The sequence below is a fragment of the Bidens hawaiensis genome, unplaced genomic scaffold (genome assembly GCF_021521415.1).
Source record: "Bidens hawaiensis isolate Kalapana, Puna unplaced genomic scaffold, B.hawaiensis_p1.1 tig00028295_1, whole genome shotgun sequence".
Lineage (NCBI taxonomy): Eukaryota > Viridiplantae > Streptophyta > Magnoliopsida > Asterales > Asteraceae > Bidens > Bidens hawaiensis.
In genome coordinates, this window is record NW_027494617.1 from 87,951 (window position 1) to 160,039 (window position 72,089).

At 37.8% G+C, this 72,089-nt stretch overlaps 4 protein-coding genes across 4 annotated transcripts; all 4 read right to left on the reverse strand.

Annotated features, from left to right (window-relative positions):
- Window positions 1-22,298: 22,298 nt before the first annotated feature.
- LOC143576770 (vesicle-associated protein 1-2-like) lies at window positions 22,299-25,761 on the reverse strand. The gene is made up of 4 exons (XM_077060797.1): window positions 24,963-25,761; window positions 24,881-24,891; window positions 22,765-22,842; window positions 22,299-22,406 (listed from the first exon to the last, which is right to left on the reverse strand). The coding sequence occupies exons 1-4, from the start codon at window positions 25,219-25,221 to the stop codon at window positions 22,299-22,301; spliced, it is 456 nt and encodes a 151-aa protein (XP_076916912.1). The 5' UTR covers window positions 25,222-25,761.
- A 1,114-nt stretch (window positions 25,762-26,875) lies between these two features.
- On the reverse strand, window positions 26,876-27,586 carry LOC143576780 (vesicle-associated protein 1-1-like). Its single transcript, XM_077060808.1, has 3 exons — window positions 27,423-27,586; window positions 27,282-27,352; window positions 26,876-27,088 (listed from the first exon to the last, which is right to left on the reverse strand). Exons 1-3 carry the CDS (start codon window positions 27,472-27,474, stop codon window positions 26,963-26,965), a joined length of 249 nt encoding a protein of 82 aa, XP_076916923.1. The 5' UTR covers window positions 27,475-27,586; the 3' UTR covers window positions 26,876-26,962.
- Window positions 27,587-53,318: 25,732 nt separating this feature from the next.
- On the reverse strand, window positions 53,319-53,795 carry LOC143576771 (uncharacterized). Its single transcript, XM_077060798.1, has one exon. The coding sequence runs from the start codon at window positions 53,793-53,795 to the stop codon at window positions 53,319-53,321; it is 477 nt and encodes a 158-aa protein (XP_076916913.1).
- A 94-nt stretch (window positions 53,796-53,889) lies between these two features.
- On the reverse strand, window positions 53,890-54,840 carry LOC143576772 (uncharacterized). The gene has a single exon (XM_077060799.1). The coding sequence runs from the start codon at window positions 54,838-54,840 to the stop codon at window positions 53,890-53,892; it is 951 nt and encodes a 316-aa protein (XP_076916914.1).
- Window positions 54,841-72,089: the final 17,249 nt, after the last annotated feature.

Here is a 72,089-nt window from a genome sequence, read left to right on the forward strand (position 1 = left end):
TACTTTTATTTAATTTTAAATTAAATCATTATATTAAATTTATCAATTAAATTATAATTATTAACTTAAATTAACCAACGAGAACCCATATCTCGATGATCGAATATCTTAACGTGTTTAAGTTTTGAAACACATAACTTAAAAGAATTAAATAATATGTAAAAAGAAAGGAAAATCATTTTGATATTTTGAGATTTTTACGTAAAATATTTACAAAAGAAATATCCGAAAATGAAAAACAAGAATAGAAAATATTTTTGTGTTTTTGTATGGTTTATCAAAAGCAGTACATATTTTTGGATTTTTTTGAGTTTGAGCAGAGAATCATATTGACTGAATTGCCCTTCCATCTCAGTTTTATATTTCAGCGATATTATGACTGGCGTTAAGTCGGTCATTGATATTGTTGTCCACTTAAATCTTATAACAAACTTTCGAGCATTTCTGTGATATGATTAATGTTCAATTAGCGCACAGAATATCAGAAACTATCAGCCTCTAATCTTGGTTCAAGCTTAATTTGATTTTTGCCAAATCACCCCAATTTGACTTAAACCATTATAGTGTTGATCAAATTTTTTTTTAAGTTTTTAGAACTTTTGAGCAATGCATCAAGTTTCCTTTACTGTGATTGAGTATGCACGAGTCCATCTGTCGGCTTACATACATTGTATCCCCTGGGGTCCGTTTCTTATTGGTATTGAGACGCGCGCAAGGGAGGAACAAATGTATGACTAAAAGCGGATTTTGATCGAGTCAGTAATTTTGATTGTACGGAGTACAGCAGTGATCAAGTTTAATGACTTTGGGTTTGCTCTAAAAGCGAGTGAAATATTCATGCTTATGAATACCCAGATGATTAACCCGCATAAAGACTCACAGTGTCCAGAATCCTAACGCTTGTTATTTGCTTTATTATAATTTTCGGTGATCTAACAACTATAGGCTTGAGTATGACAGGTTATTACATTTCTGCCATACTCACCGAGATTTTTTTCTAGAGACTAACACCTATTTCAATTTGCTTTTTCTTTATGTTTATATCACTTATTTTACTCTAACAGCTTGTTTAAGACCTATCAATGCACCAATGATTAAGCGCTCAGTCTTTCATGCTTATTTCTTGCTGGATTTGGGATCAAATAATCAATGTACTATCATTTTCTCTTTTTGCTTCAAAAAACTCAAAATTTTGAGGAGCATAAAACAAAAATGAATTTAATCGCCTCAGTTACTTTCAGTCTATAGATTAATGGATATGCTATCCATCTACATGTAGATAACATGACCAAAACATGCAAGCATGCTCCACATACTTAAATAACCGACATAGTTTTCATCGAGAAAATAAAGTAAAAAGCATAACGAACGCCCCAACTACTTTCCAATGTCAGGTAAATGGCTATCTCGAATATTTGCAAGAAATTATCAAGACCAAACATATACAACTATATGTCCTTCAATTAGGAGTAATTGACATATTTTTCAGCGAACGTAAGCAAAAATCTTTTTGGTTTTTCTCTTTACATACATAAAACACAATATTTTTGTCTTTTTCGGATTTTTCTGAACAAACTAGAAATTCACAATCTTTTTGAATTTTTCAAATTTATAAATATATTAAAAATTTCACAATCTTTTTAAATTTTTCAAATTTTCTTATAAATATAACTAAAAATTTCATAATCTTTTTGACTTTTCAAATTTTAAGATGTTTTTGGATTTTCAGATTTTTCTTAAAGGAAAATATTAAAAACATGAAAACACACTATTTTTGATTTTTCAATGTTTTTGGGTTTTATCTAAACAAACTAAAAGCACAACATTTTTGTATTTTCTATTTTCACCCCCTAAAATTTAAAAAATTTAAATGAAAAACAAATCAAAGATAAAGATAGTTATCCTAGTTTCAGGATATCAGCAAGGGTCTTTAAGCCATTTAAACCAAACAAAAATTGAAAACTCATTTTGTCAAATACTTCGGTAAATTAATCAGCTTTTTGAAAATCGTTATGCACGTTCTCAAGGTCAATTAATTTCTTTTCAAAGCAATCTCGTATGAAATGATATCGAATTTTGATATGTTTCGTTTCAGAGTGTTGTACTGGATTTTTGGTGATGCTAATGGCAACAGAATTATCAATTAAAATGGGAGTAGTAAGAAACTTCAAACCGTAGACGCGAAGATGTTGTTCTATCCACAAAACCTGGGAACAACAACTAGAGGCTGCAACATACTCAGCTTCGGCGGTTGAAGTGGAGACCGTTGTCTGCTTCTTACACTGCCAGGAAACAAGCCGACTTCCTAAGAATTGACATCTTACTGTAGTAGATTTGAAGTTAATCTTGCATCCTCCATAGTCTGAGTCAGAATAAGCGGTAAGATCAAATGTATCGTCCTTAGGGTACCATAACCTGGTGTCTGGATTGCCCCTCAGATATTGAAGAATACGCTTGACCGCTGCCAGGTGAGTCACTCGAGGACTAGCTTGGTACCTAGCACATAAACAAACAGCGAACATTATATCGGGTCGAGAAGCAGTAAGATACATCAAAGAACCAATCATAGCTCGATATAGGGTAGGATCGACAGTATCCTCCAATTCATCCGGTGATAAATTGTGACCCACTGCGAGAGTAGTAGAAGGGGTTTTTCCAGTAGTAATCTTGAATCGGCTCAAGACGTCATTCACGTACTTAGTCTGGTGAATGAAGATTCCTTTCGCAGATTAATGAACCTACAACCCTAAAAAGAACTTCATCTCTCCAATCGAACTCATTTCGAATTTGGTTTGCATTGACTTTTCGAATTCCTTACATAACGCGTCGTTTGTTGACTCAAAGATAATGTCATCGACCTAAATCTGAACGAGGAGAAGATCATCACCAATGTTTTTTGTAAAATAAAGTGCAGTCAACAGTCCCATGTTTGAAACCATTATCCGTCAGATGGTCGACGAGCGTGCCATACCAAGCTAACGGGGCTTGATGTAGACCATATAATGTCTTGTATAAGCGATAAACTCGGTCAGGATAATCAGGGTCTTCAAAACCCAGAGGCTGTAACACAAACACTTCCTCGTGTAGTTAACCATTGAGAAAAACACTTTTAACATCCATTTGATAGACTTTTATGTTCTTGTAAGCTGCATAGGCCAGAAAGATTCGTATAGACTCCAATCTTGCAACCGGAGCATATACTTCAGTGTAGTCAATACCCTCTTGCTGATGGAAACCTTGCACCACTAAGCGTGCCTTGTTTCTCACGATCACCCCACGATCGTCTTTCTTACATTTAAATACCCACTTAGTCGGAATCGCATTCTTGACTCTAGCGGGTTTGTCGATAAGATCCCAAACATGCAAACTGTTGTAATTCTTCTTGCATGGCTTCTACCCAAGAGGGATCTTGAAGTGCCATACGAGGCGTCATTGGCTCAACTTGGGATAGAAAGCAAGTGAATTTGGCAACACCTACAATTCCAGAAGAATGTAAATCTGCATAAGCACACAATACATTATTCTCATTTGACGAAGAAACTTGATGGCGTGTTTGAACTCCCGCATCAAGTTCTCCAATGATGTTTTCCTTTGGATGATAATTATGAATTCTAAGAGTAGGATTCTAAAGGAACAACAACATTTTCAAATAAATTAGTGTAATATTCTCCCACCTCATGAGATGAATCATCACTATCAAGTTCAATAACTTGATCAACAACTGGAGTATCATCAGAAGAAGTAGATGCATTATCAAAAAGAATTGGAGAATCATCATGAGAATCTTCAGTTGGAGCATCGATTGAAGCTTCAACATCATCAGAACTTGAAAATATTGGGATTACCAGTTGATCTTCAAAGTATGCACGAACCAGGTCTTCATCTGGTTGTTCAGTTGTTGGAGTAAATGAATTAAATAAGCCATCATAGTCAAACATCCAGTCGGGACCTTTCCCTTGAGGAGGTGTGGTGTACTTTTGGCAGTCCACATGGTACTACTCCTCAACACAACTAGAAGTGAAATTAAATACCCGTTTCTTGGAGAAGCATAACCCAAGAAATACCCCTCAATGGCTTTTTCATCAAACTTACCCACATCCTTCTTCAACATCATACAAGGACACCCAAAATGTTTCAAGTACTTTAAGTTAGGCTTTCGATTATTCAAAAGCTCATAACTCGTCTTCTTGAGTCTCTTAACAGTTAGAACCCGATTGAGCGTATATCACGCAGTATTCACCACCTCATTCCAAAATTAGAAAGGAAGCTTAGAATCAGCAAGCATAGTTCTAGCAGTTCAATCAACGTTCTTTTCTTCCGCTCAGCAACACCGTTTTGTTGTGGTACGTATGGGGCACTGTATTCGCGATGAATTCCCTTTTGTACACAAAAGAAATCTAATACAGTATTTTTAAATTGAGTACCATTGTTGTCACTTCGAATTCTCCTCACTTTTTGCTTGTATAGTGATTCGATCTTAGTGATGAAATTCTGAACAAGAACAGGTGTTTGATCTTTTGAACTCATAAATAAGACCCATGAGTATCTTGAATAATCATCGGTAACTGCCAGGCAATACCAATCTCCAGAGATACTAGCACGATTCACTGGACCAAAAAGATCCATAAGAAGGCATTCAAGAGGAGTATCAATGGAATTCAATAACTTAGAAGGATGCGACTTTTTCTTCTGTTTGCCCTTTTTGCAATCAATACAGTGGTCGGATAATTTAAAATTCTTCAAAGACACACCTTCAACTAGGTCATTTGCCATTAGATAGTTCATCTTAAGAACATGAATGTGACCCATTCTACGATGCCATGGAATAGAGTCTTTCTCGGTCGCCTTTGAGACAAAACATGTTTCGATAGATGTTGAAACTTTAAAACTCATATTTAAGACATAAATATCTTTTGATCGAGGTGATCTCATGACAACCATGTCCTCGGGAATCACATATCCCGGTTTCAGAATCAGACATTATTTATCGGTAAATATTGTAGTGTATTTCTTGTCACTGATTTGCGACACACTCAATAAGTTATGGTCTACCTTGTCACAATAATTGGCTTTTTCAAATGTAATGTGACCATTTGAAACATCACCTTCTTGTGTAATCATACCCCCAGAATTCCCAGTAAATGCCATATAACCCCCCTTGAATATTTCTCACATTTGTTAAGAGGTCGAGATTTCCATTAATATGACAAGAACATCCGCTATCCATAATCCAGTTTTAACCAGAAATGGTCTTTGATGTATCCTACACACAAAAGAAAATGATTAGGTCAAAAAGGCAGCCCAGGCCTCAGTCTTGGGCACCTTTTGATTCAGCTGTTGTTCAGCAACTTGAGAATAAGTTACAGGCTTCTTAGACTTTCGTCTTAGATAAGAACCTTGAACGACATTTGAGTTCACGTTCTTGCATATCGGTTCATTTGGAACAAACTTTGGTTTAACTTGACCATAAGATTCATTCACATGAACTACCTTTCGAGGATACACGTTTGAGAACATGATGTGAGTATCATCATCATAAGACACAGGTCGTTTCAGAATCGCTTTTATCAAAGGAACTGGTTTTGATTGGTCCTTGACAAATGGATGAAGATTTTGAGATTACAGTTTCTCACAACATGACCTTGTTGACCGCAAAGAAAGCAGCTTCGCATGTCCATATGATCATTTTGAGATTTAGCAGTAACATATGACATAGTAGGATGATGACTCACATTCTTGGTAAAGCTCTTAGCCAAATCATCAGATGATACCGATTTCTTTCTCAAATAAAAATCTAAATTAGAGCAGTTTGAAAAACTTTGCAAAGTATCGGTTCCAGTAGATTTTACAAACTGAACTTTCTTAGCATGTTTTAAGACTTTCTTATCTTTAGTCAAGGGATCAGATGTAATTGATGTTTTAGTTTAAGCATACTGACGTTCAAGATCTTGAATCTTGGAGGTTTCATTGTGAAAAACACTCTCAATCAGTTCCAGTTTAATGATACTAATTGGAATGTCTTTCTCAGTGAACATCGTGTCTATTCCTTTTAATTTAAACACACGACCATTTGATGGCTTGGAAACAATTCACTGGTTTAACCTTAATATGATTATCTTGTTTTACCTGAGTTGTGTGTGAATCATACACAACCTCCTCAAATTCATGAGGTTCACAAAGAATGTGATTAGAACTTGGAATGTTCTTGTTCTTGTGTATAATTTCAGGTTCAAACACATCCTCAATGATGACTTTATCGACATAGACTTTGTTGCTTTGAACATGAGGTTTTTGAATTGTAAATTGGGCTTTAACAGTTTCAGGTTTAACTGGTTTAGCTTTTTCTGAAATTACAGGTTCTTTTAAATCACATCATTTTCTTTTCTAGCAAAAGGATTTGGTGTGTAATCATTCTGAAAAGGTGGTGGTATTTCAACAAAACCTATACCTTTCTTTGAATCTTTTTGCCTACCAGATACTTCTATTATTTCGTTTAGCAAAAAGGAAGAGTTTCTGAATTTGCCCAATTTGTTCTTTAACTCAAGAACCTCATTCTAAAGATCGGTTATCTTTGATCTATGTTTCAAAATTTCTTGAAACTTTCGATCATTGATAGTCATTTTAACAGATAACCCAGCTTTGAGATCACGGTTACTTGTCGACAAAGCTTCAATCTTCTCTCGAGAACTCATTTGAGATTCCAAAGATTGTCGATAAGTATCCTTTAGTGAAGCAATTTCTTTCACTAGACAGTCATTGTGATTTTTCTCACATTAAACACAAAGAACAGAAGGACTAACCTCATTGATTTTGGCCATGCAAGCAAAAGTAGTTGGAAGCTTTCACATGAGTCATCAGAATCAGACTCAGTATCATTGTCAGAAGATAGTTCGCTCCCACTTGCATCTTGGAAATTCTCAGTTGATCCAAACATTGCCATATTTGCTTGATTGTTATTACACAGCAATCGTTGTGACCAGTCATCTCCATCCAAATTGGACAACATTGCTTGTGATCCAGAAGAAGACAGTTTAGTTCCAGAAAACTTTCCCGCGTCATTTCCACTTTTACCAGATGAATTCTGATCTTGCATTCTGGGACCAGTGTACTCCTTCTTCGGCTTATCACATTCTTTAGCAAAATGCCCAAACTCTTGACAGTTATAGAATTTGACCTTTAATTTATCAAATCCCAACTTCGTGTTCAAAGATGGAAGATCTTTACCAGTTCTCTGCATAAACTTTTTCACCTTCCTGACTATCATAGCCATATTCCACTTCAAATCCATCAGTTCCAAATCATCAGGATCAATTTGATCATAGTCTTCATCTGTCAAATCGCTCATTGCAATCTTACTACTAACCAGATTCTCGTATGAAGTCATGAAGGCAGACAAGAAGCCAAAGTTTTGTTCGGCCTCCCTCATGTTCATATTTGGTTGTGATAAGAATTGATTCGTAGGTGATGAATTTCCAGACCCTCCAGATGAACCAGAAACACCAGATGATCCAGAATTTCCAGTAGTGTAGAAACAAGCACGTGGATCACTATAAATAGTTATAGCATTATCACTTGCATTTTATGTAAGAAATGCAGTGATAGGAGAAATGGTTGAACTCAACGGCATACTTCCACCATAAAAGGCAGGATCTTGATTATCCTTAGAAGGCTTCTGACATTTAAGATCGTATTCCCGTGCTTTGATCTTTTGCATTATTTCAGATGCTGTCAGATCTTCATTGTTAAAGTAATTATTCTCTTTCAGAACAATCAAGAAAGTCGAGTAAGAACTCGGTAAAGCACTTTTAACGGTGTCAATCTTATCAACTTCAGACGTCTCCAACTTCATCTTGTCCATCTCTGCTATCAAATGATTAAACCTAGTTGTCATCTCTTCAACAGTCTCACCCTTAAGCAGGTTAAAGTTTCTGAACTGAAACTTGAGCATAACCTTCTTGCTTTCAGCGGTATTACCCATACTCCTCATACGAATATGTTGGAATAATGAAGCACAAATCTTTATGCTACCAACTTGATGAAAGATGTTTTCGGGTAAAGCCATTGTAAGAGTAGAGTAAGCTTTTGTTTCAATCTCTAACGCTTTCTTTTCTTCTTGAGACTATTGAAAGATGGCCTTAGGTGTAAACCCGATAGTTTCATCTCCAATTAATGGAACGGTGTATACTTCATCCAAGCAATACGAACAATCAGGGTGAACTGACCCTAGATGAGCACGGAAACGGGGTTCCCATTTAGCAAAATCGCTAAATTTCATTAAACGTGGACACTTTGAATGTGAACCGATCTCGGTGTCCAGTTGTAACATTTGTTGCATAAGCATATTTTGGGAAGCTAATGCATACATTCCAGCCATTTTGGAAAAATAAAAAAAGTTTCAAACTCCAGGGGTTAAAATTGAAAATATCTTAACGAATTGTGAATAGTACTATTTTAACGAACTGCAAACAGTAGTTCACGAATTGAAAATTATCCAGGTAACGAATCAGGAACAGTGTTAACGAATCTGAAACAGTAGCACATGAAGTAGATTATAACGAACTGTTCCACGAATTAAGTCAAGTAATGAATTAGTTTGACTCAATAGGTTAACGAATCAGGTGGTTCTCTATAGCGAATCACTAAGTATAAACTTAGATAATTAAAATCAGGAACTGTTGAGTTTCTGTAACGAATCACTAAGAGACTATTAACGAATTAGGTGACAAGTTAGCTATAGTTGATAACGAATCAACTATAGCAAATCAGGTAGTTATAATAGTTGTAAAAAACTCTGACAACTATTGCCACGTGGCAAAAGTTGTTGGAATTAAAGTTAACGAAATAAGACACATGTCTCACGAACTGAAAGACACGAATGAGAAAGTATAGATAATCAAATTAACGAATTAGTGAACAGGGTTAACGAATTAGCCAGAAATTAACGAATCTTCAAATGCACATGAAGATCTTCAAATCTTCATCTGGATTTTCCAGATTTCTGGAACACGAAGAACACCAAACGTAAACCCAGATTCGTAATACTTAATCAATACTACACCAAATCTTCCATAAAACCAATCAAAACACTCGGAACATTATCGCGAATCCAAATCAACACCTCTCGTAATCCAATTAACCTTATCTCGAATTCGATTTGAACCAAAACGATCCTCTGTTTCGGCCAAAACCAGATCCAAACCACTATCCACACAAACACAACCAATTATCAATCATAATCCACAATACCTTCCCAATACCTTAACATACGCAAATCCAAATTAAGTCAATCCATTCCTCAATGAACTTCACTCTGAATTTGATCCAAACTCAAACAAAACATTCAATAATACCGAAATAACAATTAACAGTCCTTAAATACCAAATTGTCTATCAAATTAAGAGCAATCGAGCAACCGAAAGCTCTGGTACCACTTGAGAATACCTTAATCAGATCAAAGATAATAATAATAAATATAAATGGATCTAGCTCATGATGCTATATGTTGATTATATGTTAATGTTAAGTATATGTATATATATTAATTGTATATATTTGTATGTATAATATTAAGTTGAAGATTGAGAGAAAACGATCTGGACAGAGGTTCGGTACTGTTAACTCAATGCTTAATTTAAACAGTGTATGAAACACTATACATAGAAGATGGGTCTAGTTCGTTACACATTCCATAACGAACTAGCCACCACTTCGTTACATACAATAAACAGAATAAACTTAACGAATCACCCCCTGATTTGTTAAACATCCTTAACGAATCAGGAGGGAACATAACTTAAGTCTAGTTCGTTAAACATCTTTAACAAACTAGATGACTACTTTAACGAACTACATTAATATCTTAATAAATATTACATTAATAAAACGATAAATACGTTAACGATAATTGCAAAGACTCGAGACGCAAAACTGTGTACTAACAAGAAAATCATCACCATCATTCTTGTAAAATAAAGTACAGTCCACGGTTCCTCGTTTGAAGACATTATCGGTCAGATGGTCAGCAAGTGTGTCGTACCAAGCTCTTGGGGCTTGGTGTAGACCATAAAGAGCCTTGTTTAAGTGTAAACACAGTCTGGATAATCTGGATCTTCAAAACCAGGAGGCTGTAACACAAATACTTCTTCATGAAGTTCCCCATTGAGAAACGCACTTTTGACATCCATATGATAAACTTCATTATTCATGAATGCTGCATAGGCCAAAAATATTCGTATAGCTTCCAATCGAGCAACTGGAGCATATACTTCAGTGTAATCTACACCTTCTTGCTGATGAAATCCTTGCACAACTAAACGTGCTTTATTTCTCACAATGACTCCACGATCATCTTTTTTGCACTTAAATACCCATTTTGTTGGAATTGACTTCTTAACTCGGGCAGGCTTATCAATAAGATCCCAAACACCCAGTCGATTAAATTGTTGCAATTCTTCTTGCATTGCTTCCACCCATGAGGAATCTTCAAGCGCCTTGCGAACACTCGTTGGTTCCATATGAGATTAAAAGCAAGTGTATTTGCGATATTTATGATACCTGAAGAATGCATATCAGCATACGCGCACAATACATAAACATCACTCGAAGTAGCAATCTGATGACGTGCTTGTACACCAACATCAAGATCACCAATGATGTTGTCCTGAGGATGATAAGTATGATTTTGAAGAGTCGGATTCTCAGGCACAACAACATTATCAGTTAAATTAGTCAGATTCTCTTCAACGTCATGAGAAGATTCTCAAATCTCATGATTTTCAGGAAATTGAGCTGAAGAAGAATCAACAAAATGACCATCATCTAACGAAACAGAGATAACATCAGATGTATTAGGAAGATCATCTTGTGGAACATCATCATAATTAAAACCAGCATGTCTTGGCGGTAAAAATTGATCTTCCAGGTAAGCACGTACCAAATCATCATCAGGTAGATCAACTATTAGAGTAAATGAGCTTAATAGACTTTCATAGTCAAACATCCAATCAGGCCCTTTTCCAGTAGGAGGTGTGGTGCATCGTTGGCAGTCGACATGGTACCACTCATCAACACAACCTGAAGTAAAACTAAATACTCGTTTCCTAGGTGATGCATAACCCAAAAAATAACCTTCAATTGCTTTTCCATCGAACTTTCTGGTTAGCATAGTACAAGGACACTCAAATGGTTCCAAATACTTTAAATTAGGCTTTCTTTTGTTCAGAAGCTCATAACTTGTCTTTTGTAGCTTCTTCACTGTAAGAACACGATTAAGCGTGTAGCAAGCAATATTCACAGCTTCATTCCAGAATTGAACCGAAAGCTTAGAATCTGCCAGCATTATTCGTGCAGCTTCAATCAGTGTTCGGTTCTTTCTTTCAGCAACACCATTCTGTTGAGGTACATATGGAGCATTGTATTCTCGATGAATTCCTTTCTGAATGCAAAAGAAATCCAATACAATATTTTTGAACTCCGTACCATTATCACTCCTAATTCATCTCACCTTGTGTTTATACAGTGATTCGATCTTTGTGATTAGATTGTGAACAAGAGCTGGTGTCTGATCTTTTGAACTCATAAATAACACCCATGAATATCTTGAATAGTCATCAGTAACAACCTAAGCAATACCAATCTCCTGCAATACTCGCACGACTCACGGGGCCAAACAAGTACATATGAAGTCGTTCCAAAGGAGTATCAATAGTTTAATTAACTTAGATGGGTGAGACTTTTTTTTCTGTTTGCCCTTTTTACATGCAACACAGTGATCGGTCAGTTTGAAGTGTCTCAAGGAAACCCCATCAACCAAGTCATTTGCCATAAGATAATTCATCTTTCTGACATGAATATGACCCATACGTCTGTGCCACATAATCGAGTCTTTCTCAGTTGCTTTTGATATAAAACACGTTTCAACAGAAGTGGTTACCTTAGAAGTCATGTTTAGAACATAAATATCATTTGATCGAGGAGATCGCAGAACAACCATGTCTTCTGGAATGACATATCCTGGTTTAAGTATTATGCACTCCTTGTCATTAAATACAATAGTGTACTTCTTATCTCAAATTTGAGACACGCTCAAAAGATTGTGATCCACTTTATTACAATAATTAACATTCTCAAATGTAATCTGGCCATTTGAAACATCACCTTCTTTTGTAATCATTCCTCCCTAATTTCCCGCAAACGCGGCATGCCTTCCTTGAATATTCTTGACATTTTTAATAGGTTGATATTGTCAGTAATACGATGAGAGCATCCACTATCTATAATCCAGTTTTCACCAGATATAGTCTTGGATGAACTCTTCACACATAGGTAACATGATAGTTCAATAAGGCAGCCTAGGCCTCAGTCTTGGGCACCTCTTTAGTTACATTTGAAGCATTATTTTTGATAAAATCCAAATGTGGTTTAGCTACTTGTGAGTATGTCACGGGTCTTTTCGACTTTCGTCTTAAATACGCAGCTTGAACCACATTTGTGTTCACATTCTTGCAAATTGGTTCCACATGAGCACATTTGGAATTACACGATTTCTCATTAACATGAATCACTTTGCGATTATTCACATTTGATAAAAATTATGTGAGTTTCATCATCACACGACACAGGCCTTTTCAGAATTTCCTTAATCACAGGAATGGGTTTGATTTGTTCCTTGATAAATGGATTAAGATTCTATGATTTCTTCATACCACATTTTCTTACAACATAACCTAGTTCTCCACATAGAAAACATGTTCTCATGTCAATACGCTCACGTTGGGGTTTGATAGAAACTGGTGCGGTAGAAGATTGATGAAACACACCAGAAATAGGTCCTTTATTCAAGTCATCAAATGTAACATACTTCTTTTTCATGTAGAAATCAAGATTTGAGCAATTTTAAAATTCTGTAAAGTGTCAGTTCCAGTTGAATTAACAAACTGAACTTTCTTAGCAGATTTTAATAATTGTTTGGCTTTAACCAAAGTATGGTGTTTTGGAATTAACAAATGCATGTTCAAGATCTTGTATCTTAGAAGTTTCATTTTTAAAGACACTTTCTATCAATTCGGGTTTGATAAGATTAAGCGGAATGCCTTTCTCAGTGAATACTTTGCTATTACCTTTCAACTTAAACACTCGACCAGTGTTTACTTTAAAGGGACATGATTGATGAAACGCATCAAATCCTCATCAGAAATCTTTGGTTTTTCTGATTTCTTAGCTTTGGCCTTAGCAGATTTTTCCTTTTTCACATTAGATGTATTTGAACCATACACAGCCTCCTAACATTCATGAGGTTCACATAAAATGTGATTTGAACGTGGAATGTTCTTGTCTTTGTGCACAACTTCAGGTTCAATTACATCCTCAATGATCACCTTATCAGCATTCTCAGGAAAGACCTTGTTACTTTGAATATGAGGTTTTTGAGTTGAAGAATTAACACTGATATTGTCAGTTTTAACCAGTTTGGGTTTTTCCTCAACAATGACTTGTTCAGTAACAATTTCTTCCTTTCCCACAAAAGGATTTTGGGAATAGTCATCATGAAATGGTGGAGGAATTTCAATAAAACCCAAACCATTCTTTGAACCTTTCTGTTTACCAAATACTTCAATAATTTCATTCAACAAAAATGAAGAGTTTCAAAAGTTATCTAACTTACTCTTCAAATCAAGAACCTCATTTTCAAGTTAGGTTATCTTAGATCTATCTTTGAGAATTTCTTGAAATTCTTAATGATTAATGGTCATTTTCACTGATAATTCTACTTTCATATTATGATTATTCGTTGACAAACCCTCAATTTTCTCCCTAGATATCATTTGTGAATCTAGTGATTGTCTATATGTATCCTTGATTGAAGCAAGTTCTTTCACTAGTGAATCATTATGAGAATTAAGTGAATCAATTCTAAACTTAACAATTTCACATTCAGAACATCACATTTTCAGATAATTTAGTAGAAGGACTAACCTTGTCAATTTTAGCCATGCACGCGAAAGAGGTTGGTCGCATATTGCAAGAATCATCTGAATCCGATTCTGAATCATTGCTAGAGGACAAATCATTTCCACTAGCATCTTGAAAACTTTCAGTTTGCTTGAACATAGCCAGATTTGCTTGATTATCATTACACATCAGTCTTTGAGTCCAGTCAGTTCCTTCACTGTGAGAAGAGCTTGTGACCCTGCATCTTTAGAATAACTTCCCCCAGAAGGCTTTTCAAAAGAATCATTAACCTTCTTTCCAGAATTTCTGTCTTGATTTTGAGGTCCATTATATTCCTTCTTCGGATTATCACATTCTTTGGCAAAATGACCAAACTCTTGACAATTATAACATTTGACCTTCAGTTTATCGAAACCAACTCGTTTGTTCAGAGATGGTAAGTCTTTGCCAGTTCGTTACATAAACTTCTTCACCTTTCTTACTATCATTGCCACATTCCATTTGAGATCCATTATATCCAAATCATCTGGATCGATTTGGTCATAATCTTCATCGGTCAGTTCACTTGTAGCAATCTTGCTACCCACGAAATTTTCATAAGATGTCATAAAAGCACAAAGAAAAGCAAAATTTTGTTCCGCTTCCTTCAAGTTAACATGTGGTGGTGCATTGAAGCTATTTGTAGTAGTTCATCTCCTAGAATTATCATTAATCTCAGAAACCATGAAACATACAATAGGATCACTATAAGAAGATGAACCCTATTGTGAAGTTTGAGTGAGGAATGTTGTAACTGGAGTTGCAGAACTACTCAAAGGCAAACAACCTCCATATAGAATTGGGTCTTGAGTTTCTTTTGAAGATTTCTGACATTTCAAATCATATTCTCTATCTTCAACCTTTTGCATGAATTCCATGGCTGTTAGATCTTCATTTTTGAAATAATTGTTTTTTTTTCAACACCATGAGAAACGTTGAATATGAACCAGGTAAAGATTCTTCACAGTATCAATCTTATCAGACTCACATGGCTCCATTTTAAATTTATTCATCTCAACAATAAGATGATTGAATCTTGTAAACATTTCTTCCACAATATTTCATTTCAATAAGTTAAAGTTTCGAAATTGAAACTTTAACATCACCTTTTTACTTTCTTCAGTGTTACCCATACTTCTCATCTTGATGTGTTGAAACAATGATGCACATATCTTAATACTCCCTACCTGATGAAAGATATTATCGGGTAATGTCATAGTCAAAGTAGAGTATGCCTTAGTCTCAATTTCTAAATCTTTCTTCTCTTCTTGAGAATATTGAGTAAACGCCTTCAGTGTAAAACCAATAGTCTCATTTCCAGCCATAGGCACAGTGTACACATCATCAATACAACGTGAACAATCAGGATGAACCGATCCTAGATGTGCTCTAAAACGTGGTTCCCATTTAGCAAAATCACTAAATTTCATCAAACGAGGACATTTCGAATGAGATCCAATTTCAGCATCAACGTGAAAAATTTGTTGCATCAACACGTTCTGAGAAACCAGTGCATAATAACCAGCCATTTTAAGTAAAATAAAAGTTTAAATCTTAACAAATTCAAACTTAAGCGTTTAAAATGAAAATTTAATAGCGCATGAGAATAGGATTGAAGATGGTTGATAACGAATAAAGAACAATAACTTAACGAATGACCGACATGAATAAGTAACGAATAGGTGACAAATGAGTGAGCGAATAAGCAACGAATGAGTGACGAATGAGCAAATGAATGAGTAACGAATAGGTGACGAATGAGTGAACAAATGAATGAGCGAATGAGTGACGAATGAATAGTGAATGAGTAAAGAATAGGTGACGAATGAGCGGACGAGTGACGAATGGTTGAGAACGAATGACAAATTACTAATAACGAATTAGTTCCAGTGAAGAATGAGTTTGTTATTCTTGTTGTAACAAACTCAACACGTGGCACGAATTAGTTAGGATCTGATAACGAATGAATATCACACACGTAACGAATAAGTGAAATTAACATAGCGAACGACTATGTATCTTCAAATCTTCAAGGCTATTATTTCCAGATTCTGGAAATTTTCCAAATCCAATTGTTCAACTTAAACAAATTAATCTTATGGATTACTTGATCAATTTTGCACCAAACTGAACAATAAAAGGCTCAAACAACCCGAATCAATCTCGCGAACACACTCAAACCATTCCGCAAACCTCAAGTCATTTCAAACTATAACCAAAATCCAATAAATCAGAGAACTGAATCCCCTGTTTCGTATTATACTCAAAATCAACCCAAAACCAACTCAAACATAATCAATAATCCAATTCATCAATCACACACCTTACTCAATCAAATCCGACCTCAATTCCCCTCAAATCAATCTCTAATTAACATCTCAGCATGTTAATTCAGCTAAAACCAATAAAATTAAACTTAGATCAAAAAATAATAATTACTCACTGAATTATCAATCAATCCATTACGAATGACCTTAACACACATGTAATCTATCCCTGGAAGCTCTGATACCACTTGTTGAACACACAGATTCGAGCTTCAATCAATAGGAATTCGTCATATTTATTAGATCTAGGATCTAGTTATATGATATATGTTATGTGTTAGGTAGTGATCGATAATATTAAGTGAAGTGTTGAGAGGACAAATTGACAAAGTAACAGTAGGAGAAATAATAATAATAAGAACACTTAAATTACTTAAGGTATGAACAACCTTATATAGAAGACGAGATGCCATTCGTTACATATCCCGTAACGAATGGCCTTCATTCGTCTTTCTTTACATACGTTAATTTATGGTATAGCGAATGACTCATTCGCTATACCCCATTCGTCACATTCCATGACGAATGGATCTAATACAGAACGACTAAGGTCCATTTGTTAAACATCCTTAACGAATGGACATTTACATATAACGATTAAGGTTCATTCATTAAACAACCTTAACGAATGAACCATAATTAATAACGAATGGGCTCATTCGTTAAACATCCTTAACGAATGAGCCTTACATAATGAATAAATTATAATTACATAAAAGCCCTTTAACAAAAATATAATAATAAATTACATACGACTATTACAAAGACTCAAGATGACAAAATCGTGCACTAACAATAGATCTACCAATATTTTTGTGCCCTTATTAATTCGGTTCACAGTTATTTAACCAATTGTTGACTCAACCCACTTTTTACACGGTTTGTAAAATAAAATTCTTTATAAAAACTTCAATAAAAACTGATAAAAGAATATGCTTTTCCCCCAAAACAAAATAAAACATTTCGAAAACAAGGGGTCATCAGAGAAACTCACAGTTGAAGCTTTTTGTTCCAAAAATTGCGTGTCCTATATTAGTACACGTTTTGTTAATAAAAACTTGGTTTGAGTTTTAGTTTGTAAAAATATTTAATTCGTTAATCCTATTCTAATGACCACACAAGCACATAAGCTAGTAAATTCCTATCAAGTTAACGAGTACGTATAGTTCGGGTTTCGTTAGCTATATATTGTATTAATAACTAAATTAGTTAATAAATAAAGAAAATATATAAATATAATAAAATATTTAAGTTTCAGTTGCTAAAAGTTATAAGAAAATATTAATTTATTATTTTTAATTGATTGTGTCGGTTTTGTCGGTTTTGCGTTTAAAACGAACCGCTTGATTTTTTGTATAGAATATAACTTTTAAATCTTGTAAAACACGTGTTACATATATATTAGTTAAGTTTTAGAAGTTACTTCACAAAAATATATTATTTTTCATTTAGTTAATATTTTCTTAAAATATAAAGTTTTAACGTTTTCGTGTCGGTTTTCGTGACACGAATCGTTTAGGACCAAGTTTTTTTATCTTATCATCTTCTCATATATTAAATTATGTTATATATGAGTATTTTACAACTTTAGGGTTGTTCTATAACAGTCCCTAACCGTTGTGTCGGTTTACGTTTAAAAGCAGATTTTTCGACCGTTAAAGTTACCGGCAAGTAAAATAAGTCAAATAAGCCCATACCAATTATCTTATAAACTAAGTATACACATTATAACATATAATTTACCATTATTTCCAGATTTGATCACAAAATTTCATATAGCACATTTAAATCAATTTAAGCTCCTAATTCATAACTTAAGTTTACTAATAATGACAATAATCAAACATAGCATTTCATATATGAACAAATATCATTATAACACTTAAAAATTCCGGATTCAAATCATCATCCTTTAATAAATAGCATCCTTAACACTTCAAACAACAAAGTTTCTATAATAGCAAGTAAACGACTTAATAATTATCTTGTCAACTCAACAATTTTCATCATAATGTTTACTAATACAATTCAAATCATAAGTCATTAATCATTCATATATCCATGTGTTCAATAATCAAGCCAAACTATTAAGCAATTTGCACCAAATCAAAAAGTTTCATTTTATAGTAACTTTTAATCTTTAATAATTCTATCTATTTCATTCTTTTAACTATGCTAAAGTATGAATCTTGTTTATCTCATTCAACTAGTTTGACATAGTTTTATGCAATTTATTTTTCTATTCAAATTTTTATTTTTGTGATTAATCAAGTTACAAAGTTTCTATTTCTAGATAGTAGGTGACAACTGATCCATATAATAATCCAATGTATACTTTAAAAAATCATTCTATCCTAATTCAAGCAAGTAACTTATAATCTATCAAAATCATATATTCTAAGTATTCACACCATAATTAAAGATTCAACCATTCATTCAACAAAGTTTCCTGATTTAGCAATCTAACAATTTCAACAATCATCTTCAATTATTGTCTTTCTAATTAATAGATTATGAATCTTCTAACATACAGCATATCCTAAATATCAATTAACATCAATCCATATCACTTTCTAACTTCATCAGTTCATCAAGTATCCAAGTAATCCAAAGATCCCTAAATTTGCAAACTATGAACAAATTCTTGCTATATTCAATCTTAATACTAGAAATTCAATGATTCATGTTCGTATAATTAATTCTATTGATCATCAACTTATCAAAATTCATCCTAACATCAAACTCAAACATCAATTTCATCCATGATTTCACCTAAATATCAAGTATTCCAATAATGCTTCTAATCAATCTTAACAATCAAATTATGAACTTCAAGATGAATGTATGCATGTGTAAGTGGGTTCAATCCTTCCTCTTACACACACATAGATACACACGTCTCACATACACACACAAACATCCATAATATTCAATCTTTAAGATCAATCTCAACTCAATAACTCATAATCTAACCTATTCAACCATCGAAATTAACTAATGATCATAACTTACTTGAGTTTTGAAGATCCTAAAATGAAGATATGAATGAGATGAATGTGTGTGTTGCTCCTTCCTCTTAATCCTCCTTCCTATATTCTAACCACCCTCTTGTTCTTGATCTAACTTGAATGTTTGTGTGTGTGTGTGATGATATAAATTTTGAAATGTTAGTGAATGTGGTGGGTGTGTGTGTGCCATAGGATATAGAGAGAAAGAGGAAGGTGTAGGCTTGGTGAGTTGGGTGTTAGGATGTTAAGTGGATGCTCTCAATTTTTTACAAAATGTGGCCTAGGAGTTAGGGAGTAATGATTGGAAGGGTGATTTGGTGATAGGTGATAGGGGGAAAAAGAGGTGGTAGGGTGAGGTGGCGTCCAAGGAGAAGGGGGTAGGGAAAAATTGTGGGTTTTAAACACTAATATTAAGTTTCCGTTTTAACATCTAACGAACTTTAACTAATCAAACGAATCCCGTTTCTATTAATTTTTGTCAGGTTTTATCCGATATTGAATTCCAAATAATACAAGCCTAAGAAACTATTTTTCTGAAAAACTTGATGTCGGGTCCTTATGGTGTCCTCTATTGACTTTCGAACACTTATTTTTCTAGTTTTCGTGATTCTAACCTTCTAAAATTAAGTTTACATACTATCACTAATATCCTAATATAAATATTATTTTTCCAATGCCATTTAGACACGTTTAGGATTTTTATCAGTTTTTAAGTTGTCGCCAATGGTCATTTTGCGTGGTGTACGTTCTCTATGCGACAAATTTAAACTTTTTCGAACATTTAGTAATATATTTCTCATAACTTTGCAATTTGGACTTTAAACAAAGATACTTTATTTGTATAATTATTTTATTACGTAATCACGGTTACATTAGTTGCTAATTTTTTCCGATTGTCACACATATCAAACATTTGAGCAGAGTATAGATGAAGAAGAGGATGAAGATTAAGTGTTGGGACGACACATCAGCATTGTGAGTTTGTATCTTTTATTTGAAGAAAGATTGAAACTTTACTCATCAAGAAAGTGGTTTTGAGGGTTAAATGGCAAGTGTTAAGAATGTGGTGGATGGTGGTTGTGGTGGTGGTGGATGATGGTGGTGGGTGGTGGTGGTTGATATGGGTATGAAGAAAGATTTAATCTTTGGTTGAGTATCAAGTGTCAAGAAGGTGGTGAATGGTGGCGGTGGGTGGTTGATATGGGTTTGAAGAAAAATGTGTGTAAAGATTATGGGACTTTAATAGGTTTGGCCGGAAAATGGTGGTGGTGGACGGCGGCAAACAGTGGTAGACTATGTTTGTGGTGGTTGATATGGGTATGAAGAAAGATTTAATATTTAGACATACAATGCATGGAAATATTACGGGTTTGATGTAAAGATTCAATCATTAGAGTTAAAATGCATGGAAAGATTATGGTGGTGGTGTGGTGGTTAGTGGTGGAGTTTAAAAAATGTTAGAACAAACCAATACTTCCGAAAAAGATTAATTTAATCTAAAAAACCATCGAATCCCATAGATTTGCAATAAAATTCATCAGATCTGGCAACTTTTCTTTCAATGCAAAAAAAAGATGAATTTAATCTAAAATGCGTCTGAGGAGATGAAGTTCAAAAAAACGCGGAATTCGATGACTTTTGAAAACTCATGGGCCAGATAAATTTCATTGGAAAACCATGGTTTCTGTGAGAATGTTTTGGATTGAAAATTATCGAGAAAGACAGATTTCAATGGAAAACTCACGTCACCTTTACACATGTCAACATCTGACTCGTAAACGAAATCTCACGTCACGAATCCAAAGGTGTCGACAGAGATGAATTTCTAAGGACTAAAATTGAAATTTTGAAAAGTTTTGGACTATTCCTATTTTGGATTATTTTGAGAATTTTCTCTAAAACATGCAGTATGGCGGACCGCTAAGCCAAGCTATAATGCCCTGCTATGTGGTGAGCGGGATTTGAGATTTTGATTTTGTGGCGAACTGTCACCACTTGGTTTAGCTGTTCGCTAACCCTTTTAACTTTAACTTTGAAGATTAAAGTTGAAAAATCGGTTAGTTTTATGGTAAAATGGTTGTTAGTGTGTGATTATTGTATTCAAACGGAAGAAAATGATAATCAAGAAATCACCAAAACTGGATATGTATGAAGATGCTCAAGTTGGATATGATTATGGAAGTAAAAGGTGGTGAGGATAAAAAGAATAAGCAAAATTTGCTAATTACTGATAAACCCGAACTAAGATGGGTATAAAACTAGTTTGTGATTACAATTGTGTTATTAGATATTTAAATTAAATAAGTTTGGTTCTATTTGATGTGATTAACTACTGATTAATAATCTTAAACCAATAGTTATAATACTTAGATTTTTAATTTTACAATATGTTTTCAAAGTTCAAATTAATTGTCTTGTTATTTAAGTTTGTGATACCGAATTCAAAAGTATGATCCGGTTATTAAAAAAGGAAAAAGAAACAAAAACTATAAGATGAAATGGAATCACAAAAAATATAAACTTAATCTAAATTCATGTTTTCTTCTTCTAAGGGATTGCAACTTGCAAGGGGTCAATTATGGCAGACCGAGGAATTCTATAAATCATTTGTGTGTGGGGGTGGGGTGGGGTGGGGTGGGGTGGGGGTGAGGTTTAACACTAATTTAAACATAGGTAATCGGGATTTTAACATGCAAATAACATTAAAAAAAATTTAATGCGGACGAAGGCTAGGTGTCACTGGTTGTAAATGGACCTATTGTTGGAACAAAATTATCAAAGGAATATTATAATTGATTATGAAATATTAAATGTAATAGAAATAGTATCAAAATAAAGCTACCTACATAAGCTTCTCTTCTAACCCCACAACACTATGTTAAGGGTAAATAATTGTGAAACCATGAATGTCTTCTTCTCTTTGTTTACATCGATTTTAGCAAATATAATTAATGTGAGAAAGGAACTTGAGCCTCACTTCATGAGGTACCCCAAAATTAGACCAATTAAGCAAATGATGATGACAAGGATGATCGAGACACCACCACCTTGACTTTTGTTGCCTCCACGCTTCAAGAGTTCCTATGCGTAAACAAAGATAAGGAAAAGATAGCAAAGGAATCAGTTTTGACATGTTTACCAAAAAAAATAAGTCAAATTGGGCTGTATTATTTTTATCTTTTATATATCATATGGGTAATATTTTATATTTAAAATGGCCCAAAGTGTTCTAAAATACTTCTGAATCACTTTACATAAATAAAGTTTACTATTACTATAAAAATATAGTCTTTATTTTTAAATATTAATTATTAAAAATATTGAAAAAAAGATGTACAGAGCATGGGCCAAGCTGATATGTAGATACATTCTCACTCGTTACCCAACCTGTCCATTTTGCCACCATAAGAAGAAAAGAAGGGCTTGAATAACATCTTACAATTTCTTTGCGAATTTTGTTGCTTTGTTGAATAGCAGCATTCTTTTCATCAGTCAACTTTGAAATTAGAGATCTTACCTGCAAATTCATGTATTTAAACTACAACTTTAAGCAACATAACTACCATAAGTAAAAAAACATAAAAAAAATAGTGAATATGAGATTTTTGCATTCTTCTAGGAGAAGTTAACTGAAGGCAAAGAAATAAAAAAAAAAAAACTGAAATCTCAAAACATCACATGAAAACAGCACAACGAATATGCAGCATACCCAGTGGCGTAGCCACACTTTAAGGTGGGGTTCTCAGTCCCCTGTGAATTTTTTTTTACTAATATATATGTGCTGAAATCCTGACCGACCCCTGTATAATTTTGACCCCGACCCCTGTGTGATTTTGAGGACGGCACAATGACCCTGTTAGAATTTCGAGAACAACCTTATGAAATTTGAGACCGACCCCAATAACATTTTTTTTGACATATTTACAACTTTAATTATATATATGTATATAAATAATATACCAACTAAATTTGAGTTTAGTAGGAAATAATTAAAATACAAGTTTAAGTTCAAATGCTCAATTAATCTATGCTCAATTTTTAAGCACAAGTCTCAAACTCCCAACTTAATCTACATTTAAGCTAATTAAAAAAATAAAAATTGGATTTTAATAATCCCAACTTAATACAGTTGGCCGATAATAATCCCAACTTTGAAAATAGCTGTCATTGGTCCCAACTTTCACACTATTTATTTTCATTGAACCTCCGTTAAAAATAACTTAACGACGTTAAGTTTTTTCCAAATTTCAAATTGATTTTTTAGGGCTATTGATCGGAATGAGAATGTGAATCGATTGATGTAAAACTTAACTTGAAATGGCGCTTCAAACAGCTTGATTTTTATTAATTAAAAGTTTAAACACCGGAATTGAAGCATCATTTAGTCGTTTGGACCATCGTTTGGAGGTAAGTTTTACATTAATCGACTCGTATCCTCATTCCAATCAAAAGCCCTAAAATATCAATTTGAAATTTCGAAAAAACTTAACGCCGTTAAGTTTTTTTTAACGGTGGTCCAATGAAAACAAATAGGGTGAAAGTTGGGACCAGTGACAGCTATTTTCAAAGTTGGGATTATTATCGGCCAAATGTATTAAGTTGGGATTATTAAAATCCAATTTTCCTTAAAAAAAAAAGGAGTATGATGGCGGAAGTAATAGGTCATGTAAATTTAATGAATTAAGTGTTTTAATCTAAAAAAATGTTTCAGCTATACATTATTTTGTTTAGTTACTTCATTTGTATTGGTGTATTGTTTATTCGTTAATTGAAGTTACCTCTCATATCATTATTACTCATTGCAACCCTATGCGTTGAAATTTGCTTTTCGGCGATGAAGTACCTGAAGTCCAATTTGCGTGATCATATGGGTGATGAGAGTTTAAACGATGATTTTATTTATTTCATTAAGTAATTTAAGCGTAATCATATGGGTGATGCGTTGAAATTTGCTTTTCGGCGATGGAGTACCTGAAGTCCAACCTGTTTATAAATGTCAAACTAGATGATGTTTTGGTTAGATTTCAGAAAATGAAAGCCCGCATATAACAAAGCTAGATATATTGTTCAATAATTATGCATTTATAATAAAGTTTCTCGTATTTTTTTTTGTTATATAATTCTTTGTTTGATTATCATTTTTCTATATATATGATCGACGTAATTCGACCCGACCCGATGGTCCAACCGGACCAAAAAAAAATTTATATAGCGATGGTTAATTATATACAGATAAAAAAATTTCCGACCCCTGTGAGAAAATTTCCTGGATCCGCCACTGAGCATACCATGGAATTGATTACCTTTGATCGTCAAATACATCAATGTTTTTCAAACTAAAGAAGAGATAAGCCCGTTTCTTTTTCAAAGTCGTTTACAAATGGGATTGATTCAGGTTATGTTTTTATCTTTAACATGAAACTTTCTAACAAAATTAGCTAAAATGGAAACGGAAAAAAAGGTTGGCCCGTTTCTTTGGGTCGAGTTATTAAATCAAACAATGTTGGCACATAAATCAACTCACCTCAGCGGATTTATCATCAGAAGACCCAAACTGTCTTGTAACCTGAAAACATGAACAAACAAACAACATATTATTATAAGACCAATGCGATAAAATTATTAAAATTTAAAAACGCACCTCAGAGGATCCATTAAAACTCCTACTATTGAACGTCACTTTTGGTGAAATCCCTTTATTGGGTTCTTCAAGAACCGGCGAAGGCGGTTGTGGTGGAGGAAGATATATCACTCTCAATTTGCACTCTTCAACGACGCGTCCCGGCTGCTTAATGAACTGTAAACTCAAAGAACCAATAATTTTTTTATTGTTTATTATCATCATTTGGGATGCATAATCTTGACACCTGTGGGTCCCTAAAACATAAAGAATCATGCTTGGGTTGTAATAAAAAGATAAAATTAGAAACGATGCCAATGTGTTTAAAACTAAAATAATTTATAAGTTAGCCTTCTTACAAACCCTTTTACAATTTCATTCCAACCCATTTTAACTTATCAATCCGTTTGATTTGTTTAATAAAACAGGTTACAAATTGTTAACTTTTAAGTGCGTCTATGACACAAATAAAAATATAGCTTGTGTTCGGGTTCATCCTATTAAAGTGCCAACCTGATAAACTGACACGATTGCCACCCTAAACTGCACAGAGCTATGCGTGAAAATCAGCTTAGTCGTTTTTGAGCTACTTTATGAGCTATTCAAAATCGGATCACCGAAAGCTAGAATCGAGCCGAGCGAACCGAGCATAGGCCTAAAAAATTTTGTTTAATAAATGATCCAAGCTTAACGTAACAAGATCAAGTTGCGTCACGAGCCTAAACAAGCCTACTATTTATATAAATTTTTTGCTTAATATATTTAACAAACATTTATATAATAACTAACTAGTATAAAGAATGCTAAGTATAATATTTTTTAAGTATGAATATACATAAAAAATAATTAAAACTGTACATAATAATTATTAAATAATAACGAGCTTAGCTGAAGCTTGAAAAACTGCTAACGAGTCAAGCTCAAACCTTAAAAATAAAGCCGAAAACTAACCGAGCCCAGGCTTGGCACGTTTATGCCCTTATCACGGATTAGCATTTTAATTATTTTTTTTAAAATTAAATACAATTATATATTATATATTTTTAAAAAAATATAAAGATTGGACCAAATGTATTTGTTCCAGCAAGGCCCATTTCGACCCGTACAGTGACCCATTTGTCCAACCCATTAAATGAAGAATTTTATTACCATTTCAGGGGTAATGTCCTTGGTGGCTATTCCTGAGCTTACAACAACACTCTGAAGCAGAAACTTATCCTTGCACTGCATGTCAGGAGGAGCTTCCTTCTGAGCTTGCATTGTTACTGTATTAAAATTTAGATATTTAACAAGCTAGCAGCATGTATAGAAAATATGCGCATTTCAACTAAATTCATAAAATAGTTACATATAGTGTTTTAATATTAACAAGCTAGCAGCATGTATTGAAAAACATGAAATGCTAGTATTTAAGTTTCACTTCCAAAGTTAGACATTCTTGCAAAAACTTTTTGTGTTTCTTTTTACATTTTCACAAGTTGGCATGTAAATGAACCGAACGCAATGGGTCATGTGTGAGTTCGTTCATTGAACTTTAAGAACAATGAAAGAACACAAACAAATAAACAAGCACGAATTTCTTGTTTGTTTTCATCCTTAAGAAAATGAACACATTCATGTTTGTTTATTTATAGTATAAATGAACGATACCCGAACGTAAACAAACACATACAAATATAATTGAACATAGACGAATGGACATCACTCAGCATACACCAATTAAAAGTAAACAAGAACATCAATCAGTTGGGAATAAAACTAGAGTAAATTGTTATGAGTCTAAAAAATTTAAATAAATATATAAACAAACGTAAACGAACAAACTAAATAACATAAAACGAACGTTCACGAACATGAACGAATGAACGAGACATGTATTCATTTCGTTTGTATGACTAAATGAACAAAAAGTTTTGTTCATGTCCGTTTCACTGAGAGTACGGTTCGTTTATTCGCAAGATCACAATAGGTTGCAACAAAGTGCTGAACATCCAAACAAACAATCAATCTAATACATTTATTTATCAAATTTGAACCCAATTCGATTAAGAGAAAATGCACCTGTTACATCACATGTTGATCGAGGCATAACAAGCCCGGTATTGGGACGAACGCAATACTTCTTCGGATTCGTCGTCTTCACCTGAAAAATCCGATTCGAATTTCATAAATTATGATCCATTTTTTTCAAAATTCAGATCGCAGTCACAAAATAAAAATAACAACGTTCACGATTAGAATTTTCGATAACCATTCAACCGAGATCAATCATGATGAAATCCCATCTCATGGGATTAAAAACATAACATTGATATATTAGCAACAATAATATTTACCTTGAAAGCTACATGATTCTCGGTTTTATTCGATAACTGAAGCGAGCATGAGATCTGCTTCCTCAATTCAACTGATTCACAAAAAAACAAAATCAATACAAACACCAAAAATCAATATATACATATAATTGGAAGGCATACATGGGAATTTGAGGTCTAAAGGTTCCACATTGAGAAGCTCTCCTGTACTCATTTTGTTCTTCCGTTGGAATCATAAAATAAGAAAAGAAAAATGTTTGTGAGTTTGGGAAATTAAGATGGAGAGATGAGATAAATATGATCCGATAATTTCTTAGAGAGAAACAAGGAGATGAGTTGGTTTGGTTTGCTTTGCTTTGCTTTGCTTTGCTTTGGTTTTGTTATGTTTTTGAATATATGAACGTAAAAACAGACATCAAGAACCAAAAATGTTTTTGAGTTTTCTTTAGTTTGTTGACCACTGAAGAAACACTAACCGGACCCCGGGCAGATTACGGGTAACCTGGGGGTTGAATAGATGTTTCCCACGAGGGGTTAGACCCGGCAAAGATGGTTCTTCTGATAACCTGCAAAACAGACACCGTGAGCTCGTCACTGAGAAGGGGGGGGGGGGGGTTCCTCCTTGTGACCACCCTCCGGCGTGAGAATCAGACTAGATTGCTCTTTAAATATAAATGTATATTAAGAGATTGCTAGAGCAGATATCAGGTATAATATGTAATACGAGATAGTATATGATGATGATGAGATGATCATACCATTTGGGGTATTTATAGCCGAAGGTAGGTTTCCAAGGAGGTGTGGCCGGCTGAATAGTATTCCTGTTCTACCAACTGTGGCCTACGCACGTGCCATGCTGGTAGTTGGTGGGTAGGCAGCGGCTGACAGTGACCAGGCCTGCTGTGTACTATTCCTTTTCCACCAACTGCCGGCTATGCACGTGGTATGACAGGAGTTGGTGAGTAGGCAGCGGCTAATAGTGACACAGTACAGGAGCATGCTGCTCGCAATACTGTTGTCAATGAGCTGTCGTATCTTTGGTTAGATCTTTTGCCCGTACCTCGTCAGGTACAGTACAGAAGATCTTCCCGACCGTACGGACTGGCTTATTTGGGCGGGAGTATTCCCCCTCCCGCCTCTGTGCGGGATTGTTCCCGGCTTTGCTCATTCCTTCAGGTGACAACTGAATTAGAGAGCTAAGTGCCTTGTGCGTGTAGCCTTGCTGCGCGGGTGGCCTTCCCTGATGGCTTGTATCCGCAGCTGCGGGAACAGGCAGAGTACTTCACCATTGGGAGGCATTTCCTGCGGGAACAGCTTGCGTACTGCGCGTAAGGACGTCACGTCTCTGAGCACGGTGGGTCCTGCGTATCCAGTTGGTTTCTGCGCAGACGTCTCTTTTGAAGGTGAGTCTTGCGGGTCCAACTGGGCTCTGCTGGGACCTACCTCTTCAAGTCCCCCCAGTCCAATGTTCTTCTCATGAATGTTTAATAAAGTGAGGTGAACTTTTGGACTTAAGCAAAGGGTTTTGAAAAGGGTTTTTTAAGGTTTTCCATGGGGATTCTTCCCGCGGAAGTCCTTGTCACTTGCAGAAATTCCCGACTTTCCTGCTTGATCTTTGGGTATGATGCGGGTAGGTCTGTAACCTCCTCGCAAGTCAGGAGCGTTGAGTCCCACTTGTGTGGATTCTCCATGAGGTTTTGGTAGTTTTGAACATAGTGATCAATTATGTTAAAACCACCAATTCCATCCTGGAGCTTCAAACAATGTAGGTCTCGACGTTCCCGCTATGCGGGGATGTTATTTCCGTTTCCGCAAGCATTGCCCAGAAGATCCTTCTTGGTTTCAATTCCCTGCGGAGCGCTAGGTATGTGAAGGGTTTTGCCTTGACACTGTACCCGCGCTCGTCTTACGGTTACTTTACTTCCAAGGTATTCCTGGCGTCAATTCCCTGCGGGTGCTAGGTATGTGAAGGGTTTTGCCTTAACACTGTACCCGCACCCGTCTTATGGTTACTTGGTTGCCAAGGTATTCATGGCGTCAATTCCCTGCGGGTGCTAGGTATGTGAAGGGTTTTGCCTTAACACTGTACCCGCACCCGTCTTATAGTTACTTGGTTGCCGAGGTATTCTTGGCTTCAATTCCCTGCAGGTGCTAAGTATGTGAAGGGTTTTGCCTTAACACTGTACCCGCACCCGTCTTATGGTTACTTGGTTGCCAAGGTAAGGGGTATTTTCCCACTTTTGAATCTTTTGGAATTTTTGAAATTCGAAGGGTTGGTGAAAGGATTAGAACATTCCAAACCTCTGAAACGTCGTGCGACGGTTTCTTCTGACTGTGTCAGGACGTGCAGGAAGTTATGGTGACGTGACAGTACATGGTCATTCCAGACGCTTTTTCAGGCGCGTGGCCGCGAAATTAATGGTACGCGTCCTTTCAACAGCTGTTGCCAGCTTGCTTTTTGCCACGTGTCATAGTTTCATTGCACCTTCGATTTCTCTCTCTTCCGCATTAAATTCATCGCATTAATTGCGATTAGTATATAAAGGGGGAGAGGGTTCTTTGTAATCCACACTTTCAATTTTCTCTTCATCTTCAAAACGATTTCCGGCGAATACTCATCTTTTCAGTCGAGCATTCTCTTGAAATCGTTTTCTTCTTTCATATCTGCAAGATGTCGTCTCACGATCTTGAGTCTACAGCCCAGGAGGCTAGGGTGTTCGCCGATGACAAGAGTACTGCTGGCGAGTGCCAGTGTGCTCTGCCTGTCGATCTGTATCAGTACGTCGTCAGAAGTTCATGCTCGAGTCTCTCGAGCCTGAGTTTCCTGAACCCCATCAGACGGTGTATGATGCCCCCAGAGGCAAGATCGGGGTTTATGCTGCATTCTTTGTCTATGGGAATCTTAGGTTCCCTTTGACAAAGTTTGTGTACCGTGTCCTGGAGAGGCACGGTGTGCACCTGACCGAGGTGCACCCGATGGCGATCGCGAAGATTCGCCACTTCGAGTGGGTGTGCCGGATTCTGGGCATTGAGCCCTATGTCGACCGCCTGATGACCTTCTACTCTTGGAGGTGCATCCAGGGTTGGTATACGCTGATAACCCGGATCAAGGGTTTGAAGATTTGCGCAACCGAGCGCAGTCTTCGTTCGTGGAAGCGGGAGTTCTTCTACATCTCCGCTCGCGCCATCCCCCTTGCCATGAAATTCAAGAATGAGCAAGCACTTCCCAGCCTTCACGCCTCCAACTACCAGGAGGCGGAATGGTTCTCGAAGATATCCCGAGTCCAATCTCCGGTTTACCGGTTTGCGGAGTCCGGGATGGTGATGCTCGGGATGAGCCGGGTGTGGAAGGATGCGGATGCGCAAAAGATCCCAATCGTCCTTGAATACGGTTCGAACTCTGTTCCTTACGGTATGCTCTGTTTCTTTTTGTTGATTTAGAATCTCTTCTAACTTCTTTCCTTTTTATTTCAGAGGGGAACGACTTGCAGTCGCTCCTGTATCCGCGGGAGGTTGACAGTCCCGCTCGGATGGGTACTCGCGCTCTAGACGAGAACGAGTTGCCCATCCTAGAACAAACGGCAGATCGGTTCGTGGAGGTCTACCCGCTAGGCCACGAGATCCTGAGCGCCAGGCGGCCAGGTAAGGCGCTATTCAACCCTCGACCCCTCAATGTTGAAACCTCTGCTGGAATTCCTCTAATCTTATGTTCTGATGAGGAATCCGCAGATGGTCCTCCGTTGGTGCGGAAGAAGAAGGCTGCCGGCGGGAAGGGGAAGGAGAAGGTGGCCTCCACTGCCGATCCGGTACCTCGGTCTGACTCAGAGACCGAGAGCGAGGAGGTGGCGGGGAACCCCGGTGGTGATAAGACCACCGCTCCGGAGGCTGCGACGACTGTCACCTCCGGAGAGCCCAGGATGACAATGGTGAGCGGCGTGAAGAGGCCGTCTCCATCGGGTTCATCCCCGCCTGTCCGCACTTTTAGGCTCAAGAAAACCCGTAAGTACAAACTTTATTTTTAACTTCATAGTTTTCCATCATTAATACTTATCTTCTTTGTGCAGGCGTGGATGTTGACGCATTCCAGGGTGGAGCGCAGAGGAGTACCCCTCCGCCCATGACGGTAGGCTTGGTCAGCCTACCTGAGGCGACGACCCAGGCGGCTGCGCCTGCGCCTGCTTCCGCTGGTTCAGTTGCTCACTCCGTTGAGCCGACTGTTCCAGCTGTGATGACATCACCGCCGGCTGTCAGTGCCATTTTTACCGCATCTTTCACTGAGCCGGCGGTTACTTTTGCTGCGGATTCCGCAGCGGCGACCGCGGCGGCTTTTACCATGCCTCTTCCGTCATCGGCAACGACGGCCGATCCTTCAGGTATGCATGGGGCTTATCGCCAACCTCTGCCTCCTTCCCATCTGCCTGACCTCTTGGATGGATTTCCCTTGGGTTCAGGTGATGGGTTCGGCGGCTATCGGCCTGTTGTTGACCCTACAGGTGCGTAGGGTTCTTTTGGCCCTTTTCATATTTTTATCATTTTTCCTAACTGCTTTATGTTTTTTGCAGTGTCGGATTCCAATGAAGTGTATGTTCCACGATGGAACATCCGCCGAGGAACAACCCTTCGCACACCTGTGGAGTGCGTGGAGTGGGCTCGTCACGCAGCTCCCAGTGGTGCGTTGGGGGAAGCCATGGCTAGCTGCCAGGAGGGTAGGCTAACCAATGAGCTTCGGGTTCTCCTGGCCCGGATGCAGCCGCGCGTCGAGCTGCTTTGTCGTGAAAACGACAAGTTAAAAGCAGCTCGCCTTCAAGAAGTAGCTCGGGCGCGGGCTGTCCGGGAGGAGAACGTAAAGCTTACCGCAGTGGCTGCGGAAAAGGAGAAGGCCTTCAAGGCCCTCGAGGTTGAAGTTCAGGCCCGGCTCGAGGCCCGTTCCAAGGCTGCCCAAGCTGTTAACGAACAGCTTCGGCTGGCTAAGGAAACTGCAAGGAACGCAACCGAGAGGGCCACCAAGGCTGAAGCTGTTGCTGAGCCTCTACGCGTGGAGAATGAGGAGCTTAAAGCCAAATTAGAGGCTCTCCAGCAGGCTCATGATGCCTTGGCGATGGAAGACGCCAAAAAGCTCCAAGAGATCTTGGACCAGAGGGGGGTGCTTGACCACACTGAGCGGAAGCTAAAGGGCGTCGAAGAGGCTGCGGCTAAAGAAGTGTTGCTTGCCAACCTCAACAAGAGTGAAGCCGAACGCGCCCGTAACGAAGCTCAAGCTGCCCTCCAGGAGGCTCTGGTTGCCAAGGAATGGCTTCTTCGAGAAGCGTTGTCTCAGGTATGCTTTTCATGTCTTTACGTTTTTCTTTGTAAATAGAAAAGATTCTGATACTTGTATATTTTCTTGTAGGTTGTGCATCGGGTCTTTGCTGATACGTCTTATGACGATGCTATGAGCGCAGCCCTCAACGCTTCTCACGAGGATGGGGAAAAGGCCGGCTTCCTGCTTGGTCTAGGGTTCGTTGAGAAAGGCATCCCGCCTTCCAACTTCCCTTTATTTGATGTAGATACTGAAGCTGTATACGACCAAGCAGTGAATTAGTATGCCGCCTTCCCGCATCCGGTGGTGGAGAAGGTGAACGAAGTTGCTGCTGCTGATGATGGGCTAGCTATCCTTAAAGCTTTCCTTGAACCGCCACGCTCTATTGATGGTGCTGGTCCAAGTGGAAGTGGCCCTGAAGCTTGATCCTGAAGATCCCTTCCCACTGCTATGATAGATTTAGCTTGTATAGATTTATATTCTTGTAGGCGGGTAGTTACCCGGCCATTCTTGTAATGAATATTATGAAATATAAATCTTTGTGCGGTTAAGACCGCTATTTTCACTGGATTCCTTGCTTTATAAACGTTATATGACTTGCATACTTTAGTTTAAATTAGCAATTTTCCAAGTGTTTAGAATAAGTTAACCTTTGAACGTGGTAGATAATAGGTTGAAGTTTTGCTTCCTCTTTCGTGATTGTGCGGGTAGGACCGTCACTTGCACTTAGTAGGATGGCTAAACTTTACCTACATCTGACCTGCGTGGAGGTTTTCCTCATCTTTTTTGAAATTTCTAAGTGTTTAGGATAAGTTAACCTTTGAACGTGGCAGATAATAGGTTGAAGTTTTGCTTCCTCTTTCGTGATTGTGCGGGTAGGACCGTCACTTGCACTTAGTAGGATGGCTAAACTTTACCTACATCTAACCTGCGTGTAGGTTTTCCTCATCCTTTTGTTAGAAATTCTCTGTTTTGAATAAGTTAAACGTTCGACGCGCGGTTGTCAATAGGTTCGGTTTCCTCTCATGATTTGTGCGGTTAGGACCGGCACTTTCATTTAGTTGACCAAAGTTTACCTATGACTGACCTGCGTGAAGGTTTGCCGTTTTTTGGGTTTATGCGGGTTTTGCCGCCTTCCCCACGCAACGACTTTCCACGTAATTATGCGGTGAAAACCGGCATATCCGTGTTGAATAAATTAACCGTTCGACGCGCGGTTGTTAATAGGTTAGTGTTCAGTTTCCTCTATCATGATTCATGCGGATAGACCGGCACTTTCATTTAGTGGGATGACTGAACTTTACCCTTCAACTGACCTGCGTGAAGGTTTGCCGTTTTTTGGGTTTATGCGGGTTTTGCCGCCTTCCCCACACAACGACTTTCACACTTATGTATGCAGTGAAAACCGGCATCAGTGTTGAAAGTTCATAAAAGTATAAATGTGAAATCATCAGCGTCGATGTTCTAAGGAGAATCATTTCCATTAGAAGTGGCTCTGGGCCTTTTCTTTACAAATTTGGAATTGATCTACATGCAAACTGTGTAATTGAGCTCCCTTCCATGTTGTTGGGATGGGAGTGCCATCGAGCCGATATGCACCTGGTTCGGGATCTCGTTGTTTGCGCAGTATGTAGTCTCCAACATTGAAGCTGCAATTTTATTCGTGTTTTCCCCAACTGGGGTTCTACACGCATCAGCCTGCTCAGCGTTCATTGCGCCACGAGGTGCGCAAGCGTCCCATCTCTGACAAATGCTTCGACCATGTCCTTAACGTCTGTGCATTCTTCAGTGTTGTGGCCTTTTTTCCTGTGAAAGTCACAGTATTTGCTCCGATCAGCATTGGGACGATGTCGGATTATTGGAGCCTTTGGCCATGGGAGCTCCTCCGTGGCGAATATCTCGGTGACGCTTTTGGTGAGTGGCGTCCATCTGGAGTTCTGGTTCGACCATACGTTATCCCTTCCGCCTAACCGATGTTGCAAGCCGGATGAGGTGTCAAAGTTTACCCTTGACTGCCAAATGCCTAGCTTCTGCTTTTTGTTTAATCGGGCGGTAAGGACGTTGTCTTCTCTTGTTTTCTGGGTGTAGAGGTTTGTGATCTGGGGGAGATCTCTACCCAGTTGCTTCTCCGTTTCCGCAAAGCGTTTTGCTGCTGTCATGATGGCATCCCATGTGGATGGCATGCCATCTTTACCCGTTAAGGTGCGGAGGAGCTCTGGGTCGTTCGCGCCCTGGATGAAAGCAGCGCGAACAAGATCTTCGCTGATATTACCCAGACTTAGCTTCTTTGAGTTGAAGCGAGTGATGAAGTCTGGCAAAGATTCATCTTCATCTCGAATGCATTTGAGGATTGTCCATTGCTCTTCGGTATACTTTCGTTGTTGGCTGAAGTGTTGGCCAAACTTCTGTTGGAAGTCTGCCCAGTCGTAGATGTGGTTGACCGGTAGACGATCGAACCATGCTCTAGCTGGCCCAACAAGTGTCATTTGGAACATGTAACACCACGTAGGTTCCGTCCAATTGCTGACGGTTGCCCCCGCTATGAATCTGTTCAAATGATCGTCTGGGTCAGATATACCATCATATGTGCCTATGTTGGACATTTGTTTGGCACTTTTTGGGGCAATTGCTTCCGCAATGTCCCTTGCAAATTTGGACGTTCCCGCATTTGCAACAGTTGGTCTAAATGTTTTGGAGAAGTCACGTGGGCTTCCACCTGGGTTTTTTGGTTTGAAGGCTTCCCCAAAACGCCTTCTCGGTTGGGAGTCCGTTTCTTTACGCTTCCCTTTCGCCGTATGACGAGGGTTTGCGTCTCTATCGGATTCCTCCGAATCATCGTCCAAGTATTCTTCGAATTCGTCAGCCTGTTGGACGGAACGCAAGCGTTCGTCCAACTCAGCTTGGAATTCCTTCTGACGTGCCTCCGCCCATGCCTTAACTTCATCGAGTGTTTGGCGGGGGAGTCTTGTTCGTTTCTCTAACTGGGTATCGGTGAATCCCAGTGAGCGATTATTTACTGCACTTGCCCCAGCTTGGGTAACTGGGGTAGTGTTCGTAAAATTTACTTCACTTGCCCCGGCTTGGGTAACCGGGGTAGTGTTTGTAAAGACTATTCCTTTTCCACCAACTGCCGGCTATGCACGTGGTATGACAGGAGTTGGTGAGTAGGCAGCGGCTAATAGTGACACAGTACAGGAGCATGCTGCTCGCCATACTGTTGTCAATGAGCTGTCGTATCTTTGGTCAGATCTTTTGCCCGTACCTCGTCAGGTACAGTACAGAAGATCTTCCCGACCGTACGGACTGGCTTATTTGGGCGGGAGTATTCCCCCTCCCGCCTCTGTGCGGGATTGTTCCCGGCTTTGCTCATTCCTTCAGGTGACAACTGAATTAGAGAGCTAAGTGCCTTGTGCGTGTAGCCTTGCTGCGCGGGTGGCCTTCCCTGATGACTTGTATCCGCAGCTGCGGGAACAGGCAGAGTACTTCACCATTGGGAGGCATTTCCTGCAGGAACAGCTTGCGTACTGCGCGTAAGGACGTCACGTCTCTGAGCACGGTGGGTCCTGCGTATCCAGTTGGTTTCTGCGCAGACGTCTCTTTTGAAGGTGAATCTTGCGGGTCCAACTGGGCTCTGCTGGGACCTACCTCTTCAACCACTTAATATCATAAGATTTACCATTTTGACAACTATAAAAAAAAACCTATCACGTGGGTATACGCTCATAATACTATTGATACTCGTATATTTTATGATATAAAAAAACAAATTTAAAACAACATTTGGTTAGTTGGTAAAAATCCATGTGGTGTGGTTGTAAGTCAACACAAATTTGGTTAGTATTGGATTATGACAATGAAGCTAAACCAAAAAATTTTGCCAATGCCCAAATACAATATATTAATAAATATATTTAAAACAAAACAAAAAATAGTAAAATAAAACATGCACGTTATGACGGCAAACTAACACGATTTCGGTGGGACAGGTTACGACATGGAACTAAACCAAAAAATAATAAATTGGTCAATGCCCAGATAAAACAAATTAACATAACTAAAACTAAACAAAACCCACGTATTGCGACGGCAAAATGACACAAACTCAGTTGGTATCAACGTTATTAGCACTAGATTGGGAAAAAAGTGAAGTTTTTCATAAAAATAAAAAAGATGACGTGGCACCACCCCATGCCGTCACGTGGTCAAATCAATTATGCCACACCCCAACCTACGACGAAAATGCCGGTGAGCAACTGATTGCACAGTAACTCGCAAGACACCATTAATATTAATGTGACAATATCTAATTATTTAAATTCAAATAATCCATATACATCACAAAATCCAAAGCATAACATCATCCAAATAAAACAAAATTCAAAAATAATAAACATCACGATAATTCTGTTGATATCTTGGATCCAAATACTATTTGCTTTGTCTCTAATCATCACATGTAAGTACTTACAACATTTATGAAAATATATATTCAATCAACACAATATTGGTGAGCAAAATCACAATTTGATATATGTAATAATAATAATTCAATTCTCATACGGATGTGTAATCACAAAATTAACTTGAAACAATAACAAATAAAATCCGTTCATCATGACACTAAGTCAAACTACTAAGACGGACGTAATATCTTACTAATGAGGATGAGGATGAGGCCACCAGCAATAATCCAACAAACAATTAATCACATTACATGTAATAACTAATTAAGCAATACATGTAAACACATATATTAGAATTGTGGTTGAGTATGTGAAATAATAATAATGAGGTATACATATTGTCCCAAAAACAACAAAAGTAAAATGGGGTGTGAAATGTTCACCTTAAAAAGTTGGTGAGCGAAAGAAAATAAGTAAATAAGAGAATATCGAATTAAGCGAGCTGATCAAACTGAACTTAAGGGTATCCTAAAATTTAAATAAATATTACAAAGTTAAAAATTTAAACTAAACCTAACATGAATCGTTACCAAAATCAACTATAACATTTGTATATATAAAGCTTATGTAAACATAAATATGATCAAGGTTTTGGGTTATATCCCTCACTGTGGTCTAAGCCATATAATATAATAATACAATAATAACTTAGGCAAACATCTACCTTACACAGGTATTCGGAGTTCGATTCCTAAGACTATCGAGCAGCACTTCTACTCTATATTGCGTATTAGAGCCTAAATTGTTGGAACCTCGGAGCTTGGCACGCACTACAAGACTTGGTACGCAAAACGAAACTAAGTGTGTGTGAATTAGTGTGTTTTAGTGTGTGGAGAATGAGATGCCGTGAACCCCTATTTATAAGTTGAAATTGGGCTCCATCGCGTATCGCGATAGACCCTTCCTTCAGGTCGTCAGGTACCGCGATGGCTGGTGAATGACGTGTGGCATGCTGACTCAGCCCTAGTATCTGCCACGTGTCACCCCGATGTGACACGTGTCACTGATTCATAAAGTTCCATCGTGTATCGCGATGACCTTTATTCCGGGCTCATCGCATAGCGCGATGGGTTCCTGAATTCAAGTTTTCACTTTTGATCCTTTGTGTTTGGTAACTTGTTACATCTTGGTCTTGCTTCCATTTTTCAAAAATACTAAGGCGGCTCTCAAGCAGCACGCGGCGATGCGAGCATGCGAAGTGCACCACATTGCGCCCATCTCCCAGGCCCGGGCCCGTGCGCGTCGGCGCTAGGCATAGAAGAATGTTACAATTGAAACTCATCTCTTTATAAAAAGCTTCCAAATCTTTCCCATTTTTGATGTGGGATGAATTTTATCTTCCTTATTTACACCAAAGTGAAATGCTTCCACTTTCTTCCATCCTTCCATGTGAGACAGGTTTTGTTTTTTACATTTCCTTAATATGGTATGAACTTCCTTATGAAATATTTTTACTCCCTTATTTTCTTATCTAACTTTCCCATTTACTTATTTGAGAATATTTTTTGATTCTTCAACTTTACTAAGTTGCCAAATTAACATCGAAACTTTTGGGGATGTTACGTTTACGGCTGGTGCGGTGGTATGGTGGCAGCGACAGGTGGTAGACGAGCGGATGGTGATGGTAGAGGTGAGAGAAAGAGAGATACAGGTGAGGGAGAGAAAGTGAGAAATGGGGTTTTGTATTTTTCATTTGTTTTTTTATTTTTGTATTAAAAGAGTTAAAAGAACTTAGGGAAGTGAAATTACTATTATACCCTCACATGATAAGACTTAACGACATAGATTGACGAGGTTAGGGCCAAAGGACAAACGATGTTAGATTTGGAAACGTAAAGGACAAATGATATTTGAAGATAAAGGGCAGTGAGTGAAATTTGAAGTAAACATAAAGAACAATATCTGTAATTATGTCTATCTTAAATTTATAAAGTTACAACTATAAAAATAAGTTAAGACAAATAAACATTGATCCATTAAACCATTAAGGGTTTTGCAATACCTCTAAAATGGCAGGCGATTGAACTAATAAAAAGGGGCTTCTGAATGTTTCCGTAAACGTGCATGTGCACAGATTATGCTAAGAGTTTTGAAGGCCAAGAACAATACTTGAGAACTAAAATATTACAAAACAAGGAGATGAATGCCAAATGTGACCTGAAACAACGATTTATTCTAATAGTTCAGATTTGTTATACGAAACCCTAAGTTACACGGAAAGGTTAAGATTCTTCAAAATCAATCGCCTGCAATTCATGGTTGGAGGCAAAGTCTTGATGTCACATTCAATTTCTTGCATCTGATATTACAACCACATGATAATTGATGTATAAAAGTGAAGATGTGGATGAGGGATTTATAGCCAATTTGTAATGAACACCAACTAAAGTAGAGAAGGAGAGGGAACGATGATCGTGACATCGCAAGAAGCTGAATTGTAATGTCACCACAGAAGAATTGAATGCCGCCGTAGGATTTATCGTCACATCCCGAAGATGAAGAGTAATAAATATAGCGGTGTCTCCTAAATAAATTTTAACATCGCCTGAAAATGATAAAATTACTACATTGTCCATTCAAAATGTTTTATAAGTTATACAAATATAGATATAGATGTGTATATATATCACACACACATACATATTATAATATTATTATTTTCTTTCAAACCCGCCGACAAATAACACCCCCCCCCCATCGCCCCTAATATCACCTGGGGGCGGTGTTCCTCCAATTGAAGCTCATGCCACCCTAGTTTTTACCGACCCATTACGCACACTCTAAGGGATGCAAACCTGCTAGTTACAATACTATTAGGAATTAGTTTTGAAATCATAATGAATCCTCATGTTGTATCATATAAACCTTTTTTGCTTAACTTTGTATCCTTTAATTCACAAATTCAGTTTTTTGCATGGTATATGTCACACTTGATTTAGGGCTTAGAGTGTCTTGTTTATTTGAGCGGAAGACTTTTGTATTAAAATATTAATTTATATTGAAAATTTTTCGGGAAATATATACCCGAGTATTCGGTTTTCAAAATAATTGTATCATTACTGTAAGGCCCCGTTACCTGTGCCCTACATTTGGTGTTGGATTTACTCATAAACGCACTTCTAAATATCAGAGTTAATTAAAACTTTCGCGGAATAATATAAAACATCAACCATTCGTTACAAATATCCATAATTTGTCTTTTAAAACATAACATAAAACCTAACATTCAAAACATCATGACGATCTTCAGATGCCAGCCTCTTCAATCCTGCCATGTGTCCATATCAAACCAGCTGTCTCAATCTGTTAACCTGCGTGGATACTAAAAGTCAGCTACGCTGAGTGAGTTCTAGTTAATCACACATTATATCATACATACACTTACCTTCAATTATGCATCCGAAGACACATAATCATTACTCTACTATTTTACTTTCATTACATAAGTTCATACTTTATTACTTTCATACTATATAAATTATTGTCCTTTTCTATCTCGGATATTATTAGGGTCCGATCCCTTCCTTTTCTATCTCAGATAGGGTCTGATCCCTCTTTCCTTTGTCTATCTCAGATATTATTAGGGTCTGATCCCTTTCTTGTCTATCTCGGATATTATTAGGGTCTGATCCCTTTTTACTTCTCTATCTTAGATATTATTAGGGTCTGATCCCTTTCTTCTTTATCTCAGATATTATTAGGGTCTGATCCCTCTATCTTCGTCTTCGTGCATACTGTCTTTACATACCCATAACATACATATACTTTCTTTGATCATTCATACACATCCATACATTATACATATATCTACCATTCACATTCAACTATCATATACATACCTCCCTTGTCAACACGTGCAATATCCGAAGATCGTTCACGTCTCGACAAGTTTTCATTCGCATTTAAGATATACATACATAACATAAAAATCATACATGGCATACACTTACCATTTAAGGTAAGTGTATTAACTATCACATCGAGTATGCACACAACCCCAAAAACATAACAAGGAAATGGGGCTAGAAACTCACCTGAATGCGGTTACGTTCACCGTTAATAGTTATTCCCTTCTTGAGCTATGCACGGCTAACTGTATAATATTTACATGTATCAATTAACTAGTACTACTCATATCGTATATCTATCTTTATATAACCCACAACGAACGGAGGTCCGGAGGCAACGCCCCTGGCAGCGGGGTTCTAGGGGCGGCAGCCCCTAGAGGGGTCCAAGGGGCAGAGCCCCTGGCTGAGGTTAAGCTGTCAGGTCAGCTTGAAAAAATTTTATTTCTATTAACTGTCTTAACACATTTTCCATTAGGATTTTTGAGTTATTTTCTAATTCGTTAACTCATTCTCCATAACGAATTAAGCCTAATTCGTTACTGATTCGCCATCTTACATGCCTGATTCGCTAGTTGATTCGTTATTCTAGTTCGTTAGCTTAACATAGCGAACTGTGAGTAACGAACTACTGATTCGTTATCCTATCCTGGTCTGGTTCGTCATCTGGTTCGTTACCTCAGCGTAACGAATTGGATAAGTAACGAATCACTTGATTCGTTGTCTTAATCCTTTCATTATAACGAACTAGAATATGTTCTTATCCAGACTTTGACTAAGGGGTCAAAGTAAAAATTACCAAGAACGGTAACAGTCAACAGACCTCAGATTCGCAATAAATCCTCATTTCATGATGAAATAACACGAGTAGGTTATCATTGGGCTCGCAATACTAGTGCCAACAAACCCTAAGTGTCAAATCAGCCAAACATTCATGTTTAATGGGTGCGATTTGGGCATATATATACGGGTTCTTTTATCAGTCGATTAACCCATCAATTCTTAACCAATTTCAGTGAGGTTTGTTGTTTTGGATTCGTTTCTACCATATACACCTAGATCTATGATTTCTAGACGAAATCCGAACCTAAACGAACAAGTTCAAGTCATAAAAGTACCTTAAACGAGTCGGTATACGAACACGAGCTGGTATTTGATGTTGTTTTGGTCCGTCACGACGTTCCAGCACAAACAAGCTCGGGTTTTCGCCTTGGGATCTTGGTTCGGGTTTGTGTGTGTTTTCCATGGTGTAGGCTATGGTGTAGAGATGGATAGAAATGGAAATGTTTAGGGTTTAAGGGTATTTATACTCCCTTAAGCTCATGGACCTAAGGCCCATTTCATCTTTTATTCTATCTTTTAAAGCCCAAGCCCACCTTCTATTAGTTTATTTATTTAAACCGATAATGACACACTATAAAATAAACGAAATTTATTTTATTATTATAACCAAAATTAGGATGTTACAATTACTTTACAAGGAATTATAATAGACAAAACCAAGTCATCATCAAGTCGCGATCGTCTATCTTGGTTTAATGACTCTTACTCCTTGTAGTTACCTAACTTAATTACCTGAAATGTTTAAAATATGTCAACGATATGCTGGTGAACCGTTGACAGACTCTAAAACAATTTAATAAAATTTTGTTAAAATACAAAGATAGTTTTCTGCACCGCTCAACAAGGATTTGTGATATATTTTTCCACGGGTGTTTACCACAACCATACACACACAATTCAAGGGTTCTCGGTAGTTGTGCCCGTTCGAGAATCGGTAAGGACTGACGTAAAACATGTCTGCAAGTCAATTTTGTTTGGATCATGAGACATGTGTAATAGGGTATGAGTGTTTTTATTTTCTATTTTGTATTGCAACGTATTTTAGAGATTTCATGATCTCATGTAAATGTTTTACCGACTCTTTAAAACAAACAACATGTTTGTCCTATCATAATAAATATGCTTGACTGTTTGTAAAGGTTTAACTTATTCACTTGGAATGTTCTGCATGGTGACTCATTTCTTGAGAACCTCTGATTATTGAATGCTTAACCTATAATGAATATGTTTACATAGATACCGGATCGTCTTTGATCCGGTTACAGACCATACTAGCCTGGTTTTATTGTTTCAACCCTCGTTTATTATTTCTGGTTCGGTATACAAGTTTAAAGCTTAATTTTCATTAAAATATTAATTTTTGTGTTTATACGAACCGTATAATACTGAGACGGTCCATATGAACGGCCTTTGACCCTTTGACTTAACCTTTTTGTTATGACGGGGCATCAAATAAGTGAGACAGCCCGTTTCATTAAGACGGACCGTATTATGATGAGATGGTCTGTGTATGCCTTTGGCAGGCCATCTACCCCTATGTAAATTATTTGTGATTGATCATATGAACGGTTAGATGACCCGTTTGCACTAGCCCGTTTATGTAAAATTCATTTTAAACATCATCTCAATGTTTGTTTAATTATTCTAATACCTTATACATGCTTGAAAATACTTATATGATTTATGTGACTAGTTTTTACCAATATATACTTGATAATATCTTGTATATTTTCTAAAATGTAAGAAACGAACTTAATCGAGTACTAAAAGTACTATACCTTGCTTCCAAGCTATTGCAGATTCAAAGAATAATTCAGAATGACTTCTAACACTATTAGAATGCTTGAACTCAGCGTTGTCTTGGCCGGAACCACCTTGTTTTGTGAGTTGCACTTGCTTCACACCAAGATTTCCTTCTTTAGCCTAATATGTGGGTTGTGATTGGATTCCAGATGTCGTGGGATGGAATTGAATGTGCAAGACCCACAATTTGTAGGCCAATGAATTAAGGATATGTCGCAATGGTCGTTTAACACGCTATGGTCGTGGATTGACACATCTTGCTGACACAGACTATTAGATGGACTGTATGAAGATGAAACAGTTTGTTTCATAGTTAACTTATGGGTTAAGATTAGCGTTAGATGTCCCGACAGAAAATTCTAGGCGAATGTGACGGTCCGTCTCAATGGGTTAACTTAACGTCCAGGTCATGTTTGATACGAACCGTCTGAACCTTTAGACGGTCCCTTCTAATCTGAGTTTTGCCTAATTAGATATTAGACTCTGGATTTTAACTTTGGCTAAATGACAAGTTAGCCCTTCAACTTTAAAACTTGGGAAAAATGGTCAAAATGTTACTGTATATGCAATATTAATGTGCTTTACTAAAATAACTAAAAATATAGTCATTAACATAATTTAGGTATGACTAAGATTACAATATTTTCACTATTTTGTTATATTTTTTCGTTTTATTGTTTTCCGATGCACTTCAAATGTTAAGAAAACACAAGAAAATATCTATAGGTTAAAAATTATGCTATTTGAAAGATAAAATAAATGCATACAACTTTTCAAAATACGACAATTTATTTACGTAAATCATATTATTGATAAAAGGTTAATGCATTTGATCCAAACTGTATCAACAATTTTATATTTTAGTTCTCAGTTTTGACATTTTTTACAACCTTATTATGTTCAATCCACAGTTAAAAGCAAGCGTAATTCGGTATATGTGTGCACTTTTCAATATTTACATTTGTATATAATAAAGATTTAATTATGATTCCAAGTAGGGAATGGCAAATTCGAGACTGGTACCGGTACCGAAATCGGTACCGATTTGGTACCGTCAGTACCGAATCGGTACCAACGTTTTGAGTTTCGGTACCGGTACCGGTATGGTACGGGACCGGTATTTCCCTAAATTTCCCGAAATTTAACCTTAAATACCGGTACCGTCCCGGTCCCGGTACCGAACCGAATATTTCGGTACCGGTACCAAGAATCCGTGATTTTCGGGACCGAGACCAGTCGGTACCGGTACGGTCCCGTTCTCATCCCTAATTCCAAGATGTTGTGCATCGTCCAACTATTTGAAAATAAGAATTTCAAAGAATCTTTACTTGTTCCACTACCCCCTTTAATTTGTCACATAATAATATTCTCTCTTTTCACACTAAAAGTGTAGAGATAGGGTATTAAACCTACCCCCCGAACAAGTAATATATACTCCCGCCGGTTGGAAGGGTCAAGCGCCATGCGGATACCATGGCGCCAAAATGATGAAAATATATACGACCTTATATAACAAACATTCCCTGACACCTCAGGAATGTTAGCGTCAAAGATCTCCACAAGCATAGGACCGAAAGGAAGGAACCAATAAGGGATGAACAACACGCGGACAATAGTACTACATAGTACGACATGTCAACATCAAATGGCCACGATGCCCACCAACTCACTAGAACACACGTGCAAGGAATATAATTGGTGGGAGCCTGACAAGGCAGTTGGCCACACACACACACTCTCTCTCTCTCCTCCAACGGCTATAAATACCAATATACATCCAAACGGTAAAGGATCCAGAATCCAATACATTCAACTCTCTCTATATACTTATCACAAGTCATATACTTATTCTCAAGCCGGAGGGTGGTTACGAGAATCCCCCCCCCCCCATTCCTTGTAACGAGCTCACGGTGTTATGTTTTGTAGGTAGCACTCGTCTGCGCCAAGAAGGAATCAAACCCATTGTGGGAATACCTGATCATCAGCCTTGGACTAAGTCATTAGACTTAAGGGTGGATTTCGTGTTTCTTCATTGGCGACATCCGTGTATATTGCTAGAACAACTCATTCATAGACTTTTTGGTTCAGATGAGTGGAAACACCCGCTAAAGAGGTTGACGAACAGTCAAACTCCAACCAAGATGGAAACTTGGAAACGGTCGACGTAATCGGTAGCGGCGAAGGCATCGCTAATGTGTCCACCCTTTGACCAACCATTACGAACCAAACAAAAATTCAACCATAGTCGCAGACAATCTTACCGCCAAACATAATGGCCTAGTGGGAAAAGGACCAACAAAAACTCATGGCAAAAGTACAACAAAAAGTGTCATCTGTCATTTGACTCAGAAATTTGTTCAATGGAGAAGCGAGCAGCAATAACGCGGACGAAGATTACGAAGAAGAGGATGAAGAGGATTCAACTTTAGTGCAGCAAACTAAGTTACCATCTGAGAAAACACCGAGTGGGCGGCCAAATAGTCAGGCGGACGAGCGTAACAAATCACAACGTTCGCGTGATGGTTAACTCGAACTTAGATGACCCAGACTATGAACAAAGCTAGAAAGATCTAGAAACGAACGCCAAAAAACTCATAAAATACCACCTGGAAAGATCTAGATTACGAAGAAGAGGATGAAGAGGAGTCAACTCAGTGCAGCAAACTAAGTTACCATCTGAGAAAACGCCGAGTGGGCGGCCAAATAGCCAGGCAGACGAGCGTAACAAATCACAACGTTCGCGTTAGATGGTTAACTCGCACTTAGATGACCCAGACTACGAACAAAGCTAGAAAGATCTAGACACGAACGCCAAAAAACTCATAAAATACCACCCGGATGCAAGCGAAGACTTCTCAAAACCGCATCGGCCAATAGCCTCGGCTGGAAGATCTAAGTTCATTAAGAAAATTGTGGAGGCAGAATTGCCAGAAAATCCAAAAATTCCTCCAACAGTTGGTCAGTATAATGACTTATCGGACGCCGATGATCACTTATAAACTTACATCACGGCAGGACTAGTGTCAGGATGGACCATGTCGCTATGGTGCCATATATTCACACTGACACTAATAGGAGCAGCGAGAGCTTGGTATGAACGATTGCCCGAAGGATAAATCACAAGTTGGGATGACTTGGCATACAAGTTTACCCAGCATTTCTTCCAACAATGGGGTCATATCAGCAACCCAGCGGACATCCTTGGTGTCACGCGGAAAGATAACGAAACAGTGGAAGACTTCATCACCAGGTCCAACAAAGAGGGATTATACATTGGAGGTGTAGGTGAAGAGCTCATGCACGCTGCCTTTCGCCAAAATGTGAGATGTGACGATCACATATGTACCCTCACAGGCAGAGATAGCATGCCTCAAAGCTGGGATGCCATCATGACGGCATCTAAACGCATGCACGGACAGAGAAGAGCTTAGGAAAAGAGTTAGGGCGCAATGATGTGAGAAATGACATCAATAGACAATGCTCCCGTCAGGGCAAAAAGATTTCCTCAGTTTGGTCACGACTAAACCATGAGCCCCAGTCAAGAGACAATGCTCTGTACGAGGCACTCAAAAGCAAGTAGAAAGGGTAAGCATACTCCTCTAGCAGGTGGACACTGTTGACCAAAAACTCGGCGCAGATAATGTATACGAAGGGCATCCAATTCAACCCCCCCCCCCCATACAAGCCAGGGCCAAACACGGACACAACACGGTACTGTGACTACCATTAGCAATGCGGTTACACGACAAACCAGTGTTCGATCTTGAAAGATGCCATAGAGGAGTATGTCAAAAATGAGAAGCTGGAACACCTAGTAAAAAATATCAAGTGAAATGGAAAGTGGCCTCCAGTCCATGATGGCGAAAGGTCACGAAAGAAAATTAAAGACCTACATGCTAACATGATTTTGGGAGGCGTTAAAAATCGAAAGCGCAATCAAGCCGAACACGCCGCCTAGAAAGAAGAACATGTCATTTTCCCAAAAGTAAAAGGTGGGGCGAACCGAAAAGCGCCACTAATAATCACAGCTGTCTTTGGGCATTATCGGACTCCTCGTTTCTTCATCGATGCGGGAGCCACGTCCTATATAATGTATCGTCAATGTTTTGATCTGTTGGAAGATAAAGACAAGTGCTGATTGGTCCCTGTTAACGCCCCAATAACTGGTTTCAGTCAGAGCATTGAATACTCGTTGGGACGGTTAACATTCCTAGCGACGGAAAGCACTCAAGAACTGAAGAGGTGGACTTCCTCATCATGGAAACCCCACACCCACATTATGATATCATCTTGGGAAGAGAAGCGATAGGAGACTTTAACACTTATAGATCAACAGCCCACCGGATACTGGGAGTACCAACACCCACAGGGGTAGCAATGATCCACGCTAACAAGGAATGTCATACGGCGGACACAAGGGTCCCGCTTAACAAAATGTTAAAGTCACACAACCCAAAAGAAGCAGAGAAGTGGGTCCTTAATGGGAAATTCCCAGAACAGAACATCACCATTGGATCGACTCTCTCAAATACCACTCGAGTGGCGTTGAAAAGACTATTCATCAACAACATCGATGTGTTCGCATGGACTCCAGCGGACATGACCGGGGTGCCTAGGTCAAAAGCCGAACATCGGTTGAAAGTGAACTCGGCCTTCGTACCAGTGATACAAAAGCGAAGGGAGATGGGACCAGAACAGGCAAAAGCTTGCAATGAACAAGTGAAACAACTTATGAATGTTGGAATCATTTACGCAATCCAATACCAAACATGGGTGGCAAACCCAGTAATGGTACCGAAAGCGAATGGCCAATGGCAGATGTGCATCGATTTCAAAGACCTCAACAAAGCATGCCCTAAGGATTGTTATCCCTTACCTGAAATAGATTTGAAAGTGGACAAGCTGGTTCCTTTCCGGTACAAATGCTTCTTAGATGCTTATAAGGGATATCATTAAATTCACATGGCGGCTGGAGACCAAGAGAAAAAGGCATTCCGAACAGACAATGGGTCGTACTGTTACAAAGTGATGCCATTCGGACTAAAGAAAGTTGGGTCCACATACAAGCGCCTGATGTATAGCGAATTCGAAGATCAAATTGGGAAAAATTTGGAAGTCTACATGGATGACTTGGTGATCAAGAGTGACGCCGAGACATCTATGTTGTAAGATTTCGAGGAAACTTTCAGGACGCTACGTAGAATAAGCATGAAACTTAACCTGGGAAATTGTTCCTTTGGGATGGAAGAAGGAAAGTTCTTGGGAGTCATTGTCACCAATGGGGGATTTAAAGCTAATCCAGAAAAAATCAAAGCAGTAATCAAAATGCCCTCCCTAACAACTATCAAAGGTGCAAACATTGAATGGGCGGTTGGTCGTGCTTAACAATTTTTTGTCAATCACGCTGACCAATCTTTTCCATTCGTGTTAACACTAAGAAACTGCCTCAAAAAGACACGGTTTCGGTGGACAATAGAAGTAGAAACCGCGTTTCAAGAAATCAAAGCCCACTTGGCAGAATTCCCAATGTTAACGGCGCCAAACCCCAAGGAACCATTAGTAATGTACCTAGACGCCTCAGACAGAGCGATCAACGCAGTATTGCTAGTAGATAGAGACAACATTCAAACACCTATCTACTACATCAGCCGCACACTAAGGGATGCTGAAACGAGATACTCGACCCTGGAAAAGCTAGTACTATCATTAGTTCAATCAGCGCGCCTATTGAGGAGATACTTCCCAGGACATCCGATTAACGTTCTCACCAATTATCGGCTTCAAAACGTGCTAAGCTAGCTAGAGCTTTCAGGTAGGTTAGCCAAGTGGGCGATAGAATTAGGAGAGTACGCAATCGAGTACAAACCAAGACCTGTGATCATGGGCCAGGTTTTGGCAGATTTCATAGCGGAAGTACCATTAACGCGAGAAGGCGAATGTCACACCCCGACTTAGGGCCTAGGCATGTGACCACTAGTTGGTACATGTTTTGTAAATACATCAAAGTTGCGGGTTTGTTTTAGCAGAAATTTTTAATATAAAATATTCATTTATAAAATATCGGTTTAACATACCCATTTATTGTTTACAAAGCTTTATTTAAGAAAATATATTCTTTTCAGCGGAAGTCTTGAATAAAATATTATTATATTTGAGAACTCGGGTTTAAATACCCGTTGGATAATTCAATTACTTATCTTACAGAAAACATAAGTCTTTATAATATTTTATAATAAAATATCTGAGCATCTAATGACTATATCTCTAATCTTTTATCATCTCTTTCTTGTCTATTCCAACCTTTCTGATTTCTTGTAAAATGGGTTAGAAATACGTCAGCACACAACTGGTGAATGACGCTGACTCTGTTGTAAAATCTTTTCAATACATTTATGAAACCATCAATAATACCTTTGTGACTACTCATTAGGCACCCAACTCAATTATGATAAAATTACCCTAAGTACATGTACAATTAAAACATATACACAATAACATTTCTATGAATAATCCCGTAGACTTCCAAAGGCATGTTGATGATATGCATGGCCTTGTGGAACTCTGAGTCGCCATGTATGAATGGATCCAGACATATGTATACTTTTAATTAGAGTGTCCGTTTCTTATTATTGTAACACAAGGTTTTAAGGATTAATAAATCCTATGCAAACATTCTGACTCTAAAAGAGTTTGTAAAAGTTTAAGGCGCATTCACCTTTTCTGTGTATGATCAGTTTCTGATACTGATTTCTATTTTTCTGATTTATGATTCTTAATTTGTTACCTCGGACCTATAGTAAGAGAATAACCTTTGTATAAATAACTAAATCATTGATCTAGTCTCAGACCTTTACACTGTGTTCCCGAGTCTCATTTAATGAAGGGAGGTGGAGGAAGGGGAATTACGATAGGTAATAAAGGTAGGGGAAAGAAAATATATGATTTTATTTCGTGTTCCCGAGTTTAAAGAAAAGAAAGGAAAGGGAGGGAAATTAAACATTTTAGGTGTTCCCGAGTTAAGAGGAAAATAAAAGAAAGATACATTTTCCTATTATACACTTTAAGTAAACACTTACATGAAGTTAGATATAAGGGTAATTTAGGAATTGATAAAAGTTATAATTACATAAAAATATTTTCTCTCCAAATCTCTCCAATTTGGGAAGATGATAATATGCTTAAATATTCTAGCATTTTCCCTCCTTTCCCCTCCCCTCACTTTCTTAAAAAATCTCTAGAACATGAATTTTTTATATTTTCCTCTCTTTTCCTTCCCCTCCCCCTGTTAAATGAGACTTGGGAACACAGTGTTAGTCTGTTTTGTATAGCTTTAACCTTGATAAAAATCATTTGGTTATATAAAACATTTGGACCTTTAATCCCTTTCTTTATTTACCAATTATATGCTACGTTTCTTCTTCAGGAAGAAACATCTATACTGAGTTTCTTCTTCAAAAAGAAATATTAATTTAACTATATCCTTTTATATGAATATTATATTTCTTAATTATAAAGAAATATTATTTTGACTATACCCCTTGTATGTGCATTCTTACGTTTCTTAAAGAAGAAATAACATTTTGATTATAGCCTTTCCTTAAGAAAAGTTATATTATGCTTAATCGTAATCAAGGTTCGAGCTATACCCCCAACTATGGTCTAATCCATTTATAATAATAAAATAATAACTTAGACAGAACCCCAATCTCACACGGGTAATCAGAGTCAATTATGTAAAACTTATCGATCAGCACTTCTATACAATATCACGTATCGGGCTTAAACTGTCAGAACTTCGGAGCTTGGTACGTACTACGAGTTTGGCACGCAAAACGATGTAGAGAGAGAAAGTATTCTAAAGAGAGTGATATGGTATGTGGGAAAAGAGTGTCGTGCTCTCTCTTTTATAGCCAAAACTAGGTCCCATCGCGATACGCGATGGACCATTTTTCTTGGTCGTCACGTATCGCGATGGCAGATGAATGACCCGTGGCATGCTGACTCAGACCTAACGCCTTCCATGTGTCCCCCCAGTGTGACATGTGTTGCTGACTCATAACAAACCATCGTGTATCGATGGCCTTATCTTGTGCTCATCGCGTATCGCGATGGCTTCCTAAATTCATATTTTCACTTTTGGTCATTTGTCTTTTGATAACTTGTCACGTCTTGGTCTTGCTTTCAATTTCCAAAAACAATAAGGCGGCTCTCAAGCATCTCGCGGCGAAGCAAGCGTGCAAAATGCAAAGTGTGCCATATTGCGCCCATCGTCCTTCGTCCGAGCCCGTGCGCGTGCGCGTCGGGTGCTCCGCACCCTCCGCTAGGACCACTAGGTGCATGCTTGGCATAAAAGAATATTACTATGAAAATTCTACTCTTTATAAAGAGCTTCCAAACTTATCTTAGTTTCCATGTGGAATGGGTTTTATCTTCCTTATTTATACCTATACGGAAGGCTTCCACTTTCTTCCATTCTTTCATGTGAGATGTATTCTCTTTTCTTATTTCCTTCATATGGGATGACATGCCTTTAGGTAATCTTTTTATTTCCATATTTTCTTAACATGGAATGATTTTATTTCTTAATCTTATTTTATTACTAGTAGGGTACCCGCGCGATGCGGCGACGGTAATTTGTAAAGATGTAGTCATTTGTGTTGGTTCATAAGTCAAATCATGAGATATTGTATAATAGTATTTTAGTTAGTTAGTTAGTTAGTTAGTTAGTTTTGTTATTCGTATGATATTTTACAAAACTTTATTATTGAATATGTACATATGCGTGATTTTTTAGCTTAATTTTCTCCATCAAATCATTATGCATTTTGATAAAGTCATATATTGTGTTTGATAACAACTTTTTATTTGTTTTTTTAGGAATTAACATTTTACAAATTTAAAAATGTAAAAATTATAAGTTTATTAAATTAGTTGGTTACAATGGAAAGTTATATCTAAAAAAATCTTATTATATAAGCACGTAAGTTTCTTTTCGAACTCTGAAAAAAAATTAAAACATTTTCACATTTAGTATATACTACTTAGAAGGATTCGGATGTATATGGTTTCTTTGAATTTTTAAATAACCAATTGGCATGCATACAATCATTTGATTATTGAGGGATACGAAAATAACAACAAAAATGATTCAAATAAATTAAAAATATAAAAACCGAAGGCACAAAACGCATATATAGGAATATGCTTACATTTTGATAGGAACGTGCAGATCATAATCACGTAGCACTTCCCGATACACAACATTTGAGGTGTATACTCCGTCTCGTCCGAAATCTTTGACGTGATGTACTAACACTTTTGTATTTTCCCGTGGTATCCCTCTAGACAATGCCACATCAAGTTGCCCATGTAGGATCCGGTAGATAAACACCAACGTGAGGAATTGTTTGACCTTGTGCTTTATTAATGGTCATGAAAAAGCAAAGTCGAACGGGAAATTGCTTCCTTTTCAGGTCGAACGGGAACATATCATCTTCAGAAAGACTCAGGGGGATTCTTATCAAAAATACTCTTTCTCCGCTATGTTGCCCGACAGCTATTTCAGCGTCGATAGAGTTACGGTGAAAACTTTTGATTATCAATCTTGTACCATTACATAAACCACGTGATGGATCAATATTTCGTGTCAATATCATCGGGCATCCAATTTTCAATCGAAGTTTATGAGGAGGCAAACCACTAACATTTAGTGAGTTTAGGAACTCAGTCGGGTAAAAGTTGTTTTTATCGTCCTCAACTTCGTCAAAACTGTAATAAACCATTTCCTCACCTTGAAAATTGTCAATCATTTGATCGTAATCTCGTCAACACTCTCATTTCTTATCGATAATATTGCTCTTGATATTATATAATCCGAAGTACATACACTGTTTTGGATTGATGGAAATATTGCATTGAATAACTCCTTTATAGAATTTTCTTTGCTAGTGAAAGGAATTACCATGTCATCGGGAATGCGGATAAAGTTTTCATCGATCGATTCTTCAGTTCCATCGCCGACTCTTAAAATAAAATCAGAAAACCACGAATCATTTAATGCTCTCATATTTATGGTCAACAACATCTTTTTAGTGACGTGCCATAGAGGCGACATTCGAAAACTTGAGTCTACAGTCTGTGCTTGAGTGTCGCGTTTAATAACTGACAATACATGTCTAAAATCACCTCCCATAACCATTATCTTTCCACCAAATGGGAGTCTAACACCAATGATGTCTTGCAATGTGCGATTGACTGCCTCTATCGCCTGTCGTTTTGCCATCGATGCTTCATCCCAAATTATTAGTTTGGCTTACCTAATTAGTTCGGGGGTCCCACTTTGATGTTTGATCTTGCACATCGAATTATTATTGAGATTAATGGGAATCTTGAACCTGGAGTCCTGGCATATTATTAGCTACGGCACCTGATGAAGCTGTTGCAAGAGAAATAAGACCACGTGAACGAACTTGAGCAAGCAATGCTTTGTACACAAATGTTTTACCCGTTCCACCTGGACCATCTATAAAGAACAAACCCGGATGATCATTGTCCACATGCATCATGATCTCATCATACAAAATGTTTTGGTCGCGATTAAGTGAATCTCTAGCAGATAAGTGTTCAAGTTCCACAATTATCTTGTACTCCTCTTGTACCTCACGATGCAATGCATATTGCAAGTTAACATCATGTGTAATTTTTGGGAGATCGAATTCTTTTATATTTTTACCCATAGATTGTAGATAACCCCTGATCTCAGTAACAACTATATCTTGAACTCGATGGATATTTTGACAATGTAACCTATAATCTTCAGACATTGAGTCAAAGTGATCATTCCATAACTTGAGAACATCTCCAGGTTTACAAAAAACCAATATTGTTGCAAATAACCCTCTAAGAGCCTTTGGAAACTGAAATAGAGAGGCTTCTGTGAGACATCGCGATAAACTATCATCGTTCTCTATTAAGCCTATCTCAAGAGCCGCTCTTCGAAATGTCAAGTACGTTACACCATTAAGTGTGCGAAGATCTTCAAAAGAAGTAGGACCTTTGATATTTGACAAAAGTAGGTGTAAGTAGTACCTTTCTCCTTCAGTTGGATTAGCCGAAACAATATGACCTCTTTGTGGCCTTTGTTTATGATGATTCCAACGACGTGAGCCTCCATTCCATGTGAAGTGCTTTGGAAAATATTTATAAAAATATTGCCTAGCTGTTTCATCCACTCTGTATGTCTCAATAAATGCAGTCAACATGGTTTTCTTATATCTTTCCCTATCAACAATTTGAGACATAATATCATATTCTCTAAACCTGACCATATGCTGATTAGGGAGATGAAGTTGCAACGTCAGTACATCAAAAGAGATTTGAGAAAGGGGGAAAGAAAAAATACGCCACATAGCCTCCGGGGGTGATGCATAGCGTGCATCTTGAAATCTCTTTATCTCATTAATAACAACCCCTTGCTCGTCTGGATCTATTTGAATGACCTGTTTGTCATGTCCTTTGTAAACATATTTGAATACATACTTCACGGATTTTATACTTGAGCAAACCTCAACATTCATGTGGCAGTTGAACATCATCAAAAGCACTAGGTTATACGGGAACCCACCTATTATCGAGATCACTTCCTCGTACGTCCGCCATTATTCCGCTGTCTCTTCTTCGATATAATGGATATGAATCTTCTCCTTGTGTTAGATCATTAAATTATCTAGGATAATGAAAACGACATGATTGATCAGGATCTCCCTGCATACAAGGGCTTTTTGGTCGTAAGTTTCCGCAAGGACCATGCATCATGTGCTTGACAACAAGATCGTGCAATTTAGGGTGCCTTCGCGCATCGGGAATTTCAGCACACACAACCTTATCATAATGGTCTGGATTACTTATTTTGTATTGTGGGTACATGATAAGAAGGATATGTGCATGTGGCAAACCACGCTTTTGAAACTCGATAACATAAATGTATGCCTTAACTTCTCCAAGAAGATGTTTCTTTAAAAGTTGTTCTTTAAGATCCTCTAGTTTAGCACGAAACACTCTTGAAACAAGCTCTGGACGATCATGTGCGGTTTGACCAGGTTTCAAATTATCACATATCTCAGACTAGTGAGGATTACAAGTCATCATAATGAATAGATCAAGTTTACCGTCATCTTGAACTAAAGTCATAGCATCTAGAAACCGGCGTCGCATGTCAAGAGGCCCTCCGATGAAATTTGCTGGCAAAACGATCCGTTGCCTAATTCTGTTTGGATGAACCTCACCAGCATGGACGCAATCCACGATACCTTGGTACAAATCTGCTCTTATCTTATCCTGGTTTCGTTGAAAAAAATGTAAACGTGAAGTCTCAAGTTTATATAGATGTCTACACCAAATTGTTGTAGCAATCTACCACAAAACAAAAGCGCATTCTCAGCATTCCGAATTTGGAACTTGTAACAATAGTACTCTCGCATAGCTATGGTTTTTCTATGACCTTCTGTGTTAGCATCTGAATAGATTAAAAAAGGTAATAATTAATTACATTACACTTTGTGGTACTATTTATGATCTTCACTTAGAAAATGTAGTTACATTAATGGTACCTTGTGTTGGTTCGTCGATGATGTCAGGATAATTGTGGACTTCACTGATTGATACTCCTTGACGTGGTATGTTAGGATGCCAACCAGACTCCCCACTGGGCAAAATAGAGGATAGCACAATGGATCGTAACAACCAAAGTATGGCTGAATATTTTGACTATATTCTGACATGCCGTACACAACAATGCTTCTTTTATATGAAGTGATATTTTCATTCCCTTCAACCCAAATACCGGCAACCTATATGATGTTGTATTGTAAATAAGTAAAAAATGTAACTATAAGTTTCTTTTAAATAACTGAAATAATATGATGCTATTTATATTATTTGGTCAACAACCTTTGGTCAAGTTCCACTAAGCATTCAAAGTAACTTTATAGTTGTCAAGAGGTCCAACTTCAGCAAGACTTTGAAATGTCTTAAAATAAGGGTTTGCAGAAAGAACACGTATCAAGATCTTCGTAATATCTCGATCAAGATTTCTCCATTGGAGTCTAAGATCTAGTTCGGTATCAGGATCATAAAAATACAATTGTAAGTACCGATGTGTTCCATCCCTCGAAACCAACTAGTCGATGCTGTGATATATTCCTTTATGTGCACAAAAAGTATATACATCGTCTGTCATATTTGCTAATGTACCATCCAACGTCACACCCATTGAGGCAAATGAAAAGTTTGTGTTATAAGCACGTATGTTTTTCCTAAAAACTTCTCCATTTTCATCTTGCGAGGTGAAAAGTCGGTACAATTCAACGGGAATTTCACAATCTGCTAATTTTGTTTTCCCACCCATATAACAATAGGTAGGGAATTCAAATTTAAATCGTTTCGCTCCACAATGAGGACATGGACTCTGTGATTTTAAGATGAGATGGTCTCTTGGAACACCATTATAAACAAAATTATATGGGTCCTTTTCTATGTTCTCATCTCGGATCGATGGTTGACCCGCAGGAGTTTGTGTAATTTGAGTATCACTTGAATTACGAATTCATTCTCTTTGCATCTGGCATAATATCGTCTATTTTGCTCTTTTCATTTTACAGGCGAAGTACATGACACATTCTCTTTTGTCATCGGTGTCATTTAACTACTATTAGTTTGTAAAGGTTGTAACGGTTTCCTCCCTACTGATCTATTATCCATCGAAGATAATAACGAATCACTTTGAGAGGCATCTCCATTACATACTTTAGATGCTTTATTATTCTCTACGTGTGAAGCATAATATCGTCCATTATACTCTTTTCGTTTTTGAGCTGACACAGACGCAGATGAGGAAGATACATCATTACGATCTTTTGGGGCTTCGTTAGTCATTGCAAGTTGATGAATACCTTGTAAATCAAATAATAAGGTTCACACTCTATTTTTAGAAATTATCAAGTATGAATAATAATTTATAAATTAAACTGATATTTTCAAATAAATACATTAACAACATATATCATACCTTTTTAGGAAGTTTGAAGAATTCTCATGAGTGGTCAAAGATATAAGTCAATAACTCAGAGTGCCCCACCTAAGATGATAATAAAATCAAAATGCAAATGTGAAAACACAAATTGTATTGATGAATATTTTCGACAAAAGAAATTCTATGATAAATATGAAGCACATTTATCATTGAAATCACTTAAACAAATAACTATATGTGAATTATTAATAAAAGTGTGTAGGTAAAATGTAGGCAATAACTACTTTTAATTACGTTATTCAAATATATGTATTTGAAAAAGAAACAAGCTAACGTAGAACTCTTTGTTACTAAATATTTATTTATTCTCATATATTAATTATGTTTGTTTTAATATTTCTTACATCAACTAAGAATATAATACTTTTTAATAGAAAAATTTATTAGATGTCATCTATCTATACTATATTACAATATTAAAATAGGGGGAAATTTTTCAAAATTTTGATCTTGGTCACAATATTTTGGCATTTATTTTTTTAATCTTAAGAAAATTAAAATTTAAGGATTACTTTTACGTTATTAATTTGATGACCCAATACTCACTACAAAAGAATATTAAACAACTATTGTGCTTCAATTATGGCCAACAGACGTCGAAAAAAAATTCTTAACAGGGTGAAAATTTTCAAAATTTTGATCTTGGTCATAATATTTTGGCATTTATTTTATTAATCTTAAAAAAATAAAATTTAAGGACTACTTTTACGTTATTAATTTGATGACCTAATATTCACTACAAAAGAATATTAAACAACTATTGTGCTTCAATTATGGCCAACAGACGTCGAAAAAAATTCCTAATAGGGTGAAAATTTTCAAAATTTTGATCTTAGTCATAATATTTTGGCATTTATTTTTTTAATCTTGTTTATTTTTAATCATAAAAAAAATTAAAATTAAGGATTACTTTTACGTTATTAATTTGATGGCCTAATATTCACTACAAAAGAATATTAAACAACTATTGTGATTCAATTATGGCCAACAGACGTCGATTTTTTTTTTTTTTGCTAACTCCATAGATAGTGGTATTACTAACTACTAACTAAAAGTTTATATTGATAGGTGTTATTCACAAAGGAAAAGATACATACAAGTTCATTAGCGTCTATAATCTATCGAGTTAGCAAGGCCTCCCTTAGGTGGGGCGAGCGGGGCTGTCGTCCGAGACACGTAATTTATGGGGCATCAATTTTAAATATGTATATAGTTTTATAAAATATATATGAATTTTAATTATCTTAAATATATTGGGCTCAAAACCTTTTTTTTTATCCATTGTCCATTTAAGCCATTAGGCCTAAACTAAATGCAGAAACTAAATAAATAAAATAATATTAATCGTCGTTTATTTCAGCTCTAATAAATCTAAGATTGTGGTATAGATGGTTTGTCTAAGTATTTGAATAACCTATCTCCCTTAAATATAATAGTAATTTATTAACTGTAACCAACTATCGCTATTCATTGATAAAAGTAACCAAAATAACCAAAGATTTAAAATAAATACACAGATAAGGAACCAAAACATAGTTGCGAAGATTTGTTTAACCGAATTGTGAAGTAAAATAAGAAAAGTAAAGTAATTAAACACAACGATATCAAGGTCTTAAAACAAAATGGGAACTAAGATAAAGAGGACAAATGTCGTTCAACACGAACACGGGCTATAAGAACAACCCAACATATTAATGTCATGTGCCTCAGGCATGTCTGGTTCATAATCGATTGTAACGATTCCGGCAAATCCAGGTATACCCTAGCCGGAATATACTATTTACGAGTTATTTAATACTAATTATATGAGTTATAGTACGTTTATACGAGTATATATGATTCACAGTACGAATCATACTTGATTATATAGTGAATCGTATTGGAATTACGATTAACCAATGATCGGTTATTGAAACCCGAACGGATCGGGAATTACATTATAGACGAAGTATATAATGTTTAGTGATGTTTACGAAGTATTAATGCTTCGGGATAAGTGAATTATAGCACAGAAAAAGGATTTCGATTTATTAGTGCGTCGGTACGATAAACGAAACCTTTAACATCAAACCAAGCAAGAGACGATCGATCAAGCCGAAAAAGATGCGTAATTACTAATAATATGATGTTTTAATGTCATGGTTTAAGTTTTTAAAGTTTTTAAGTCGGTTTTATGTAAATTTTATTTTAACCCGAAAAACAACCATTTTAGGCTCATTTTAAGCCGAATTACGAGTTTAAACGAGAAACGAACTGAACCAGATTATCCACAACATTATCCGGATTGCGTAATCCAAATGTGTGGCCATGGTTTGAGATGTGGGCCCCCCCACACCACCAATATGGCCGGCCCTTATACACACATTACACACTTCTTTTTCTTTTTTCTAACATCAAAAACTCACAAAACTCTCTCAAACCTTCAAGTATTCATCCAAATCCATCATTTCTAACCAAGATTTGAAGGTATAAACATGTTTTTAATGCTTGATTCTTGTTTCTAATTCTATAATCTTGAGAAAAGGAGGTTTCATGTGAAAAATGGGTGAAAACCCGAGATGAAACCGATTCTCGTGTGATCAAGGGATGTATACAAGCTATACAAAGGATCTTGATCCAAGTAATTAGTTAAAAGAGTTTAGAATGAAATTTTACGGTTGAAATCTTGTAAAAATGAGTTTCCATGTGAAAGACGGGTGAAAACCCGAGATGAAACCTACTCTTGCATGATCAAGAGATGTATACAAGTTATACAAGGGATCTTGGTCCAAGAAATGAGTAAAAAGAGTCGAGAACGGATTTTTACGGTTAAAACCTTTGTTTTTATATCAAAACCGACACTATGAAAGAAATGGTTTGATTGTTGGTGTAACTTGCTTGGTATAGTGTTATTGTGCTTGTAAGTGTTGTATCTAGTGGCTAGCAAAGGCTAGAAACCCGGATCTTTGCGATCTAACGCTAGAAAACACAAGATAGTTCGGTTTTCGTGTGATTTGGTGATTTTGGACAGATTGTAATGTGCTTAGAGTTGGGTCACGAAATTTCACAGAGATGATCTACACATGAAAATAAGAGATCTGTGAATTTTTGGTAATTTTTGGATAAAAGATGAATATTTGGTGAATTTAACGCTCGGTTTTGGCCAAAAATGGTGAAAAATAGCTAAACTTGATGAAAAATTCTGAACAATTTAGGATAAGCTTTTTATAACATATTAAAGTCACACACAAAATTTGAGCTCAGTTGGAGAAGTCTAAAGGGGGTTTTCGGTAAAACGAGTTCTAGGGCTTTCTAGCTCGGTTTTTGTGAAAATGGCTTGAAAAATGAGTTTTGGGTTCTGGAAAAATTCCAGGGAGTTATGAGTATGGCAGGGATCATCCCAGAAAAATTTGGGATTTTTCTAAAGTCTTTTGGTATTTTTTACATATTTAGTGTTTTAATAAGGTTTAAAAATAGATTAATAAATGTAAATATAAGAAAATAAATCTGGAAAATTTTTATAAAATTTCTTACTGTCAAAATAAGTTTTGTGCAAAATTTCAAGACCCGAGATTAAACGGGTAATTATTTGTGCTAAAAAGAACATAAAAAACAAATTTTTAAAGCTTAAAACGTGTAAACCGGCAAAACTCGCATAAGCGAGCTGACTGGCATATGAAAACCCTAAAAATAGACCATTTTCATAATACTAAGTAAATTAAATAAAAGTAAATTATCCGAAAATAATTCGGATGATTTGGGTAATTTTACCCGATTTTACTGTTTCCGACACCTAAATGACGGAAACGGGCCCCGCGGCCAAACGGGGTGTCCAAACCGAGCTCTAATTTCATCACTTTAACTAAAATATCAGTCAAACACCATTTATGGGTCGGGTGTGGTCAAACTCATTTTTGAAACTTAAAAACGGATAACCGTGCTAGGCACGCGAATCGAAGAAAACATAAAAATGATAATTTTTACTGTCAAACTCTAAGCAATGTCACAATCTGAGTCCTTAGAAGTGTCACGGGGTCAACATTATCCCCGGATCGAGTACAGTACTGGGTTAACAATGTCCCCAGACGTACCGATTGACATAGATTTAATTTACGGGAATTATATAGTAACGACTAGATATTATATTACAGATCCAGGCACGTAGCTGTTCATTGTATTACTCACCGACTCACAAAAAGGTGAGTTTTCACGAGCCCCTTTTTACTGAACTGTTTTAAATATTTTCCCGGGGCGGAAAACATGTCTTTATTAAAGTATTTAAGTACATACCGATCGTATGGAAACACTTGTATATTTATATATATATGTTTAATGCACAGAATATATAAATTGTTTATCGTGTGGAATTGTTCTGGGGTAACATAGTTCCCAGAGGTTATTATTGTTCTGGGGTAACATAGTTCCCAGAGGTTATTATTGTTCTGGGGTAACATAGTTCCCAGGGGTTATTATTGTTCCGGGGTAACGTGGTTCCCAGAGGTTATTATTGTTCTGGGGTAACATAGTTCCCAGAGGTTATTATTGTTCTGGGGTAACGTAGTTCCCAGAGGTTATTATTGTTCTGGGGTAACTTAGTTCCCAGAAGATTAATGGAAATGTTCTGGGGTAACATAGTTCCCAGCATAATTACATTGCTAATAAATGGTTATTAAAATGATCTGTCAGTGTTTATTTAAATTAGTGAAACTCACCAACTATTCGTAGTTGACCCGTTTTCTTTACATGTTTTCTAGGTATGCCCAAGTTGGAATGATTGATATGTGCTTAACTATCTGTGCTACCTGTTGGAAGCTTGCTGCTCTATATTTTGTAATGAATATATTAATGTCTTATCGGTAAAATATGTGTGTAACACCTAGACAGTAACGAAACTCGCAACAATGTAATATGTTATAAATTAATGTAGTGGTATTTTCTTTATAAGCAATGCTGTTGATATCAGATGTGTCTGTTGCATCCCGTGTATGTTTCCGCTGCGGTTACGGGGTGTTACAGAACTTGGTATCAGAGCCATTGGTTATAAAGATTAGGATGTCTGAAAAAGATACCTAAAATATAACCAGTAGCTCAAGTATTATAGGATCTGAATATCAACTAATAATTTATTGTGACGGGATCTGGATGAACTTGGATGGACAAGTGTGTTATTATGGTCCGGAACATAATAACAGACTTGTCTGCACGGGAGAATTCAGGGGAAGTCACGAGGAACTTTAAATAGGTAAAATTGGCAACATATGTGTAAATATATGATAATATTATTATGTGGTAAAGTTGTATAAATAAGTATGTATTAATTTGATTATGAATTACACTATGGAAGGAACTATATGCTTGTTAACTTGTGTGCAGGTAAAAATGTCAAGCCCGCATAGCTTATCAGTAGAGGAGGATCCGGAGGAGGTTAGCCCCGGAAACTCCGGGAGCTTACACGTGTCATCCGACTCCGAGGCTAGCGAGGCGAGTCACAGGAGCTCGAGCCAGTCCTCCCCGGCCCGGATCGTCAGATCCCCTACTCCACTCGCACCGCAGGCCACCTCTGTCCCTCCGGGATTTGGTCCTCGCCTTACGGCGCGGATCAGCATTCCGCGTGTCCCACCGACCTCTCCCCCACCCCGACCTGCTACTCGTCGGGGAGAGTCCTCATCTCAGCCCGAGCCGATGGCTCTACCTGTCTGGGGCCTTCCGAGACAGGAGCGGGATGCGGCAGCCTGGCTACGAGTGCTCACAGAGCAAGTAAATGAGCACTCAGCCGCCCTGACCGTGGGGGTACAGAGACGGGTGTACCTTGGTGACCGCATACTGGATTGCCAGTATGCAATCGACCGGTTGACAAGGGAGTGCTCGTACTCCCTATTGATGGTTCAGCGGTTAGAGGCGTGGCTCCGGGGGGTGATGGCAGTAGTGGTGGCGTTGGTGGCAGTGATGATGTGGTGGGCATACCACCGTGTTTAGTAGTTATGTTTGGATGGGGATAGTCAGGGACCATTTTTTTTTGATACTCTGTGTAAGTAGTTAGTGGTGATACTAACACGGAGTGAATCTTGGTTAGTTATGATACAACCACTGGCCCCTAGGGTGGGTCTCTTTTGGGGCATATCTTTATAGATACTTTTGGGTATCATTCAAGCACTGACCCTTTTTACGGGTTATGTCGAGATGATACCGACATAGGGCCCTTGTATTAAAACTTAGTTGTGTAATGTTGACTGGAAAGTATGTAAACTGATGTTTGTGTAATATGTATCAATGTTTACTAATGAATGAAATATGTATTGTGTTTTATAATTGGAAATGGTATTGATTATACGTATTTCTTGATGTTGTGTAGAATGGCACCGAAACGATCAACGAAAATATCGGAAGTAGATGTGAGCCGTTTGATTGCTCAACAGTTGGAGGCGGCGATACCAGATATAGTATCGCGCATCGCCGCCAGTATCAACAACTCGACCAATCCAACCCCTCCGAGCAATCAAACGCCCATAAATAATGACGGGGAACAAAATGCTAATCCTCCAAGGCATGATAACACTATTCCGAGTAATGACGCACCGCCTAGGGTGGTCGTTACTGACAGCAATGGCCCTATACCTACGGTAGAGACAAACCGTACTGAACCAATTCGTGCATCCAGGGGATGTTCGATCAAGGATTTTATGTTGTGCAAGCCATTAGAGTTTAGCGGGTCTGAAGGACCGAATGGGTTAGTTAAATGGATAGAGAAAATAGAATCAGTGGTGAATATTAGCAACTGTCCCGAGGATTGTGTCGTTAAGTACGCCACCTGTACATTCACCGACCATGCCTTGACATGGTGGAACACCATAGTACAGACTCGAGGTCAGGCGGCGAGAAACCACATGACCTGGACGGAGCTTAAGGCTCTTGTGTTGGAACATTTCTGCCCAAAGAATGAATTGCAGAAACTGGAAAATGAGTTGTGGAATCTGGAGATGAAGGGGGCGGACCACTTGGGTTATACCAACCGGTTTAATGAACTGTCACGATTAGTACCGTGGTTGGTCACCCCGGAGACGAAGAGGGTGGAACGTTATATTTGGGGACTTACTCCAGTAGTGAGGAGTATAGTCAACGCGGGGGGACACCGGACGTATGAAAGTGCAGTGACACAAGCTGGCATTGTCACGTATGATTTCTTGCGGAGCGGATCACTAAAGGTGACAGGAGAATCCGCTTGGGGAAAACGGGGTACACATGATCATAGAATCCAGGAAAAGCAGCAAAGCAAACGAGCTAGGCCCGCTGCCCAGAGCTATGCCATGACTAGTTCGGGCGGAAGGCAAGAACCGCAGAAGGGAACGTTTCCTAAGTGCGGGAAATGTGGTTACCACCATAGTGGCGTGTGCAAAGAGGTGGTGTGCCACCGGTGTGGCAGGATTGGACACTACGCACCAAATTGTAAGACAAATCTGAACAACCTGAACCGACAACCGCAACCGATTCGTGCACAACCATTTAGGACTCAACCAGCCCGACAGCAGAACCCGCAAGGAAACCAGATGGTGACCACTAGCCGTGCTTGCTACGAATGCGGCAGCACGGATCACTTCAAAAGGAACTGCCCGAAACTGAACCAGGGAGGAAGCGGGAGACAACTCACGGGTCAGGCATCGTCGTCCAATCCGGCGCGAGGCCGAGCATTCGTGATGGGGGCGAACGAGGCACGCCAGGACCCCAGCGTAGTGACAGGTACCTTCCTCGTCTCTGATCATTACGCTTCTGTATTATTTGACACAGGCGCCGATAGAAGTTTTGTCTCCGTTAGATTCCTTTCGATAGCAAACCTTCCTATTGGCGAAACCATAGAACCTTACACCGTAGAAGTCGCTAACGGTAAAACCATGATAGTTAATCGGATAGTTCGGAATTGCCCTTTTATTCTGAGCGAACAATCCTTCCTGATTGACTTGTTACCGGTAGAATTGGGTAGTTTTGACGTGATAGTGGGAATGGATTGGTTGGCACGTAACAGGGTAGAAATAAACTGTGAAAAGAAAACCGTCAAGATCCGGGTGTCGGATGACGAGGAAGTATTAGTGCAGGGAGAAAAATCCGGCACCATGATACCATTTATATCCCACCTCAAGGTGTTGAAATATATACGTCAGGGATGTGTGGCGTATCTAGCGAGCCTGACGGCCGCTGATTCTGAGGAAAAATGGGTGGACGATATTCCCGTGGTACGCGAATTTCCACAAGTTTTTCCAGAGGAACTTCCTGGATTACCGCCAACCCGACAGGTCGAATTCAGAATCGATCTGTTACCTCAGGCTGGCCCTGTTGCTAAGGCGCCCTACCGACTTGCACCATCCGAGATGCAAGAATTATCCAACCAGTTGCAGGAATTGTTGGATAAAGGATTTATACGTCCCAGTTATTCCCCGTGGGGTGCACCTGTTTTATTCGTGAAAAAGAAGGACGTGAGCCTTAGAATGTGCATTGATTACAGGGAATTGAACAAGTTGACAATCAAAAATAGGTATCCTCTCCCCCGAATCGATGATCTGTTCGACCAACTACAAGGTGCGAGCTACTTTTCAAAAATAGATCTTAGATCGGGATACCATCAGGTTAGAATCCAGGAGGAGGATACCCCAAAAACTGCATTCCGGACTCGCTACGGCCATTACGAGTTCTTAGTTATGCCTTTTGGGCTAACAAATGCGCCAGCAGTATTCATGGATCTCATGAATCGAGTCTGTAAACCCTATCTCGACAAATTCGTCATTGTATTTATTGACGATATTTTGATATACTCGAAGAGTAAAGAAGAGCACGAGCAACACTTAAAGTTAGTTCTAGAGCTCCTGGATCAGGAGAAGTTATATGCAAAATTCTCCAAGTGTAACTTCTGGTTACAAGAGGTGCAATTCCTCGGTCACGTTATAAACCACCAAGGAATACACGTTGATCCGAGTAAGGTTGAAGCAATTAAGAATTGGCAAGCGCCTAAATCTCCAAAGGAAATTCGCCAATTCTTAGGCTTAGCTGGATACTATCGTCGATTTATAGAGAACTTTTCCAGCATCGCCCAACCTTTAACCCTCCTGACTCAAAAGGATCGGAAGTATGAATGGGGTGAAGAGCAGGAAACGGCGTTTCAAACGCTAAAACAATGATTGTGCCAAGCGCCAATCTTAAGTCTCCCCGACGGAGACGATGGTTTTGTCGTGTATTGTGACGCATCTCGGAGAGGGTTAGGATGCGTATTGATGCAAAATAGTAAGGTTATAGCCTATGCTTCTCGACAATTAAAAGTTCACGAGAAAAATTACACTACTCATGACCTGGAACTGGGAGCGGTCATCTTCGCACTTAAAATCTGGAGGCACTATCTCTACGGTACAAAGTGCACCATCTTCACTGATCATAAAAGTTTGCAACACATATTCGATCAGAAAGAACTGAATATGAGACAACGAAGATGGGTCGAATTATTAAGCGACTATGACTGTGACATCCGTTATCACCCCGGCAAGGCTAACGTTGTAGCCGATGCCTTGAGTAGGAAAGATCGAGTTAAGCCACTACGCGTGCGAGCGTTGGGAATGATAGTCCAGTCGAACCTTTCGGATTTGATTCGAGTCGCTCAACGCGAGGCGTTGAAAGGGGACCAATTGGAAAAAGAAGGACTTTTCTGTAACGAGAAGAATTTCGAACAGCGTGTGGACGAAATTCTCTATTTCAAAAATCGGATTTGGATCCCGACCCTCCATGACCTTCGTGAATTGATCATGGACGAAGCACATAAATCAAAATATTCCATACATCCGGGATCGGATAAGATGTATAAGGATGTGAAAGAGTTCTACTGGTGGCCGGGTATGAAAAAGGATATAGCCACTTACGTCGGCAAGTGTACGACGTGTGCGAGGGTTAAGGCGGAGCACCAGAAACCCTCGGGGATGTTACAACAACCGGAAATTCCTGAATGGAAGTGGGAGCAAATCACAATGGATTTCGTGACACACCTCCCTAAGACATCCCGGGGACATGATGCAATTTGGGTAATCGTGGATCGATTAACCAAATCGGCACATTTTATTCCGATTAGAAATAATTATAACACCGAGAGACTTGCGCAAATTTATATAAATGAAATAGTGTCTCGTCATGGCATCCCCATCTCGATCATCTCCGATAGGGATAGCCATTTCACCTCCAAACTTTGGCAAGCTGTCCAAGAAGCATTGGGAACACGTATTGACCTAAGCACAGCTTACCACCCTCAGACCGATGGTCAGTCTGAGAGGACCATTCAAACTTTGGAGGATTTGCTTCGTGCCTGCGTACTGGACTTTAAGGGAAACTGGGATCAACATCTCCCACTCGTTGAATTTTCCTATAATAACAGTTACCATAGCAGTATAAAGGCAGCACCTTATGAAGCATTATATGGACGAAAGTGCCGATCACCACTTTGCTGGTCTGAAGTGGGTGACTCGCAGGTCATTAGATCGGATCTGGTCCAGGAGACGACCCGCAAGATTCTTGAAATCAAGAACAACCTGAAAGCCGCGCGGGATCGGCAGAAGAGTTATGCCGATACCCGTCGAAAACCGTTGTCATTTGAGAAGGGGGAAAAGGTATATTTGAAAGTATCACCCTGGAAAGGAGTGGTCAGATTTGGAAAGGCGGGGAAGTTGGCCCCTAGATATATTGCACCATTCATTATTACTGCGAAAATCGGTCCTGTAGCATACCGATTAGAACTGCCTGATGAACTGAGTGCAGTTCACAACGTGTTTCACGTGTCGAACTTGAAACGGTGTCTGTCGGATGAGACATCGGTATTACCCTTAGAGGGTGTTCAAATAAATGATAAGCTCAACATTGTGGAGGAGCCCATAGAAATAGTAGTCGGGAAAATCAAGCAACTTAGACACAATAAGATCTCGTTGGTCAAAGTTAGATGGAATTCGCAACGAGGCCCAGAATTTACTTGGGAACGAAAGGATGAATTTCGGAAGAAATACCCCCACCTATTTCCTCAAAAGGAAGTAGTTGACGCGTAAAATTTCGAGGACGAAATTTTTATAACGGGGGGAGAATGTAACGATTCCGGCAAATCCAGGTATACCCTAGCCGGAATATACTATTTACGTGTTATTTAATACTAATTATATGAGTTATAGTACGTTTATACGAGTATATATGATTCACAGTACGAATCATACTTGATTATATAGTGAATCGTATTGGAATTACGATTAACCAATGATCGGTTATTGAAACCCGAACGGATCGGGAATTACATTATAGACGAAGTATATAATGTTTAGTGATGTTTACGAAGTATTAATGCTTCGGGATAAGTGAATTATAGCACAGAAAAAGGATTTCGATTTATTAGTGCGTCGGTACGATAAACGAAACATTTAACATCAAACCAAGCAAGAGACGATCGATCAAGCCGAAAAAGATGCGTAATTACTAATAATATGATGTTTTAATGTCATGGTTTAAGTTTTTAAAATTTTTAAGTCGGTTTTATGTAAATTTTATTTTAACCCGAAAAACAACCATTTTAGGCTCATTTTAAGCCTAATTACGAGTTTAAACGAGAAACGAACTGAACCAGATTATCCACAACATTATCCGGATTACGTAATCCAAATGTGTGGCCATGGTTTGAGATGTGGGCCCCCCCACACACCACCAATATGGCCGGCCCTTATACACACACATTACACACTTCTTTTTCTTTTTTCTAACATCAAAAACTCACAAAACTCTCTCAAACCTTCAAGTATTCATCCAAATCCATCATTTCTAACCAAGATTTGAAGGTATAAACATGTTTTTAATGCTTGATTCTTGTTTCTAATTCTATAATCTTGAGAAAAGGAGGTTTCATGTGAAAAATGGGTGAAAACCCGAGATGAAACCGATTCTCGTGTGATCAAGGGATGTATACAAGCTATACAAAGGATCTTGATCCAAGTAATTAGTTAAAAGAGTTTAGAATGAAATTTTACGGTTGAAATCTTGTAAAAATGAGTTTCCATGTGAAAGACGGGTGAAAACCCGAGATGAAACCGACTCTTGCATGATCAAGAGATGTATACAAGTTATACAAGGGATCTTGGTCCAAGAAATGAGTAAAAAGAGTCGAGAACGGATTTTTACGGTTAAAACCTTTGTTTTTATATCAAAACCGACACTATGAAAGAAATGGTTTGATTGTTGGTGTAACTTGCTTGGTATAGTGTTATTGTGCTTGTAAGTGTTGTATCTAGTGGCTAGCAAAGGCTAGAAACCCGGATCTTTGCGATCTAACGCTAGAAAACACAAGATAGTTCGGTTTTCGTGTGATTTGGTGATTTTGGACAGATTGTAATGTGCTTAGAGTTGGGTCACGAAATTTCACAGAGATGATCTACACATGAAAATAAGAGATCTGTGAATTTTTGGTAATTTTTGGATAAAAGATGAATATTTGGTGAATTTAATGCTCGGTTTTGGCCAAAAATGGTGAAAAATAGCTAAACTTGATGAAAAATTCTGAAAAATTTAGGATAAGCTTTTTATAACATATTAAAGTCACACACAAAATTTGAGCTCAGTTGGAGAAGTCTAAAGGGGGTTTTCGGTAAAACGAGTTCTAGGGCTTTCTAGCTCGGTTTTTGTGAAAATGGCTTGAAAAATGAGTTTTGGGTTCTGGAAAAATTCCAGGGAGTTATGAGGATGGCAGGGATCATCCCAAAAAAATTTGGGATTTTTCTAAAGTCTTTTGGTATTTTTGACATATTTAGTGTTTTAATAAGGTTTAAAAATAGATAAATAAATGTAAATATAAGAAAATAAATCTGGAAAATTTTTATAAAATTTCTTACTGTCAAAATAAGTTTTGTGCAAAATTTCAAGACCCGAGATTAAACGGGTAATTATTTGTGCTAAAAAGAACATAAAAAACAAATTTTTAAAGCTTAAAACGTGTAAACCGGCAAAACTCGCATAAGCGAGCTGACTGGCATATGAAAACCCTAAAAATAGACCATTTTCATAATACTAAGTAAATTAAATAAAAGTAAATCATCCGAAAATAATTCGGATGATTTGGGTAATTTTACCCGATTTTACTGTTTCCGACACCTAAATGACGGAAACGGGCCCCGCGGCCAAACGGGGTGTCCAAACCGAGCTCTAATTTCATCACTTTTACTAAAATATCAGTCAAACACCATTTATGGGTCGGGTGTGGTCAAACTCATTTTTGAAACTTAAAAACGGATAACCGTGCTAGGCACGCGAATCGAAGAAAACATAAAAATGATAATTTTGACTGTCAAACTCTAAGCAATGTCACAATCTGAGTCCTTAGAAGTGTCACGGGGTCAACATTATCCCCGGATCGAGTACAGTACTGGGTTAACAATGTCCCCAGACGTACCGATTGACATAGATTTAATTTACAGGAATTATATAGTAACGACTAGATATTATATTACAGATCCAGGCACGTAGCTGTTCATTGTATTACCCACCGACTCACAAAAAGGTGAGTTTTCACGAGCCCCTTTTTACTGAACTGTTTTAAATATTTTCCCGGGGCAGAAAACATGTCTTTATTAAAGTATTTAAGTACATACCGATCGTATGGAAACACTTGTATATTTATATATATATGTTTAATGCACAGAATATATAAATTGTTTATCGTGTGGAATTGTTCTGGGGTAACATAGTTCCCAGAGGTTATTATTGTTCTGGGGTAACATAGTTCCCAGAGGTTATTATTGTTCTGGGGTAACATAGTTCCCAGGGGTTATTATTGTTCTGGGGTAACGTAGTTCCCAGAGGTTATTATTGTTCTGGGGTAACGTAGTTCCCAGAGGTTATTATTGTTCTGGGGTAACTTAGTTCCCAGAAGATTAATGGAAATGTTCTGGGGTAACATAGTTCCCAGCATAATTACATTGCTAATAAATGGTTATTAAAATGATCTGTCAGTGTTTATTTAAATTAGTGAAACTCACCAACTATTCGTAGTTGACCCGTTTTCTTTACATGTTTTCTAGGTATGCCCAAGTTGGAATGATTGATATGTGCTTAACTATCTGTGCTACCTGTTGGAAGCTTGCTGCTCTATATTTTGTAATGAATATATTAATGTCTTATCGGTAAAATATGTGTGTAACACCTAGACAGTAACGAAACTCGCAACAATGTAATATGTTATAAATTAATGTAGTGGTATTTTCTTTATAAGCAATGCTGTTGATATCAGATGTGTCTGTTGCATCTCGTGTACGTTTCCGCTGCGGTTACGGGGTGTTACATCGATCGTAGTTAAATTCGTTGACCTTAATATTCCCTATAAGTAATAAAACATGAAATGCATAAGTTTACAAATAATCATGACACAATTAGTGTAAGTAATTAAAAAACGCATTAAATATATAACTTACTATCTCGCAAACGAACCAGCTTAACCCGAGATACGTACACAATAGGTTTACT

What these genes read in the sequence shown, in the direction of transcription:
- LOC143576770 (XM_077060797.1), bottom strand. Translation starts at nt 25,221, where the DNA reads ATGATTCTTTATGTTTTAGGGACCCACAGGTGTCAAGATTATGCATCC. An exon ending in ACAAAATTCGCAAAGAAATT is followed by an intron (nt 22,407 to 22,764) that starts GTAAGATGTTAT and finishes GTTTACGCATAG; the next exon opens with GAACTCTTGAAGCGTGGAGG.
- LOC143576780 (XM_077060808.1), bottom strand. Translation starts at nt 27,474, where the DNA reads ATGAGTACAGGAGAGCTTCTCAATGTGGAACCTTTAGACCTCAAATTC. An exon ending in TTTAGACCTCAAATTCCCAT is followed by an intron (nt 27,353 to 27,422) that starts GTATGCCTTCCA and finishes TTTGTGAATCAG; the next exon opens with TTGAATTGAGGAAGCAGATC. An exon ending in AGAATCATGTAGCTTTCAAG is followed by an intron (nt 27,089 to 27,281) that starts GTAAATATTATT and finishes CGGATTTTTCAG; the next exon opens with GTGAAGACGACGAATCCGAA.
- LOC143576771 (XM_077060798.1), bottom strand. Translation starts at nt 53,795, where the DNA reads ATGGCAAAACGACAGGCGATAGAGGCAGTCAATCGCACATTGCAAGAC.
- LOC143576772 (XM_077060799.1), bottom strand. Translation starts at nt 54,840, where the DNA reads ATGGTCAGGTTTAGAGAATATGATATTATGTCTCAAATTGTTGATAGG.